The sequence below is a fragment of the Triturus cristatus genome, chromosome 2_2, assembly GCF_964204655.1.
Source record: "Triturus cristatus chromosome 2_2, aTriCri1.1, whole genome shotgun sequence".
Lineage (NCBI taxonomy): Eukaryota > Metazoa > Chordata > Amphibia > Caudata > Salamandridae > Triturus > Triturus cristatus.
In genome coordinates, this window is record NC_140582.1 from 1,243,873,805 (window position 1) to 1,243,945,893 (window position 72,089).

General features: G+C 52.2%; 1 protein-coding gene across 1 annotated transcript; it reads right to left on the minus strand.

Annotated features, from left to right (window-relative positions):
- Positions 1-2,943: 2,943 nt before the first annotated feature.
- On the minus strand, positions 2,944-60,183 carry LOC146863496 (uncharacterized). The gene is made up of 5 exons (XM_085643180.1): positions 60,133-60,183; positions 27,920-27,990; positions 9,879-9,988; positions 5,904-6,652; positions 2,944-3,157 (listed from the first exon to the last, which is right to left on the minus strand). The coding sequence occupies exons 1-4, from the start codon at positions 60,181-60,183 to the stop codon at positions 5,931-5,933; spliced, it is 954 nt and encodes a 317-aa protein (XP_085499306.1). The 3' UTR covers positions 2,944-3,157; positions 5,904-5,930.
- Between the last annotated feature and the right edge of the window lie 11,906 nt (positions 60,184-72,089).

The following is a 72,089-nucleotide window of genomic DNA, read 5'->3' on the forward strand; positions in this document are numbered from 1 at the left end:
CGACTTTATATGGTACACTTTTCACATTTTACAGATTCAGGCGAGTAGGCCCGAATTCTGTCATCAAGCCTTTTCCTGCCTTCTGCTTCTGAAAGCTCCAGTCTGAGCCTGCATCTGTGACCATGAACTTTGTCCTACTCCCTGCGCGGCTAACGGTGCCTGATCCAGCCAGTTGCCTGCCAAAAAAAAACTGTATTTCACCTTCAAAATTATCTCCTTCGCTCCTCATCCGATGCATTCCTGTCTAGTAGTTTAGGTAAACATTCTTCCAGCTACCGTGCAAAGGGCCAGGCCTCGCTGCCCTCATGCAAATAATTCATAGCCCCGTTACCATGGAATATTCCTACTCCCTCGCATCTAGTGTAGACACTTAGACGCTTGTACACGCACTAACAGTCAGTATAGTCAGTATAGAATAAGATTCTATCCTAAGAGACCTCTCTTTTTGGATAACACAGTTCTTTAAACATAGGATATTAGATATGATTTGGGATTAGGTTGACATAACCCCAGACTTCTGTCTTCACATGTAGAGCTAAATGTCAAAGTCCCCTTCACCCTCTAGTTGCACGTCAATCACACGTCATGCGGCTGCGCGTGCATCCCTGCCAAATATTTCTGCTGACATTGTAGGATTCTCTTATGGATCCACCCACTTGTGACATCATGTTTAATGACGTATTTTAGTTACACCCATGTTTACGCCTCTATTAGCTACGTATGCACCTTTTATCAGCTGTCACGCCTCTTGCATCTGTTTCACTGTAATGTATTTTCTATAAAACTGCTTATCTGTCAATAATATATGCTCCTTCCTTCCTGAACTTTCGTGGTGATGGAATAGAAGGCCCACAATTCGAATTGTCTTCCTTTGTATAGGAATAAAGCCTTTTAAAACCTCTAATACCACGGATTCTGCCTCTTATATTTACTGAGTTATTCTTGATAGACTTTACCGCATAAAAAATAGTACCGGTAACGAAATATTTACCACAGTGGGGTGAGCTACTCTCTGTACGATTACGCGTTGATTCGGATCGCGCCGCTGGCCACCAATGTTAGACGGACCGGGAGGGTCGGCCGAGGACAAGGGGAGAGGTCTCCGGGGAGAGCCGTCTCCAGCGATCGTACAGATGAGCAACTTCCCCCGCACAGATATACACCACACAAGGATAGGATTTAACGTTCTTTATAAGCGATTTCTTAAGGTACGATGGATGGTACAAGGAGGTCTGGACTCAGGGGTCCCCTCGATTCTAGTCTCTTGGTTTGGGAAAAGGGGGTAGCGGGACAGTCTGGTTACCAATCTGGTAGCTGAGATGGTCTGATGGATAGCTCACAATCCTCGAGCTCGATGTTCTAGCTTGGACGGGCCGTGGCAGCGCCAGCAGGTCCCGGTGAAGGTGGTCGTTACACGGTCCGCGGCAGCGCCAGCAGGTCCCGATGAAGGTGGTCGTTACGCGGTCCGCAGCAGCGCCAGCAGGTCCCGATGAAGGTGGTCGTTACACGGTCCGTGGCAGCGCCAGCAGGTCCCGATGAAGGTGGTCGTTACACGGTCCGCGGCAGCGCCAGCAGGTCCCGATGAAGGTGGTCGTTACAACGGTCCGCGGCAGCGCCAGCAGGTCCCGAAGAGGATGGAGGATGCAGAAGGCCGCGGCAGCGCCAGCAGGCAGGACGATGGTTCACAAGGCAGGGCTACGGCAGCGCCGGTAGTCCGTCAAGGCTGAGTTCTTCTCGGTGTCTCTCGACTCCAGGATACCACTGCCTTCCTGCTCTGGAGCTGCCCTAGTTATAGGTCTGGCGCCCTTTGATGTCCGGACCCTCGCACTTGGAGGTCGGGGGGTCCGGGATGAGGGAGTCCAGACACCCAGCAGGGGGTGGAGCCAGCGCCCGGGGGAGCTGGAGGGCGATCGGCACCTGGCGGGGGAGAGCCATCGACACTTCTTTCTCCCATTGACCTGCCAAGTGGTCCGTTCACCTCCTGGGTGGATGGTGGTGCCGGGATGTCGGGGCCGGGCCAGGCCCAGGGTTAGGGTCGAGCTGAGGCCACGCGGCCTCGTGGTGCAGTGTCCAAGATGGCGGCTGATCCGGCCGGGGGAGCCGGTAGTGGTTCGGCCCCATGATACATGGATGTCCGGGGGCAGGAGTTCCGCCGGGAGACGGGGTGCGGGTTGCTCTTGTGGGTAACACCTGGGAGTCCGGGGCTTAGGCCCTGTCATGCGGGGAGGGAGCGAGCCCTTCATGTGGCCTGTCCAACAGTAATATACATACACTATGGTGCAATCGACTATTTGTTCCTCAGTGCACTCAAATAGCCGGTCGTCTGAGCCATCTCAGTGATTAAAGAGTAGGGCTGTCTCGCAGGCTTCTCTCAGGTGTTGTAACCCCACAGACCTCGCCATTAGGAGCTAATAAAGAAACGGTCGGTTAAGCAAAAACAGCGTGTGAGGAGGTGAAGCAAAGGTGACGATTAATGTTTCTGTATCATGCTCTTACGCCATATCTTTACTTCAGAGGAAACAATAATGACACGCAACCCAAATAACCGGAGGAAGGTCTGTTACCGAGAAGGATTTCAAAGAAATGTATTTCCGTTTTTATGGGTCACTCGCCGGTGTTTCCGGCCATTTCACACAAAATGTAGCGCGCCTTGCAGTGATGACGCACAGCCTTTCAAAGCGCCCTCTATTGTCTATCAGAGAGGGAACGGGCTGGCGCTTCGAGGATAGGGAGAGGACAAGCAGCGCGAAAATCTGTTTTACCTGCGAATATTTCACCAATATTAGACGCTGGATACAGGGCCCACTGTAATTCAAAGCCATCTTAAAGTTATGGGCTCGCGCATCGCACAGGATGTCTGTTACCAGGACAAATGTTGACACTTCAAGCACCCTTTATTTGAAACTGTGAGAAAACCATAAACGGATTATGGATAGGTTGTACAGCTGCAGAGTATTCGTGCATATACAGCGAGCAGCAGAACAGGAGCTTTCTCCCAGAGGGTCTCAGTCGGTTTGTAAAATCAGTCCTCCAATCAGGAACTGGGTGTCTTAGAGGGTCTGTAACATTTCCGGATAGAGTGGTGTCCAGCGTTGAACTTCCTGAGGCGTGGCTTTCATCCAGACCCTTTAAACATCTGTCCTATTGTTGTGGCATTCTAGTAAAATGAATAAAAGAAACATGTGTCAGCTGTAAACAAACTTTACGCCCCCAGTCAGGCAGCAGATACAACAAACCACAACACAAACACACGTTTATATATTTCATTGACCTTCAGCTGCTCCCCCTGAGCAGAGCTCTCTGATCGGAAAGTGACCATATACACAGACAGTCAGTATGGTTTTGGGGTTGTGCATGACTTTGGCCAACTCTGGATGCAAAGGGATATCTTGACTTCTTCAGGAACCCCTATTAAAAATGGACATTTTGTAAAAGAGTTACTTGAAGCAATTCAATTACCGAAAGAAGTGGTGTGGTCAAGTGTGCTGCTCACCAATCTGGAAACGACAAAGTGACAGCCGGTAATCATTATGCCGACCAAGTTGCCCAACATTGTGCCATTGTGTTAATGCTGCGGGTAAAGTGTCCATTGTGGTTAGAGATGAACTAAGGGATTTTTATTGAGTTTAGAAGCTGCTTGGCACGGTTCATCCAGAGGAGGCTTTTGGCCTCAACTAGGATGGAAGGTGAGGGGCTGGACAGGCACCTATGGGTGTTCACTGCCGAGGTAATTAAAAAGACCCACGTGGGTTCCCCTACCGAGGAGGCTTTCTTTTACCTTAAACGAGCAAGGGAAAGGGGTCGCCTGGATTTTAAGCTGCAATAATGGATTGCAGTGACGCAGCCTCGTTCGGCTTCCTATCAATGGCGTCGCTAGGCCAAACCCGTTCCAATGGTAAGAGTGGGCTTGGCATTTATTGCGTGGAAATGCTACTTATGCAAATTAGACATTTCTATGCATCAAACTCTTTGTGTGCCACGGTAGTTGGCGCTGATTAGCACTGGAGTCCGGGGAAACACATCTGGACATTCCCCAGTGACAGTCATAAAGCATTGGGCATGCAATTGAGATAGCCGACCTCTGCCATTTGTGGGTCTGACGGAATATATGGGAGGGCAGACATTGTAACACCCGGCCTCTGGGTCCAGAGGACAGCCCCATAAAGACAGAGATCTGCATTCTGTAACCTCATGGCAGACAGGACGGGAATTTAGGGGACACATCTGTGGTCCAAAGGAATACCCTTTGATCCTTCTCCCAGCTTCAAAGGCCTAATGGGGTAGAGCTGCTACTCAGTGCCACCTCACCAAGAGGAGAGATCCACTTGTGGGGACACAGGACCGGAGAATCTGGTCTGCGTGGTGCACATTGCCAAAGGACTCTGTTGTGCACATGGAGGAAAACTGCTTGTGGAAAGGACCACGTGCCTTCCTGAATATTGGCTGGTCTGGGCCGACAACCTGTTGATGTGTGGCAACCTGAAGTGGGCTCCCAAGGACCAGTTGGCTTGTCCTGTTCTCTTAGAGGATTTCAGGGATATCAGATCTCATACGAGGGGCCCACACCATCTACCGGTGACATCTGGAGAGCGGTGCCCTCCAAGTGCCCGCATCACCTGCTGAAAGCGGGCACGTTGTGAGCTTGGAACTACAGAATCATGCCTGGAGTCTGAAGTGCCGAGCACGGAGCTCAAGAAGTTGCCTGAATTTTCTATGAAGTGGTTCCTGTAGTGCAGGGACCTCTGCACGCATAAGTGTCCTGTTGGTGGGGAGCGGAATCATGGATGTGGGATCCTAAGTGGTCCGCTTCATTAACTGTGCTGAATTTCTCATGTGCCACACCGACTACATGGTCATTGCGTGCGGTGTCCAATTCTCAAGCTGCGACCCTAGGATGTAGCGGATGTACCCATTGCAGAATCTCATTATACCATAGGCTTTGCGGAACTTGCGCCTGTGTATGTGACCAGAATCACCAGGTGTGTCAGACGTAGTGCATGATTTCCAGGGAGGAACGGAATTGCAACTCTACTTTGTGTGCCCTAAGGTGTCTGTGCAACTCATCTCGTTGTGTGCCAGACCCTGTGCCCGGATTGCCAGGGCATAGCCCGAATCAAAGTGTAACTGATGGGATGCCTCCTCAAGCTGATAGGCTCCCCTGTGTGTTGCTTCCCATTCACTGCGTGGGCCCTCACTGGCCCCATCATGGTGGACCAACTGCCCTCTCCCCATCTGGCCTTTCCAAAGACTTTGTGGCACAGGGTAGGAGAGAAAGGAATTGAATAGGCCAGATAGACACTTCTGAGAAGATTCGGGAGCAGGTCAAGAGAGTGCATGACCTCCCTGTGCTTCGCAGAACTGGGCTTGTGCCAGAAGGCCCTGGTGGACCCCTATGTCACTTAGGGAGGGGCGCCCACCCTTGATTGGTCCTTAAATGTCTGTAATGCAAGACCTAGTGGTCACAAACAGGATACCCACAACTCTTCCAGGACATCTATGTCTAGTGTTTCAAAAGTAAACCCCGCTTTGGTGTTTTATTTCTGAAAATCAAAAGATAAAGACTGCGGCAAGTGCTGTTTTAATTACATACTGCTCCTGCCTTGTAAGAGAAACTGTCACCCAAGGCCTGGCACCCCTGTCAACATCTCAACCTATTCCCCAATCAGCTGGCATTAATGTGCCAAGGGGTGCTTGTAAAAAGCGAGACTTGTTACTCATTAGGAGGAAACGGTGATGTTTGAGAACAGAGGATGGATGGAGTGTGTTGGCTACACTGACATTAGCATCTGTGCATTTTGAAAACTCCCTGTAGGAAAGAAGAGTGAATAAATCAAATGCAAAGCTGAACTAAGAGCTTCTGTGGAAAGTGTTAGAGATGGGCGAGGACATGACATCATACTTACATAGACAAGGGTGGTGGGGTGTTCTCATCACTGAGCTGTGAAGTCCATGAATTTAAACAAGTTACTCTGACCCCGATTTTGGGCTCTTCCAATCCAGTTGTCGCCCCAGGTTGGCGGAGAGGCCGTGTAGATCCACCCGCCTGAAATGGAGACACCCCAAAGGTTGCCGTCAGGAGTAAAGGACATAAATCGGCTTAAATTGATCCATCCACCTGCTCCGATGGCCTGGCTTCTTGCAATCCAGTTGTCTCTTCCACCCTTTGGAGGACTTCCTTTTACAAATCTATCCTCAGCAGTCACTGCGTGCAGGATCCCTTGGGGGTCGAAGAAGAGGGCGACAAATCTATCCCATCCGCCATAACCAACTTTTTTACCTAGTGTGTCCTTCCAAACCTGGTCTTCATTGATCGGCGGGGGGCCTGCGTAGAGCTCACCTCCATGAGTGACGGCATAAAGATCTCTTGTAATCGGGTCGAAGAAAAGGCGCTTGAATAGATCCCAGCCTGCTTTCCCTACGCGCCTTCCAGGACCTTGGAACCAGTCCCTGGATGGATCTGACGGCATGGGACCGCCATACAGCTCAGAACCTCTCACGACATACAGAAATTTATATCGGCCGAAGAGCACATGGTTTACACCGCTCAGCGTCCCCACAACACGAGCGTTGGAAGTGTAATCATAGCCATTATAGGGTGGGGGCGGTCCCTCCCTGCAGACGCCCTGATTGTCCACAGTGAAAAAGGTCACACCTGAAAAGCAACAGAGAGAGTTAGTTGCACCTGATATCTGTTCTCAGCAAACATGAACACATTCATAAGGACACCCCATAATACTGAACACATTTGTTATTAAATTGTCAATTACATTAGGAAAACTACAATAAGTGCCAAGCAGCCATGTTTGCATTAGGGTCCACAGCTTTGTCAGGGGTGATTGAACAAGGTGATGATACATGGTCCAAAACAAGTGCTTTTGGTGGGTGAGAGCTCAAGACGGGAGATCCAGACTCCATGTCATTCGTAGTCTACAATACAGCTGTGAATCCGGGAGGCCTTTCACCCATGGAGCAGGTCCGCACAGGATTGATGGAGAGCATAGTGATAGATGAGAAAGCACTGGAAGCGCTAATCGAGGGGCACAGTGAGAAAGTATGTAGGAAAGAAGTCACAAGGTGCTATAAGGACCAGGTCAACTGGAAATGTGATAAGGAAGAGAGGGTGGGGTATAAAAGAGGAAGAGACAAAACAGAGGTAGGCAATGGAGAGGGTGAGAAAATGGACAAAGGAAATACAAGAGATATCTTAAAAGAAGAGCAGAGAGAAATACTGCACAGGAGATAGGAAAAGCATAATGAGAAGATATCGATGGGATGGGAGAGGAAAAGTAGGAGATAAGTGACAGAGAACAGAAAGAAAACTGCTGGGAGAAGAATGGATAAGATGCTCAGATATAATGGAAAGGAAGAGAGAGGAAGCAAGAGGTAGGAAGGGGGTGAGAAAGAGAAGGAGCAGTGGATGCACTTTTGGCAAAACTGAAGGAAGGGCAGCCCAATGTAGCATACCCTGACAGGAGTCTGAATCAGGAAACCGACTTAAAATAGGACAAACTCCCCCGGAGTACTGATGGCAGGGACCCTGTAGTGGGTAGACCACCGCCTATGATAGACTGCAGGCAGACTAGGCCCAACTATTACCTCCACTATCCAGGGTTTCTTATAACGATTGTATTGGTAATAGTGGCGTAACAATAGCCCCTGCAGCCCGTGTGGTATGGAGGATCCCTGGCCTTACAGCTCCTGACAGGCTCAGAGCATGTGGGCTCCCTCCATGTACTTTGCAGGGGGGACCCTCAAGTTTCTTTACTCCACTGCCCTTGACCTGACGCCAGCCTTCACCTCGGTTAGAACATGGTCCTTGTGCACCCAGCCTTGGAGTCGATTTAATATAATTTTGCTGAGAATTTTGCCTGCTCCATCTGAAAGGGAAATATGCCTTAGTTGAACGATAACTACGGTCTCCTTTCTTATAAATGGGTACCAGGACCACAGATCACCAGGAATGCAGAATAGCATGGCCTCTATGGCACCCACTCCCTGGGGCCTCTATGGCACCCACTCCCTGGGACCTCTATGGCGCCCCCTCCCCGGGACCTCCATGGCACCCCCTCCCTGGGACCTCCATGGCACCCCCTCCCTGGGACCTCCATGGCACCCCCTCCCTGGGGCCTCTATGGCACCCCCTCCCTGGGACCTCCATGGCAACCCCTCCCTGGGACCTCTATGGCACCCACTCCCATCATCAGCCCACACAGGATGACAATCATCAGCCCATACAGGATGACAATCATCAGCCCACATAGGATGACAATCATCAGCCCATAAAGGATGACAATCATCAGCCCATACAGGATGACAATCATCAGCCCATACTGGAGGACAATCATCAGCCCACACAGGATGACAATCATCAGCCCATAAAGGATGACAATCATCAGCCCATACAGGATGACAATCATCAGCCCATACAGGAGGACAATCATCAGCCCATACAGGATGACAATCATCAGCCCATACAGGATGACATTCATCAGCCCACACAGGATGACAATCATCAGCCCATAAAGGATGACAATCATCACCCCATACAGGATGACAATCATCAGCCCATACAGGAGGACAATCATCAGCCCACACAGGATGACAATCATCAGCCCATAAAGGAGGACAATCATCAGCCCATACAGGATGACAATCATCAGCCCATACAGGAGGACAATCATCAGCCCATACAGGATGACAGTCATCAGCCCACACAGGATGACAATCATCAGCCCATACAGGATGACATTCATCAGCCCACACAGGATGACAATCATCAGCCCACACAGGATGTCAATTATCAGCCCACACAGGATGACAATCATCAGCCCACACCGGATGACAATCATCAGCCCACACAGGATGACAATCATCAGCCCACACAGGATGACAATCATCAGCCCATACAGGGTGACAATCATCAGCCCATACAGGATGACAATCATCAGCCCATACAGGATGACAATCATCAGCCCACACAGGATGACAATCATCAGCCCATAAAGGAGGACAATCATCAGCCCATATAGGATGACAATCATCAGCCCATACAGGAGGACAATCATCAGCCCATACAGGATGACAGTCATCAGCCCACACAGGATGACAATCATCAGCCCATACAGGATGACAATCATCAGCCCATACAGGATGACAATCATCAGCCCACACAGAATGACAGTCATCAGCCCACACAGGATGACAATGGGCGGGTGCGGCTGCTCTTGTCCTCCGAGGAGGAGTGCGAGGCGCCCCCATCAGGAAGCCGAGGCTTCTCGCAGGGGATCAGCGCCGCTCCCTGCAATGCCCAAATTACTGACAAAAGACACCCGTAAAAGGGGTCATCACGGACAATGGACATGAGGTCCAAATCACAGACGGCTCGTGAAATTTACGGACGGTTGGTCACCCTACATCCTGTGCTGTTCTCTTCTTTGTTCTTAGCAGATGTCTATACTCTCTCCTATAGGTTTGCAGGAGCCATTCACTGCCACTCCCTGGTGGCGCTGGATAAAAGCCTGTAAAACTTTGTGCATCATGTTACGGCATTCCTTATCTTACCAGCGGGGGCAACTGTGCCCGCTTGGACCCCCTTCACTGTTAATACTGGCTGCGACCACAGGATGTTCAATCCATGAACTGGTAAATCCTACATAAGCAATAATTTCAGGTCAGGGTCCTCTGGGGCATGAAGGGTGCTGCTTTCATATCTTGTCATGATTGCATTTAATAGAGGCATTTCACTGAGATATGTCTCTATACTCCATCCAGTGCTTCTCCTGTTATGAAGGGTCTCCTACTGCTCGTCACAGTGACACTACATTAGAAACGTGCTGATCAGTGCCCCCCACCATCGGCCTCTGTATCAGGTCACTTACTGAAGCCGCAACTGGCATTTACCAAGATGGCAAACATGAACCCAAGGGTGAGAAGGAGTGCTCTGAACCCCATGATGGTCTCGGGGTGCTCCGCTATCAGCGTCTTCTTCCTGTGGGGAAAAGAGAAAAATGTCTGTCACTCACTGACTGCACTCCGCCGCTTACCGAACTCCAGTGTTTATTTGTCACTTAGCGGAGTTCTGCGTAGCGAAACCCCGCGAACTACGCCCAGGCCTAGTGTGAAGACACTACATAAGAACATTAGCATAAGAGGAAACGGGTCCATGTTTGTTGATTTTTAAAAACTGTGACATGGACATGTGAAGTGAGACAAGGCGCAGAAATTACAGATCAAACTTTCTAATCCTGCGATTCAAGCTTCTCAGAGTCCGTGATTTTATTGCATCAGATAAGTAGTGACACCCTCGCATATAATATTCACCCGCTGCGATAAGTAGCGCCTATCACTAGTTTTGGGGGAATAATATGCAGATTTTGGTGTTTAATGCACCTGCGGGGCACTGCATCTCTACAATGTAATATCTGTCTCTGAGCCCTCAATGCACAGCATCTCTACAATGTAACATCGGTCTCTGCACCCTCAGGGCACTGCATCTCTGCCCTCTGCCTCCGCACCCTCAGGGAACTGCATCTCTACACTGTAACATCTCTGCCTCCACACCCTCAGGGCACTGCATATCTACACTGTAACATCTCTTCCTCCGCACCCTAAGGGCACTGCAACTCTACACCATAACATCTCTGCCTCAACACCCTCAGGGCACTGCATCTCTACACTGTAACGTCTCTGCCTCCGCACCCTAAGGGCACTGCAACTCTACACTAACACCTGTCTCTGCACCCCCAATGCACTGTATCTCTACACTAACAATAGTCTCTGCTTCCTCAGGGCACTGCATCTCTACACTGTAACATCTGTCTCTACACCCTCAGAGCACTGCATCTCTACACTGTAACATCTCTGCCTCCACACCCTCAGGGCACTGCATCTCTACACTGTAACATCTGTCTCTTCCCCCCTAAGGGCACTGCATCTCTACACTGTAACATCTGTTTCTGCACCCTCAATGCAACTCTGCCCACTGCCTCCGCACCCTCAGGGCACTGCATCTCTACACTTTAACTTCTCTACCGCCACACCCTCAGGGCACTCCATCTCTACACCGTAACATCTCTGCCTCCACACCCTCAGAGCACTGCATCTGTACACTGTAACATCACTGCCTCTGCACCCGCAGGGCACTGCAACTCTACACCATAACATCTATGCCTCAACACCCTCAGGGCACTGCATCTCTACACTGTAACGTCTCTGCCTCCACACCCTCAGAGCACTGCATCTGTACACTGTAACATCACTGCCTCCGCACCCGCAGGGCACTGCAACTCTACACCATAACATCTCTGCCTCAACACCCTCAGGGCACTGCATCTCTACACTGTAACGTCTCTGCCTCCGCACCCTAAGGGCACTGTAACTCTACACTGTAACATCTCTGCCTCAACACCCTCAGGGCACTGCATCTCTACACTAACATCTGTCTCGGCACTGCATCTCTACACTAACATCTGTCTCTGCACCTGCAGGGCACTGCATCTCTACAATGTAATATCTGTCTCTGAGCCCTCAATGCACAGCATCTCTACAATGTAACATCGGTCTCTGCACCCTCAGGGCACTGCATCTCTGCCCTCTGCCTCCGCACCCTCAGGGAACTGCATCTCTACACTGTAACGTCTCTGCCTCCGAACCCTCAGGGCACTGCAACTCTACACTGTAACATCTCTGCCTCCACACCCTCAGGGCACTGCATCTCTACACTGTCACGTCTCTGCCTCCGCACCCTAAGGGCACTGCAACTCTACACCATAACATCTCTGCCTCAACACCCTCAGGGCACTGCATCTCTACACTGTAACGTCTCTGCCTCCGCACCCTAAGGGCACTGTAACTCTACACTAACACCTGTCTCTGCACCCCCAATGCACTGTATCTCTACACTAACAATAGTCTCTGCACCCGCAGGGCACTGCATCTCTACGCTGTAATATCTCTGCCTCCACACCCTCAGGGCACTGTATCTCTACACTGTAACATCTGTCTCTGCACCCTCAGGTCACTGCATCTCTACACTAACATCTGTCTCTGCACCCTCAGGGCACTGCATCTCTACACTAACATCTGTCTCTGCACCCGCAGGGCACTGCATCTCTACAATGTAACATCTGTCTCTGAGCCCTCAATGCACAGCATCTCTACAATGTAACATCGGCCTCTGCACCCTCAGGGCACTGCATCTCTGCCCTCTGCCTCCGCACCCTCAGGGAGCTGCATCTCTACACTTTAACATGTCTGCCTCCGAACCCTCAGGGCACTGTAACTCTACACTGTAACATCTGTCTCTGCACCCTCAGGTCACTGCATCTCTACACTAACATCTGTCTCTGCACCCTCAGGGCACTGCATCTCTACACTAACATCTGTCTCTGCACCCGCAGGGCACTGCATCTCTACAATGTAATATCTGTCTCTGAGCCCTCAATGCACAGCATCTCTACAATGTAACATCGGCCTCTGCACCCTCAGGTCACTGCATCTCTACACTAACATCTGTCTCTGCACCCTCAGGGCACTGCATCTCTACACTAACATCTGTCTCTGCACCCGCAGGGCACTGCATCTCTACAATGTAATATCTGTCTCTGAGCCCTCAATGCACAGCATCTCTACACTGTACCATCTGTCTCTATACCCTCAGGGCACTGCATCTCTGCCCTCTGCCTCCGCACCCTCAGGGTACTGCATCTCTACACTGTAACATGTCTGCCTCCGAACCCTCAGGGCACTGTAACTCTACACTGTAACATCTCTGCCTCCACACCCTCAGGGCACTGCATCTCTACACTGTAACATCTCTGCCTCCGCACCCTAAGGGCACTGCAACTCTACACCATAACATCTGTCTCCGCACTCTCAGGGCACTGCATCTCTACACTGTAACATCTCTGCCTCCACACCCTCAGGGCACTGCATCTGTACACTGTAACATCACTGCCTCTGCACCCGCAGGGCACTGCATCTCTACAATGTAACCTTTGTCTATGCGCCCTCAATGCACAGCATCTCTACAATGTAACATCTGTCTCTGCACACTTAGGGCACTGCATCTCTGCCCTCTGCATCCGCACCCTCAGGGCACTGCATCTCTACACTGTAACATCTGTCTCTGCACCCTCCGGTCACTGCATCTCTACACTAACATCTGTCTCTGCACCCTCAGGGCACTGCATCTCTACACTAACATCTGTCTCTGCACCTGCAGGGCACTGCATCTCTACACTGTAACACTGTGCCCTCGGCCTGGTCGCTCACACACCTCCCGCCTGCTCCTTACCTGCTGGACCTCCTGCTGCCGCCTTCCGCCTGAGCCACCACAGGGCCGCCGAGCGCCGCCCCAGCCGCCACAGGGCCGCCAAGCGCCGCCACCGAGCCCCCTGGTTTCCCGCCGCTGCCCACGAGACCCCGCCCCCCCGCCCGCCGATTGGTTCCCGCGCTCCCCGCCTCCCCGCAGACCCTCCCTCCCGGCTCCCCTCTTATGACGCCCCCAGAGCGACCGCGCAGCGGACGCGCGCAGCGGGAGCACCGAATGAGCGCCGAAGGTGCGCCAAAGGTAAGCCCGTCTGCGCCTGGACTGCGCCCAGTGCCAGGACCCCTGGCCCTCGCAGACCCCAGCCCACCCGCCTGACTTACGATGCCGCCACCCTCAACGCACTCAACACCGGCCGAACCCCCGGGTGCTACCGAGCCACTCCGAGACGCACCCACGGACCCTTCAGCTGCCGCACCTGCAAGTTCACCTGCATCCGGACCTGCCCCGCACCAGCACCCGCCAAGCCGAACACCAGCAGCAACCACCTCAAGTGCATCCTGCTCAACACCCGCTCCGTCCACAGACACGCCGTTCAACTCTGGAACCTCCTCGACACCACAGCTCCTGACGTTGCCTTCCTCACGGAAACCTGGATGAACGACTCCTCAGCGCCCGACATCGCCATCGCCGTCCCAGAGGGCTACAAGATCATCCGGAGAGACCGCGACAACCAGACTGGAGGAGGCATCGCCATCATCCACAGAGACACCATCCGTATCTCGACCAACGCCGACAACACCCTGACATCCGCCGAACACCTGCACTTCCAGATCCACACCGACCCCAAGACCACCCTCAGAGGCACCCTGATCTACCGACCCCCGGGACCACGCACTCAATTCAGCGAAGACATCGCCGACTTCATCAGCCCGCACGCCCTCCCCTCGGCCGACTACATCCTCCTCGGGGACATCAACTTCCACCTGGAGAACAACAACGACCGCAACACCACCACCCTGCTTGACAACCTCGCCACCCTCGGACTCAAGCAGCTGGTGACCACCCCCACCCACCTCGCCGCACACACACTCGACGCCATCTTCTCGTCCAGCAAAGACATCTCCTTCAGCCACGCCACTGGACTCCACTGGACGGACCACAGCTGCATCCACTTCACCTTCAAAAGAACCACGGTCCACCACCACCAGCAACAGGCCGCACGAAGAAGCTGGAACAAGATCACAGCCGAACAACTCACCACATCCCTGAGCCAGCACCCTCCCGCCAGCTCACCGAACCCCAGCCAAGCCGCCGACAACCTCACGAAATGGATCTCCACCTGCGCGGACGAGCTCGCCCCTCTGAGGACCCCACCCAGCAGACCCGGAAGCAAGAAGGCCCCTTGGTTCACCGACGAACTCAAGAGCTCCAAGAAGAACTGCCGAGCCCTCGAGAAAGCATGGAGAAGAGACCCAACGCCGGACAACATGACTACCCTCAAGCTCGCCACCCGAAGGCACCATCAACTGATCCACGCCACCAAGAAAACAGCATTCAAGGACCGGTTGGACAACAACGCACACAACAGCAAGGAACTCTTCAACATCGTCAGAGAGCTCTCCAACCCCAACGCCGGAACCAACGACATCACCCCATCGCAAGACCTCTGCAACTCCCTCGCCTCCTACTTCCACAACAAGATCGCTGACATACACAACAGCTTCAGAACACAACCAACGCTCCCGACGACCAAACCAACGCCCCCCACCACCACCCTCAACGCCTGGACACCGATCAACCTCGAAGACACCATCAGCACGATGAACTCCATCCACTCCGGTTCCCCAACCGACCCCTGCCCTCACCACATCTTCAACAAGGCCGACGATGTCATCGCACCCCACCTGCGGGACATCATCAACACCTCCCTCAACACCGCCACCTTCCCTGAGAGCTGGAAGCACGCCGAACTCAGCGCTCTACTAAAGAAACCAACGGCGGACCCCACCGAACTCAAGAACTACCGCCCCATCTCGCTCCTCCCGTTTCCAGCCAAAGTCATCGAGAAGACCATCAACAAGCAACTGGCAGCCTTCCTCGAGACGACTGGTTCCCTCGACCCTTCCCAGTCAGGCTTCCGGGCCAACCACAGCACCGAGACCGCCCTCATCGCTGCCACAGACGACATCCGAACCCTGTTGGACAACGGAGAAACAGCGGCCCTCATCCTCCTGGACCTCTCCGCGGCATTCGACACTGTCTGCCACCGCACCCTAGTGCAGCGCCTCAGCAACGTCGGGATCAAGGAGAAGGCACTGGAATGGATCATCTCCTTCCTCACCGGAAGGACACAGAGAGTCCGCCTGCCCCCGTTCAGATCAGAAGCCACGGAAGTCACCTGCGGCGTCCCTCAGGGCTCCTCGCTCAGCCCCACCCTCTTCAATGTCTACATGAGCCCCCTTGCGGCCATCGCACGCCAACACAACCTGAACATCATCTCCTACGCCGATGACACCCAGCTGATCCTCTCCCTGACCAACGACCCCGCCACCGCCAGAGCCAACCTACACGAAGGGATGAAAAACGTGGCCGAGTGGATGACGACCAGCCGCCTGAAACTGAACACAGACAAGACGGAAGTCCTCATCCTGGGCTCCTCACCCTCCGCCTGGGACGACTCCTGGTGGCCCCCTGCCCTGGGCAACGCACCCAAACCGACAGACCACGCACGCAACCTGGGCTTCATCCTGGACTCCTCCCTCTCCATGACCAGACAAGTCAACGCCGTCTCCTCGTCCTGTTTCAACATCCTGCGCATGCTACGTAAGATCTTCCGGTGGATCCCCACCGAGACCAGGAAAACAGTCACCCAGGCCCTCGTCACCAGTCGACTGGACTACGGCAACGCCCTCTACGCCGGTACCACCGCCAAGCTCCAGAAGAGACTCCAGCGGATCCAGAACGCCTCGGCGAGACTCATCCTCGACGTCCCCAGACGAACTCACATCTCCAGACACCTGAGAGACCTGCACTGGCTCCCGATCAACAAAAGAATCACCTTCCGGCTCCTCACCCACGCACACAAAGCCCTACACAACCAAGGCCCGACCTACCTCAACAGCCGCCTCAACTTCTACGCTCCCAAACGCCACCTCCGCTCGACCAGTCTCGCCCTCGCAGCCGTCCCCCGCATCCACAGAGCGACTACAGGAGGTAGATCCTTCTCCCACCTGGCCGCCAAGACTTGGAACGCCCTCCCCACCGAACTACGCCTGACCCAAGACCACCTCTCCTTCAGGAAGAAGCTCAAGACCTGGCTGTTCGAGCAGTAGCGGACCCCCCCCCCCCCCCAGCGCCTTGAGACCCTCCGGGTGAGTAGTGCGCTTTATAAATGCCTTTGATTGATTGATTGATTGATAACATCTGTCTCTGCACCCGCAGGGCACTGCATCTCTACACTGTAACATCTGTCTCTGCACCCTCAATGCACTGCATCTCTACACTGTTTCATCTGCCTCCGCACCCTCAATGCACTGCATCTCTGCACTCTGATATCTGCGTCCCCGCGGTACACTGCATCTATACCCTCTGGTCATTCAATCAATCAGCGCGCGATAAGCGCGGCTGCTCACCTGTGAGCGTCTCAAGGCACTGGTAAATCCCCCTCTGTGCCCTCAGTGTACTGCATCTCTACCCCCTGGTACCTCTGTACCCTCTGGTTCCTGTGCCAGTCTATCCTCTGTACCCTCATTGAATAACTCTGCACAGTGCAGTGGCATCACCTATGTGGTTTTAGGACATATGACATTCATTACTACAACTCACAAGTGAGCCACTTTACAAACCGGGGCCAGAAGGCTGCTTGCCCTAAACACGCTGTGTGTGTAGGACAGAGACATTGGAAGGATTTTTGTGGCCCTGGGTGAAATGTATTTAGGGGGTCCCCAATGTTTGCAAATAATCTGTGACCCCCCAACCCCCCCCCCCCCCCACACTTCTCACAAGCGAGGTCCTATTTTGATCTGAAAGAAACTTTAATGGATGTTCCATGAAACAAACACAGAATTTCTCAGCAAAATGTCTGTATTAAACTCTCACATCACCCACATTAAAAATAAATTCAACGAAAATGCTAATCTCTCAGTTATGTTATATGGTATTTATAGAGCGCCGCTGTGGCTCCGAGGAGCATCATGGCGCTATAGATGACGGAGTTGCAGGTATAGTGCAACAGCTACTGAGAAGAGGATTGAAAGAGTTCGATCAAGGCTCTGCGTCGGGCATCCGAAGAGGTGAAAACCCAGGTTTTAAGGGACTTTCTAAAGAGGGTTTCTGGCTGGATGAGGCGGAGGTTACAGAGCTGCCTTTAGGTGTTTAATCAGTGTGCCGACAGTTCGCAATTTCCGCCAGCGGAACGGGAATTGTCGCCCACGTTTCGCAGACACAACAGGGGCTCCAAAGGCCAGCCCTTTGGTCAGTCAAGCTCTGTGCACCCTCTCCCCCACCCCTCAGGGCCCTCCGGCGGGGGCCATCTTGGCGTAAAGGATGTGGTGAAAACTCTCAGAGGTGTCCGGGGACTCTGGACATGCACGCGCCGCTCTGGCTTTCTACAGCCCGCGGGAGGGGAGAAAAAGAAACGGGGCCTCGTTTCGTCAGGGGTGGCATTTTATAGGAAAGGGGGTGGAGAGGATAAAATCAGGTGCCCCCTAAAAAACACCTGGTGGTTGGAGACAGGTAACATTTTCGGGGGGTATAATGAACAGTTGTGTTGGCATCTTGTATGAGGATGTTCAGACAGGAAAACACGGTTCCATAACTGCAAACACAACCAGAGACACTGCTCACACCGCATTTAAAAGGCAGCAATGTAAGAAGTGCAGGAAGCGGAGCCAATGAAATACAGGAGCAACGAACTGCGGGCAAGGAAAGAAAAACACCCTGCGGTTTAAAACGGATTTACGCAAACTTAAGACTACACAACGAGGACAGAGATATCTATAGATATATGTATCTTTTTTTTACAACACAAGAAAAGGCCCCGACAACCTATAAACTACCATAAGGACGCTATAGAAACACTCCCACCGGACTGGGAAGAGACCGCCCAGGGATGGATACTGGGAAGAGACCCCCGGGACGGATACTGGGAAGAGACCCCCGGGATGGATACTGGGAAGAGTCCCCCGGGACGGATACTGGGAAGAGACAGCCCCGGGATGGATACTGGGAAGAGACAGCCCCGGGATGGATACTGGGAAGAGACAGCCCCTGGATGGATACTGGGAAGAGACCCCCTGGATGGATACTGGGAAGAGACCCCCGAGATGGATACTGGGAAGAGTCCCCCGGGACGGATACTGGGAAGAGACCGCCCCGGGATGGATACTGGGAAGAGACCGCCCCGGGATGGATACTGGGAAGAGACCGCCCCGGGATGGATACTGGGAAGAGACCCCCGAGATGGAGACTGGGAAGAGACCCCCTGGATGGATACTGGGAAGAGACCGCCCCGGGATGGATACTGGGAAGAGACCGCCCCGGGATGGATACTGGGAAGAGACCGCCCCGGGATGGATACTGGGAAGAGACCCCCGAGATGGATACTGGGAAGAGACCCCCGAGATGGATACTGGGAAGAGACCGCCCCGGGATGGATACTGGGAAGAGACCCCCGAGATGGATACTGGGAAGAGACCCCCGGGACGGATACTGGGAAGAGACCCCCGGGACGGATACTGGGAAGAGACCCCCGGGACGGATACTAGGAAGAGACCCCCGTGATGGATACTGGGAAGAGACCCCCGAGATGGATACTGGGAAGCTGCGGCCGTGAAGGATGGGAGGAATGAATACTAGTGTCAAGCGCCGCTGCCGCTTTGGTACAGGGGCCCGGGGCCCATATTGCAGCACCGTTGGCCCCCAGTAACAAAACCGACCCCTGCCCTTCCGGCCCACCAGGAATGAGCCCGGAGCCCGGTGCAGGAGTGTGCTGTGATGCACATAAAACATTCCTCCGCAGCAAATGCAAAGCGTCCCGGCTCCACTCTTACAAATAAAGCAAAGCCATGAAGAGTTACGAAGCTGCCGCAGCCGCGAGAGTCAGGTCAGTCGCGCTGCTTCCACCCAGACTGGCGAGGGAGCCGCAGACTGAAAAGTAAACTAGCAAGACCCCTCGCCATGCTTAAGGGTCCCCCCACCCCCCCAAGTAGATACCAAAACCAGGCCAGAACTTGAACCCTCATACTTGCACCCACTCGACCAATCACCCCCAAAGAGCCCGGGGTGACCGCCTTGTGCAAACAATAGACGCCCTGATCAGATCACAGCAGCGGCCACAAAACAAGGCAGACAAAGGAAAGAAACCCGCCTCGGACGGCCACAAATTAAGCCTCCTACCAGAAACGCCAGCACTTGAAAAACAAACGCGCGCGCCTCGCGATAAAAGGGGGGGGGGGGGGGGGGCAGAGCACACAAAGCACAATGTGAAACCAGACAACCTGGGATTAATCCTGGCTTCTCCACTTTAACCAAAAATGTTTGCAAGCAGCCGTGGGATCCACTATGCTGGTTAGCTGAAAATCTAAACCCTTCTGGTGTAAATTTGAGAGTTGCATAAACTACACAGAAGACCCTCAAAACTGCATAGTACCCCCAGGGGCACCCCGCTTTCCCCCCTCCCCCAAATTAGGTTACCCAATGAAACACAAGAAACAGTTGTAAGTGGGTAACAGATGCTGCAGGTTTATTACATAATTCCAGTATATGTAATGGGTGGGTTATTTTACGGGCGATCCAAGGGCAGGCGACCATCTACTTCACCTGCCCGCCTGATGAGCCGGGCAGTGCGGGAACGACCCGCAAGTGCTGCCCCCCAAGTGATTCTTTCTACGATCACGTACCGTTGGTAATTCTACTCACGCCCCCCCTCTCGGGGCGGAGCGTCGCATAGCAAGCCCCCGGTTGTTCAGGCCCACAACCGCCCGCAGGACTAGCGGGGCGCCGACCGGCTTCCGGGACCTCTCTGGAGGCTCCTCGTTTTGGCTCAGGCACCACGTGGTGCCGCGCAGAGGTACTCTTTGTACCGGCCTGCTTCTAGATCGCCCTGTAACTCCGCCTGCAACGAAAAAGAAAAACTACAACGCTCAGAAACCCCCCCCCCCAACCACGCCTACGCCGGGTAAGCGGTAGGGAGGGAAAAGGCGAGGTGGGCGACAAAAGAGGTCGCCAGTGAGGGTGGGGGAAGGCTAAATAGCCTCCCCCTCACACCTGGGCCCGGAAGTGACGCGCATTGCGCGTCACTTCCGGCCCTGACACGGAGGGGGGCACCAGTCTGTGTCCCTGCCCCCCCCCCGAAGGGAGGGAGTGGGGAGGGGTGACCGGGGACCCGGGGCCACTAAGGCGCCGACCGCCGAGTGGCCCCCTGCGGGGGCCGCGGTCAGCGGCATAGTACCCCCAGGGGCACCCCGCTTTCCCCCCTCCCCCAAATTAGGTTACCCAATGAAACACAAGAAACAGTTGTAAGTGGGTAACAAATGCTGCAGGTTTATTACATAATTCCAGTATATGTAATGGGTGGGTTATCTTACGGGCGATCCAAGGGCAGGCGACCATCTACTTCACCTGCCCGCCTGATGAGCCGGGCAGCGCGGGAACGACCCGCAAGTGCTGCCCCCCAAGTGATTCTTTCTACGATCACGTGCCGTTGGTAATTCTACTCACGCCCCCCCTCTCGGGGCGGAGCGTCGCATAGCAAGCCCCCGGTTGTTCAGGCCCACAACCGCCCGCAGGACTAGCGGGGCGCCGACCGGCTTCCGGGACCTCTCTGGAGGCTCCTCGTTTTGGCTCAGGCACCACGTGGTGCCGCGCAGAGGTACTCTTTGTACCGGCCTGCTTCCAGATCGCCCTGTAACTCCGCCACAGCCCTGGAGGCGGCTAATCGTCGCAGCCAGGGCCTCCCACCAACCCGCTATAGTCTTACCTGCACCTCTCCTATCTAGGGCTTCCTGCAACTAGCTGGAAGGGAACCATCCCTGCAAACAGAAGAGTTTGACATTCTGCCACCTCATGACAGTTTGACAGTGCTCGCGGGACTCAAACCCTGTGAGATCCCTTATAACCACAGGCCCAAGACATACCAGTGAGCTATAGCTCCTGGAGTTGTAGATGGCCCCATCTATGTCCCCAATCCCTAGACGCTATCCTAATCGGATAGGGTCAGTTGAAATAAAGGGGCCTGTGAAGATGTGCAATAACTATTCGCCCCCCAGCGGGAAGGTTACACCTATTCACAATCCTGGGCCTGCCCGCTTTGACTATTATGACGAGAAGGGTTTTACTTAACATTTGTACAGTCCCCTCAGATAGTTAACCTGGGGCACGGGAGTGCACCTAACTGCCAGCGCGTGGCCATGGGCAAGGGGCGACTCTTGCCCCTGCCCACCATCCCTTATACCTTATAGGAATTATGCCCCTACGGATCCCTCAGTGATGATCCCTTAGGCATACCAGCTTCGGGAATCTGTTTGGCTTAAGCATTGCGCGCTGTCGTAATGTCCCCTCGTGTTTGCCCCGCTGACACCCCAGTTATTGGGACAGCAGCACCCATAGCGCGGTAAAAGTGTCCGTAAACCAGGATCCCCGTCTCCTGCAGCTGCCGTACGCGACCAGTGATTCCGGTGGGGAGTGCCACCAACCGCAATGGTCCTCCAAGCGTTATGGAAAGCCCATTTTTACCTGGGCCTAACTCCAATTGATGGTGATTACACCCAGCTGAAGGCCAGAGGCCCGCCTAAGGAGCCTATTCACTTGTTTTGCTACCCGGCTCCCATCTGGGAGGGCCTCAGAGTTAGGGCAACGCGTGTGCTCCCAGGGCACGGTGCTGCTGGAAAGCAGATATCTGATACTCACACGCTGGTACCTTATCTGTTGCTAAATGCCCTATTGCAGGAAGTTTCCCAAGAACCGTAGACTTCGCGGTCCCACCTAACTTGATCCCATCACCTGGGGGGAACCCAGTGGTGGCAGGACCTGCATGGTAACTCCATCCCGGCGTAGCTATCGCTTATTTGTGCCGCTGAAGCAGGCAATGCCCCCTTAGTCTCAAGTTCTACCCCTAGAGGATAACTTTGGGGGCAGACAAGTCTGTGGAAACCAACCGGAAACTTTGGTGCAATACCGGCCCTATTCTGAACGTAGCGAATGCTGCTCGGTCAATAATGCCCTGATGCCCTGGGGCTCTACGTGGTCTTTACCAAACTTTGAACGACCGCACACTTGCTATATAACAACCATACCACCCACAAGCCGGGTGGAAGGTCTTAAATCTGTCTTTGGTTGCAGGGGGATACCCCCCCAAAGTACATCTGGACCTATTCATATATTGTTCCTTCAGCTACTCCTCCTGCAGGCCTAACTCTTGGTTATGGTGCCCAGCTCAGTATTCTGCAGGCCAATCGGCTTAACCATGAACTATCGGTCGATTTGAGACAGAGGTAAACCACGGGTTGCAATCCGCTCGCGAGCGGCGCACCCGCAACCACTTGGACAATCACGCCGGTAACCTTGTGCCGTGATTTAGGCCCTAGTGATGCGCTATGTGGTGACCACTTATTCTTTTGCCGCTATGTCAGTGCGTCCCCGTATTCAATGCGATAGCGGCACTGAGCTGCACCCATATCTAACCCCTCTAGTGGCTCAATCCAGACTTCCTTTAGCATTAGATAATAACTACCATTCTATCTCGGTTGCGTTGCCCTGCCCGACTAGGCACCCTCCCGGGTGTCCAGGTTACAGTTAGATATGTGTGAGTTCCCCATATCAGTGACCGTTGAAGGCGGCCCACGTAAGCATGTTGGCGGGGCCGAGTTGCGGGCTTAAGCATACCTCTTTTAGACTGTCGGCAGCGACCCGTGTTTAACTGTTACTAACATGGCAATGACAGTTCTACGTTAGGACTATATCCACACTGGTCCGCCCTGCCCAAGGACTGATGCACCTGGGAGGGCAAGGCCGTAAGCAAAAGGTTGGAGACGAGCGACACGTGGTCACGTGTGGTCAGGATCGGACTGCGCGACCCTTGCTGTAATTAGCACCTTTATGTCGCGCGAACTCAACCCGAAGATATGGCAACGCTGTGCATGAGTAACATATTTATACACATATTCGGGCACGGGAGTGAGATCATGAGCCGCCAGGTCCGCGACCCTCGGGAACCCGGGCATACCAGGTCCAGCAGCTCGCATACATATTCGGGCATGGCGATATTCATTGATTTACCCAGCGTCACAAACCCAGCGCGAACTCGATCCGAAGGTATAGGCGCGCAGTTCATGAGCACCGTATTTACATACATAATCGGGCACGGAGAGATTAAGTGATCTGCCCGCAGTCACAGCGCGACTCGGCCGACGGTATATGGAGCGCAGTCCATGCGCCCCGTATCTACATACATATTCGGGCACGGAAGTGTGATCATGAGTCGCGACCCTCGGGGGGCCAGGTAGACCAGGCCCGGCAGCACCCGTGCATATTCGCGACCCTCGGTGGTCCAGGTGGACCAGGCCCAGCAGCACGTATGCATATCTGGGCATGGGGTGATCAGTGATTTGCCCGGAGTCACAACCACAGTGCGAACTCGATCCGAAGGTAATGGTGCGCCGTTCATGAGCACCGATATACATACATCATCAGGCACGTGGATAATAATTATCTGTCCAGAGTCACAGCGTGACCCGCCCGAAGGTGTTGGGAGTGCAGTACATGAGCCCCGTATTACATACCTATTAGGGCACGGTCGATTAGTGATTAGCTCAAGCCGTAATGCGCGCAAAATTATTAGAGCGCTGGACACAAGCACCGACCAAATACCATTCATGTGCAGGAGTCGTCGCAATGCCCGGAATCACCTAATGCGCGCGAATGTGGGCACAAGCAAATTCTTGTGAGTAATACATGCACTTGAATCATGTGTCTGCATTATAGGAAGCCAGCCACTACATGTTGCATATTTAGCTAGCGTGAACTCGACCGGAAGGTATTGGAGCAAAATCTTGTGAACAATGCCTGCACTTGTATCAAGTATCTGCCTTATAGGAAGCCAGCACATACATGTTGCATATTTGTATAGCGCGAACTCGACGCCAAAGGTATTGGAGCGCTTTATATGAGCACCGTATCTACATTACACAAACCGGCACGGGGAGCCTAGGAGATTAGTACCCATAACCCGATCCCCGTGGCAGGTCACGCGAGCACCGCACCAGATTAACCCTTGAGGTGCGGGGGGGATTCGTACTACCCGTAATCGCGTGATGTGGACAGTGCATGTACTGGTATCATGTATCTGCCTTATAGGAAGCCTGTAATTACATGATGAATATCTATATAGCGCGAACTCGACCGGAAGGCATTGGAGCACTTTACATGAGCACCGTATTTACATTACATCTACACGCAGGGGGTGCTTAAGACATTCATACCATATTACCAGCTCCCCGAACCCGATCATGCGAGTACCGCACCAGATTATCCATTGACGTGCGGGGGGTTTATTAATGCCCATAATCGCGTATGTGAACAATGCATGCACTTGTATCATTTATCTGCCTTATAGGAAGCCAGCAATACATGTTGCATAATTATATGGCGCGAACGCGACCTGAAGGTGTTGGAGCGCTTTACCGGAGAACCTTATTACATTACACATTCAAGCACGGGGAGCTTACAAGATTCGTACCATGCTAAACGATCCCCGCGCCAGGTCCATTGCGCCTGCCGCAGCCCACTGCATGCCCCCCCCACCCCCAACTGCAGCGGGAGGGGGGGGAGATAACCTTAACCAGGGAGCGCCACAGGTGTTGCACCGCCCGCGATCAGCGGGGACCCAGGCAGCTCCCAGCCTTGCAGTGCTGGTGTATTAGGGCCGTGAACCGACGCTAATCTCGTAACGGCTCCCACGGCGCAGGGTGTGCGGCTTCTTTGCTGTCGAACCCCCATTCATTTACTTTGCACGCGCATGAGCATCGTATTGACCCTACCCAGGGCACTGGTAACTCAGTACCTCAATCGCGTTCGAACGCGAAATCGACACGAGGTATTGTGGCGCCTTACTTAAGTCTTGCAGTACAATATTAACCTGCTTGAATGCCCCAGATCACGCGAGCTCCACACGAACGCATTGAAGCGCTTGCAAGAGCCCAGAATCACAGGCTGTTTTGCCGATGCCTCGAACCTCGTTTCCTATTACCAATGTCGGCAGCGCCCCATCAGGAGCTCTACCAATCGGGGCTATGTCCCTCGGTACACCGATAAATTCGGCCGGCGGACCGCGTCACTGCCCTTTAAAGTCGCCACCCTTGCCCTAATCTTGCGCCCCCTCCGCCCGTGGCCCACCGCGCCACAGGGCCCTGTCGATCTGGTACTGCCCAGGGACAGGGCCAGGGCGGAGTGGGTGCAGCAAGACTCACCGCAATCTGGAGACCCGACGACGACCGATCGAAAAGATGGGAGCTGCACCTCTTTGAAAGGTTGTGAAGATTGTTGCCTATTTATAGCGCAAACTCGAACCAAATGTATTGGAGCGCTTTACACGAGCACCGTATTTACATTACGCATTCAGGCATGAAAATCGGCAGGAAATCAAAATATTTATTTAATGCAGGTTTGTACTGCGCGAAGGTATGACGGTGCTTTACAGGAGCATCGGTTACCTTATTCATTCAATGCAGGTTTGTGCAGCGCGACGGAATGACGGCGCTTTAAATGAACATCCGTTACATTCCGGCGCGGGGAGATTAAGTGAATCACCCAGAAGCACAGGATGTGGAGTCGACCACTAGGCTCGAACCTTGGTTTCCTGCCCCAAAGTCGAAAAACCAACCGTCAGACCACAATCACTCTCCTACAAGGCACGATGTGGACTCGGGCCCGAGACTCGAAGACATTGTAGCGCGCAGCACCGTCATTAAATCAATATTAGGCACGGGATTCGCCCCTAATCACAGAATGCAGACGCGGGCCCAGGATTCAAACGCACCAAGCCGATTGAGATCGCGAACCTGGGCATGCCTGTATCCGTTATGCAGCGGGAAAAAAGGCCGCAGTTATTGGAGATTGAGGTTAAGGTATTGATGCCCTTCACCTGAGTGCCGCATTTTCTCTCCCGAGTAGGCACTGGGCGCTTCGCTCCCAAGGCAATCTTGTGAGCTCGAGTTTCTTGGAGCAACAACCCGCGAGCAATGCCTGCACTGGCAACGTGACACGCATATATGGGCAGCCACGATTACCTGTTGCCATATGTATGTAGCGCGCCATCGGCCCACAGGTATTGGAGCGCTTTACCTGAGTGCCCTGTTTTCCTACCCCATGCAGGCACTAGGCGCGTCATTCGGAATACAATAGAATGAGAGCACATACATTTTTGTTAGGCCCGGGCAAATTAAGTGATTTGCACAGAATCAAAGGCTGTTCCAACGTCATTGCCGAGACTCGAACCCAGTTCCCCAGGTTCGAGGTCGAACGCCCTAGCGGTTAGGCCAACTCTCCTCCCGCGCAATCCGGACGCGATCCCGCAGGCCGGAACGGATTACCCTAGATCCGCCCCCAACTATCAGGTAGCCACGGCTACCCCTTGGCCCCGCCCACCTCAGCCCCCACACAACAACGTACGGGGGGCACCCACTACACGAGCCCCCCTCCCGACCTCGTAGCCGTTGGGAAGGGGGCAATAACCTTCCCCAGGGAGCGCCGCTCATTCTACATTTTTATAGCACAAACGATCGTTTCTACGACACTGCATCACATTATCACGGGGCCCCTTTCGCATGAAGCTGGGAAGGCTTCATGTTTGCTGGTGTCTGCGGCCCTGAGCCCTCTTGGCCCAACTTGCGCCCTCCCCGCCCGTGGCCATCCGGGCCACAGGGCCCCGTCGACCTGGTACTGCCCAGGGACGGGGCCGGGGCGGGAAGGGTAGAGCAAGACTCACCGTTGTTCGAGATGGCGGTAGGGCCGGGATCGCAGCGGCGAGGACGACGAACGAAGGAGCCAGAGACTGCGACCGAAAAAGGCGAGGTGGGCGACAAAAGAGGTCGCCAGTGAGGGTGGGGGAAGGCTAAATAGCCTCCCCCTCACACCTGGGCCCGGAAGTGACGCGCATTGCGCGTCACTTCCGGCCCTGACACGGAGGGGGCACCAGTCTGTGTCCCTGCCCCCCCCCCGAAGGGAGGGAGTGGGGAGGGGTGACCGGGGCCACTAAGGCGCCGACCGCCGAGTGGCCCCCTGCGGGGGCCGCGGTCAGCGGCAAATACTGAAGACTGATCTCCACCAACAAGTGTAGAACACTCCAGGGGCCTTCAAGAAGGAAAACCCCATACGATCCCCCCTGAAGATACTCCCCTGGGGACAGGAGCCGGGCCAGCAGCGAGCACCAGAGGGAAACGCAGCAGCTGAGGCCGGGAGAGCAGGAACGGATTGTATTCAGTGAATCCTTTCGTCGTGGCCCCCCCTCTGCAGGGACCCAGGAGGGGTGAGAGCCCCTCGGAGAGATGCCATGCAGGGCACCGGGGTGAAGCGCTGCCGCCGCCCCTGCGTGACCCAAGCACACTCATTTGTTTCAAGCATGGGTAGATTGGGGGGGGGGGGCAGGGCACATACCTGAGTTGATGCAGAAGGTCCCTCTCTGGCGACAGTGCCCTTCTGTGCTTCACCCTCGTGATCCTTCTCAGCTGGGAAAAAGATGGAGAAAACCAGTCCAAAGGGGCCCTTTTAAAGGGCTTCTGTCCCTTACCGCCCCGCAGCTACCTGGGGTGACGTCAGACGTCCGAGCAGCTACCTGGGGTGACGTCAGACGTCCGAGCAGCTACCTGGGGGCGGCGTCAGACGTCCGAGCAGATACCTGGGGTGACGTCAGACGTCCGAGCAGCTACCTGGGGTGACGTCAGACGTTGCTCGGCTGTGCCTCCTCACCCCCAGTGTGAACCTGGTGTGAAATTGCCATCATGTGAGCACGTGTCCGTGGCACAGTATAACAAGCATTGGCATAGCCAATAGATCTCCACTTTGGGATCTTATAAGTGTTTAGTTATCCATCAGAATATCCTTAGTGCCATAACATCAACTGTTGCATGGTAAACACTTATAAGGTCCCAAAGGCGAGACCTATTGGCTATGCCAATGCTTGTTCTTTCTTAAGTAGTCATGTACAGCAAATATGTATCTTTCTTTCCTTCTTTCCTCCATTGCCTGCCCCTCTTTCGTTTCATTTTTCAATCTGTCTGTGTTGTTCTGTTCATTCTCCTGCTTTTCGCGGGCTCATCTGTGGCTCATCCGACTCTTGAAATAAAGCGCGTCAGCAGGAATCCCATGTACTGCAGCAAAATACATCCACGCGGGGGAGACTTCCGGTCGCTCACCGGGGCCCTTCGGTGTGATGAAAGCCTTTAAACGGGGATCTGCCGCTGACCGCGGCCCCCGCAGGGGGCCACTCGGCGGTCGGCGCCTTAGTGGCCCCGGGGCCCCGGTCACCCCTCCCCACTCCCTCCTTCGGGGGGGGCGGGGGCAGGGATCCTGATTGTTGCCCCCCTTCGTGTCGGGGGCCGGAAGTGACGCGCAATGCGCGTCACTTCCGGGCCCAGGTGTGAGGGGAAGGCTATTTAGCCTTCCCCCACCCTCACTGGCGACCTCTTTGTCGCCCACCTCGCCTTGAACTCACCGCATCGGTCCGTCGTCCGCGCCGTCTTCGTGCGCCTCCGGCCCCCGCGGCACTGTTGTTTGTCGTCGCTCCCACGCTTCTTTCTGGTGAGTCTTGCAGCACCCACTCCGCCCGGGCCCTGTCCCTGGGCAGTACCAGGTCGACGGGGCCCTGTGGCAAGGATCGCCACGGGCGGAGGGGGCGCAAGATGGGTGCATGGGGGTTTGGAGAGGCGGGGTTGGGCTAATGAGCATGCGCAGTTGGGAATTCGCTCGGACCGTTGCGGAATTTGGGGAGTGCGGGCCACGCATGGCTGATGCCATTGAGCTGCGGCCCCGTCCCCTTGTGTCGATGGTCGTGCCCTGCAGCCTGCCTGCTCCCGGGCGTTGAAGAGCCTGGGGCGGGCCTCGGCCCGCGTCCTTTCGTTGAATCGGGGGAAACGGGGCGAGTAGTGCAGGGCTGCCCTCGCGAGGGCGGCGCCGCCCACCGGTGGGGGTTGGCGTCCAATGAGCTGCTGAGGCTCGCGATACTGACAACTGTATTGCCGGAAACGCAGGGGAAAGGGTTGTGGTCCGTCGGCTGCGCGGCCGCCTCTGGTGCAGTAATACAGAGGGGGCGAGACGCGAGGTCGCGTCCACATTCCGTGTCACTTAATCACTAATTCACTCAATTTCCCGTGCCTAATTATATGTACGTAAACATGAATTTAATTATGGTTCTATGTAGAGCGTTCGCTACGATGAGTTGGCCTAACGGCCAGGGCGCTCGACCTCGGACCTCGGGAACTAGGTTCGAGTCTCGGTAATGCCGCTGAACTTCCTGTGATTCGGGGCAAACACTTTATCTCCCCGTGCCTTACAAAACGTGAATGTGGGTCCTCATGTAACGTAACGGGGGCTATATAAGGCGCTGTAATACTTAATTGGTTTCGGGTCAAGTTCGCGCTATATAAAACTCGGCAAATATTTTCAATGCCTTCGGGTCGAGCTTGCGCTATCTACAATATGCGTAAAGGCGTAACCTATACATGAACCGAGGCTCATGTCCTCAAGGCCCGCTAGGAGCGGTGCCAGTTCACTGAGGCTCGGAGAATGGACGGGAGCGGTGGGAGCATCCCAGTCCCATGGTGTGTCCTCCTGTGCGGGACCCTAATCTCTAAAACGGTGTCTTTTTCACCAATATCAGCGTGAGAAAAGAGGTTGTGGCGTAACGGCCAGAGCTGCCGACATTGTAAATAGGAACCAGGTTCGAGCCTCGGCGTCGGCAAAACATCCCGTAATTCGGGGCAATTCACTTAATCTCCGCGTGCCCAACAAGAAACAAGCAACCTCGGAGCGGGGGACCAGGGTGCGAGAGTCGGTATTGTCTTTAATATTGAATGCGGAGACGATTCATAAAATATGCATAAAAGCATAATCTAGACATGAACCACGCCTCATGGCTTCATGGTCCGAATCTGGTTTGTGTTTTCGCGGCTCGGGGCCGCTTTCGCATCGCGAGATAGGCCAGCCACTGATTCTACTAGGGCCTGTGTAATGTGACGCGCCTGGTTTGATCCCTGGTTCGGCAGACACCTTCATCCCCAGCGAACGGATATGGCCCAAGGGGGAGTGGGGAGCGGTGCCGGTTTCTGAGGCCGGGCGTATGGACGGGAGCGGTGGGAGCATCCCTGTTCCATGGTGTGTCCTCCTGTGCGGGACCTTGTCCGCCTGTCGTGGCATCTCCTCACCCCCGCCGCACTGACTCAGGGGGTGCGAGGTCTTAGAGCTTCGGAGCCGCGTCCGCATCGCGAGTCGATAGGCCACCCTGATTCCACTCGTAGGGAGCAAATGCGTCTGTCGGCTTTTACATCGGTGCTCGGGTACAGCGCTTTCAGACCTTCGCGATGTACAACTATAGTTGGGTTGTGATTTGAATAGCGAATGGCCCATGGCCCTGACAACGATACAGGGTACTTAACCAGGGGCGAGCCGCGAGGTCGCGTCCACATTCTGTGATTCGGGGCAAATCACTTAATCACTCCGTGCCTCCATGTGTATGTAAATACGGTGCTACGGGATATATGCATAAAGAGCGAAACGTATACAAGGACCGAGGCTCAGGTTCTCAATCTCAATCTGGTTGGTGTTTCGAGTCTCGGGGCCGCATTCTGTGATTCGGGGCACATCACTTAATCTTAATCCCCACATTAAATAGGGTAAGTGGCTACTGAGCTCCCCGTGCCGGGCGTAATACTAATACGGGCTCATGTAAACGCGCCCGAGGTCGGTTGCTTAATCTTTCTGTGCCCTGAAAGGGGTTTTAGAACTAACTTTCAGCCGTGCAAACACTTTCCTGCGACATAAAACAACATGTCACAGGATGCAAGGTGTTAGCGGCTTAAAAAGAATGACGCGCATAGTGCATAGCGACGGCAACCGGCCACTCGGCGGGGTGAAACATGTGACCGGGTGAATCGGTGTAGTTGGCCTACGGGCTCAGGCGGTCTTTATAGAATGGGGGGACCCGGTTGCAAGCCTCGGCAATGGCGCTGTACAACCCAGTGATCATGGGCAAATCACTTAATCTCCCTGTGCCGGATATAAAAGGAATGGTGTCCGCAACTGTGCTCCGCCTCGCTATGATACCCGATGTTCCTCCAAGCGCCTGAGCCCACCCCCACTCACTGCCTTATAAGATCTCATCTCACGTGGCGATAAAAGATGTAGTTAATAAATAGTGATTATTTGGCATATATCCTTTGTAAAGACCTAACTAAAACGTCAAACCTGGTAGCTAGAGGGCGTAGTGTTCAAACACTAGTACCATCAAACATATAAGGCGCTGAAAGGGCTGTGCAAAGGGGGTGACCAAGGATTGCCTGCATAGAAGGTGACATCGCTGTAATCTTTCTTGTCAACTCGGAACCCAATACACTTTAAATCTGCATCTGCACATGCATAATATTCAACTTTTTATGATGTGATGGTTGGACGCTAAGATGTACATTTTTGGGTCGTGGGTGAAATCAACAGTCTCTACTTTGTGATTTAATGCAGACTGTTGACGAGTCAGCCTGCAAAGGGACTAGTAGAAGTAGTAGTTATAGTTTATTCGATCATTTTTTGACCATTCCATAAAAGCAAATGAATCAGGGTGGTCCGCATGGGGGCCATGCCCATCCTTTTATGCCCATCTGCATTCGTGGTGCGCCCCATCCTTGGTGATTTCGGCCAGTATGACACCCCCTGCTCCGGAATGGGCGGTGCTAGTGCCCGGCGCTTTAGGGTTTTCGCGCACAGTACAGGTTTGAAGGAATTTCGGTATTCCACGCGGCTGGGGCGAGCGGGGGCAAGGGGTAGGCGTTGTAACCTGTGAGTTGGCTGTTGGTTTAGGGTAACCAGTCCGGCCCGCGGGGTTGCGTCCGCATTCGGCCATTACTATACCCCCCGCACCTCACTGGATAATCGGGTGCGGTGCTCGTGTTATCTGTTACACTTGATCACGTAATATTGTATTTTGAATTAAGCGCCCAGTGCCTGGATGTGTAACGTAAATAGGGCACTCATGTAAAGCGCTCCAATACCTTCAGGTCGATCTCGCGCTATATAAATATGCAACATGTAATTGCGGGCTGCCTATATAGGCAGATCCATGATACCAGTACATGCATGGCTCGCAAGATTTTGCTCCATATACTCGAGCACGTAGGAGACTAGCGTGGGTTCACGGCCCCAAAACACCAGCACTGCACGGCTGGGAGCTGCCTGGGTCCCCGCTGATCGCGGGAGGTGCAACACATGTGGCGCTCCCTGGTTAAGGTTATCGCCCCCCCTCCCGTCGGCTACGCTGCCGTTGAGGGTGGGGGGGCATGCAGTGGGCTGCGTGCGGCAGGCGCAATGGACCTGGCACGGGGATCGTTTAGTATGATAAGAATCTTGTAAGCTCCCCGTGCTTGAATGTGTAATGTAAATAGGGTGCTCAGGTAAGGCGCTCCAACACCTTCAGCTTGCGCTATATAATGATGCAACATGTATTGCTGGCTTCCTATAAGGCAGATAAATAATACAAGTGCATGCAATTTTCACATACGCGATTACTGGCATTAATAAACCCCCCCCGCACCTCAATGGAGAATCTGGTGCGGGACTCGCGCGGTTCGGTCGGGGAGCGGGTAATATGGTATGAATGTCGTAAACACCCCCTGCCTGAAGAGGTAATATAAATACGGTGCTCATGTTAAAGTGCTCCAATGCCTTCCGGTCAAGTTCGCGCGATATAACTATTCATCATGTAATTGCAGGCTTCCTATAAGGCGGACACATGATACCAAGACATGCACTGTCCACATCACGCGATTACGGGTATTACTAATCCCCCCCGCTCCTCAAGGGTTAATCTGGTGCGGTGCTCGTGTGGCCGGGCACGGCGATCGTGTTATATGGTACGAATCCCCTATTCTCCCCGTGTCGGCTTGTGTAAGTACGGTGCTCATATACAGCGCTTCAATGCCTTTGGCGTCGAGTTTGCGCGACACAAATATGCAACATGTATGTGCTGGCTTCCTATAAGGCAGATACTTGATACAAGTGCAGGCATTGTTCACAAAATTTGCACCAATACCTTTCGGTCGAGCGCGCGCTAGATAAATAGGCAACATGTGGTGGCTGGCTTCCTATGATGCAGACACATGATACAGGTACATGTATTACTCACAAGAAGTTGCTCGTGCCCACATTTGCGCGCATTAGGCGATCCCGGGCATTACGACTCCTCCTGCACCGGAACGGGTTATTTGGTCGGTGCTTGTGTCCGGCGCTCTAATTATTTGGTGCGCAGTACGGTTTGAGCTAATCACTAATCGACCGTGCCCGAATAAGGTATGTAAATACGGGGCTCATGTTCTGCACTCCCAACACCTTCGGGCGGGTCACGCGGTGACTCTGGCCAGATAATTATTATCCACGTGCCTGATGATGTATGTATATACGCTGCTCATGAACGGCGCGCCATTACCTTCGGGTCGAGTTCGCGCGACATATAAGGGCTAATTACAGTAAGGGTCGCGCAGTCCGATCCTGACCACACGTGACCACGTGTCGCTCGTCTCCAACCTTTTGCTAAAATGGGGGCTTGGGTCGCTTGTCATTGTTGTTGTCTCGTTACCCACCCCCATTGCTTACGGCCTCGCCCTCCCAGGTGCATCAGTCCTTGGGCAGGGCGGACCAGTGTGGGGATAGTCCTAACGTAGAACTGTCATTGCCATGTTAGTAACAGTTAAACACGGGTCGCTGCCGACAGTCTAAAAGAGGTATGCTTAAGCCCGCAACTTGGCCCCGCCAACATGCTTATGTGGGCCGCCTTCAACGGTCACTGACATGGGGAACTCACACATATCTAACTGTAACCTAGACACCCGGGTGGGTGCCTAGTCGGGCAAGGCAACGCAACCGAGATAGAAGGGTAGTTATTATCTAATGCTAAAGGAAGTCTGGATTGAGCCACTAGATGGGTTAGATATGGGTGCAGCTCAGCGCCCCAATCGCATTGAATTCGGGGACGCACTGACATAGCGGCAAAAGAATAAGTGGTCACCACATAGCGTATCACTAGGGCCTAAATCACGGCACAAGGTTACCGGCGTGATTTGTCCAAGTGGTTGCGGGTGCGCCGCTCGCGAGCGGATTGCAACCCGTGGTTTACCTCTGTCTCAAATCGACCGATAGTTCATGGTTAAGCCGATTGGCCTGCAGAACACTGAGCTGGGCACCATAACCAAGAGTTAGGCCTGCAGGAGGAGTAGCTGAAGGAACCATATAGGAATAGGTCCAGATGTACTTTGGGGGGCATTCCCCTGCAACCAAAGACAGATTTCGGGTTGCTTCGATGAAGACCTTCCACCCGGCTGGTGGGTGGTATGGTTGTTATATAGCAAGTGTGCGGTCGTTCAAAGTTTGGTAAAGACCACGTAGAGCCCCAGGGCATCAGGGCATTATTGACCGTGCAGCACTCGCTACGCTCAGAATAGGGCCGGTATTTGCACCAAAGTTTCCGGTTGGTTCCCACAGACTTGTCTGCTCCCAAGGTTATCCTCTAGGGGTAGAACTTGAGACTAAGGGGGCATGGCCTGCTTCGGCGGCACAAATAAGCGATAGCTACGCCGGGATGGAGTTACCATGCAGGTCCTGCCACCACTGGGTTCCCCCCAGGTGATGGGATCAAGTTAGGTGGGACCGCGAAGTCTACGGTTCTTGGGAAACTCCCTGCAGCAGGGCATTTAGCAACAGATAAGGTATCAGCGTGTGAGTATCAGATATCTGCTTTCCAGCAGCACCGTGCCCTGGGAGCACACGCGTTGCCCTAACTCTGTGGCCCTCCCACAAGGGAGCCGGGTAGCAAAACAAGTGAATAGGCTCCTTAGGCGGGCCTCTGGCCTTCAGCTGGGTGTAATCACCATCAATTGGAGAGAGGCCCAGGTAATAATGGGCTTTCCGTAATGCTTGGAGGACCATTGCGGTTGGTGGCACTCCCCACCGGAATCACTGGTCGCATACGGCAGCTGCAGGAGACTGGTGCTGCTGTCCCAATATCTGGGGTGTCAGCGGGGCAAACACAAGGGGACATTATGACCGCGCGCAACGCTTAAGCCAAACAGATTCCCGTAGCTGGTATGCCTAAGGGATCATCACTGAGGGATCCGTAGTGGCATAATTCCTATAAGGTATAAGGGATGGTGGGCAGGGGCAAGAGTCGCCCCTTGCCCATGGTCACGCGCTGGCAGTGAGGTGCACTCCCGTGCCCCAGGTTAACTATCTGAGGGGACTGTACAAATGTTAAGTAACCCTTCTCGTCATAATAGTCAAAGCGGGCAGGCCCAGGATTGTGAATAGGTGTAACCTTCCCGCTGGGGGGCGAATAGTTATCGCACATCTTCACAGGCCCCTCTATTTCAACAGACCCTATCCGATTGGGATAGCGTCTAGGGATTGGGGACATAGATGGGGCCATCTACAATCCAGGAGCTATAGCTCACTGGTATGTCTTGGGCCTGTGGTTATAAGGGATCTCACAGGGTTTGAGTCCCGCGAGCACTGTCAAACTGTCTTGAGGTGGCAGAATGTCAAACCCTTCTGTCTGCAGGGATGGTTCCCTTCCAGCTAGTTGCAGGAAGCCCTAGATAGGAGAGGTGCTGGTAAGACTATAGCGGGTTGGTGGGGGGCCCTGGTTGCGACGGTTAGCCGCCTCCAGGGCTGTGGCGGAGTTACAGGGCGATCTGGAAGCAGGCCGGTACAAAGGGTACCTCTGCGCGGCACCACGTGGTGCCTGAGCCAAAACGAGGAGCCTCCAGAGAGGTCCCGGAAGCCGGTCGGCGCCCCGCTAGGCCTGCGGGCGGTTGTGGGCCTGAACAACCGGGGGCTTGCTATGCGACGCTCCGCCCCGAGAGGGGGGGTGTGAGTAGAATCTCAACGGCACGTGATCGAAAAAAGAATCACTTGGGGGGCAGCACTTGCGGGTCGTTCCCGTGCTGCCCGGCTCATCAGGCGGGGCAGGTGAAGTAGATGGCCGCCTGCCCTTGGATCGCCCGTAAGATAACCCACCTATTACATATCCTGGAATTATGTAATAAAACCTGCAGCATTTGTTACCCACTTACAACTGTTTCTTGTGTCTTCTTTGGGTAACCTAATTTGGGGGAGGGGGGAAAGCGGGGTGCCCCTGGGGGTACTATGCCGCTGACCGCGGCCCCCGCAGGGGGCCACTCGGCGGTCGGCGCCTTAGTGGCCCCGGGGCCCCGGTCACCCCTCCCCACTCCCTCCTTCGGGGGGGGCGGGGGCAGGGATCCTGATTGTTGCCCCCCTTCGTGTCGGGGGCCGGAAGTGACGCGCAATGCGCGTCACTTCCGGGCCCAGGTGTGAGGGGAAGGCTATTTAGCCTTCCCCCACCCTCACTGGCGACCTCTTTGTCGCCCACCTTGCCTTTTTACCCTCCCTACCGCTTACCCGGCGTGGTGTGGTGGGGTGGGGTTTTTTGCTGAACGTTTTAATGTTTTCCTTTTCGTTGCAGGCGGAGTTACAGGGCGATCTGGAAGCAGGCCGGTACAAAGGGTACCTCTGCGCGGCACCACGTGGTGCCTGAGCCAAAACGAGGAGCCTCCAGAGAGGTCCCGGAAGCCGGTCGGCGCCCCGCTAGGCCTGCGGGCGGTTGTGGGCCTGAACAACCGGGGGCTTGCTATGCGACGCTCCGCCCCGAGAGGGGGGGTGTGAGTAGAATCTCAACGGCACGTGATCGAAAAAAGAATCACTTGGGAGGCAGCACTTGCGGGTCGTTCCCGTGCTGCCCGGCTCATCAGGCGGGGCAGGTGAAGTAGATGGCCGCCTGCCCTTGGATCGCCCGTAAGATAACCCACCTATTACATATCCTGGAATTATGTAATAAAACCTGCAGCATTTGTTACCCACTTACAACTGTTTCTTGTGTCTTCTTTGGGTAACCTAATTTGGGGGAGGGGGGAAAGCGGGGTGCCCCTGGGGGTACTATGCCAAATATACAGCAGGCATCGCTGGCACTCTCACACATTCTGGGTTGAACAACTCAAAGCCCAAGTTTGAACCATTTCCGGGGGTGGCACTGAAAATAGCAGACATCTCACCGAAAGGTAAACACTGTCTCACTAAAAGGACATTTGTTTCATCTTTGGGCAATGTATACGTGTGAGCTCCCTCGAGGGGCAGCCTGCCGCTGGGCTCAGGTGTGGCTGTCAACGGGGGGACTGTAATAGGGCGAAACGTGGTGTGCAGACTGCCTCTCATCTGCGCTAGATCCTACTTCTAACACCGCCTTAAGCCAGGTCTGGGACACCAAGTGGATCGATACTTTCTGTACATTCGTCATCGACGAACCCCGAACTTTAGTTGTGTCTTTTCGCGATGCGTCTCAGCCACCGTCTCCCCTTTCAGGTGACATGCATGCAAACACGGGTGTGAGAAGAGAGAGGGCGCGCGCAGGGCTTCACATATGCATACAACATGCATGCCTTGTTTTTAATGTCCAACTAAAAGCTACAAATGAAAAATGACACGTTGCGGAGGGACAGGTTCATTCGTGACACCAAAACCTTGGAATTAATTTCTCCTAAACTTCAGAACCGTTGTCGACCGTTGTACATTCCTAAATTATTAAGAACCATAGGATCCCAAAAATAAATACAAGAAAACGAGTTAGAAAAGGATGTCCACATTTGATGTTAGCGCCAAGAAGGCCCTGCAAGGTTAAATATTTCACTTAATGAAACACGTAACATGCTACAAGTACAAATGCGCCCATACTGTATGTATGTCCAAATGCGTGTTTTGGGTAAAATACACAATTATTCACAAATTGGAACATAAGCTAGCCTTATCTTCCTTCATTTGCTGAGTGAATAAATAGATGCGCGCACAAATGTATGAACAATAGCACGATTCTTGTCTTATTCTAAATGTTATCAATAAAGTGTATACACAGACGAATATGTACTTTTTCATTATTAGAGCTATGTGCAGGTGTTATATATATATATATTCACAAGTACATCAATGTACACATAAACATAAATCTTCATTGGACATTGTATAATCATACGTGGACACGCGCAGGGAAGTATTATATATATGTGTGTGTTTATATCAATATCTGTGGGTTTTATACACATTCGCATGTAAAAGTGTCTGCGTGTACGTGCGAATGACTATGCTGGCATGCTTTCAGATACCAGCACATGTATACATGCATATATGTGTACATGTTCATGTTACGTGCGGTACATACATAGACATGTCTATGACCATGAACTGATGTCTATGACTTCATTGTCTTTGTCTGAGTCCTTCTCCCCAGAATCAGGACTCCCTTCGTTGATGTCGTCACGCGCACACATAACAAGAGAGCAGTCGCTTGGGCCCCAGGGTGCTGTGAACTGGACTTCCCAGTGGAAACTGTGTCGGATTCATATATGAACAGAGACGCGACGTGAATGTCTTTTTAACGTGGTTTGTTTGCAGTCAAATGATGAGTGAACATTAAGAAGAACGTCTGTCTCAAAAGCACTTTGGAACGTGATATATTGGGTGCTTGCTTTTGTGTCTTTGTGTGTGATTGTGTCTGTGTTGTTTCGCGTATTGGTTTTCGCGAGAGGGTTAATGTGCCTATGCGTGTGTATTTCTGTGTGTGTTTCGTGAATATGGCTGTCAGTGTCTGTTAGTTGTTTATCATGGATGCGCAAGTGTGAGTGTAAGTGCCTGTTTGCAAAATCTGTTGCAAAGTTTGTGTGTTTTTATTCTTGCATGTATGCTTGTGTGTGATCTATGTGTTTGTATGTGTAAACGTGTGCCTGTGTGACTGCCAGAGTGTGTATGTGCCTGTTGGTGGGTGTATGTGCCTGTGTAAGCCTGTGTTTATGTGAGACCGGCCTCGTGGCGTGGGCCCTCCCAACCAGCAAGCCACCCTGCAACCGCACTGATCCACGATGTCACAGACTTCCGGCCACCCCGGCCCAACATCCCGCTGGCCGGCCAAACCCCAACACGCATGCCCGGCCGAGGGAGAGAGGAACCCCCCAGGCCAGACCGAGAGGCGCCGACCCTGTCACACCTCGGATCTCTCCCCCAAGGACGGTTTCGATCGACCACCAGGCCCCCGTTGAGCGGCCGCCTTGCCTGCTGGGTGTCTGGAGTCCATCCCAGACCCACCTGAACAGATCAAGGGGCCGAGCGACAGGAAGCCCCGACACACCGCCCCCAGGCACCAAGACCCCTCTCGGCGAGGACTCCGGACTTCAAAGAGGAGGGGAAGTATAACAAGGGGTGCGGAAGGGACGGGAGGCAGAGAAGACCTGGACTGACGAGAGCCTGCTGACCTGGGCGCGGCTCGATCGCTCCCCGAACCGAAGAACGCTACCCGAACTCTGAACCATCTGAGCCCTGCTGACGCTGTCGCGGCTCCCCAAACTCTGAACCATCTGAGCCCTGCTGACGCTGTCGCGGCTCCCCGAACTCTGAACCATCTGAGCCCTGCTGACGCTGTCGCGGCTCCCCGAACTCTGAACCATCTGAGCCCTGCTGACGCTGTCGCGGCTCCCCGAACTCTGAACCATCTGAGCCCTGCTGACGCCGTCGCGGCTCCCCGAACTACGAACCTCCTGTGCCTGCTGAGTGACTCGCGGCACCCTCCTCCAAGAGAATCGGCAGAGATTGCAGAGAGAAGCAACATCCCCTCAGCTCGAGGATTGAGAGCTGTGCGCAGGATACTCCGCAGAGACACTGACTCAAAGACTGTCCCGCTACCCCCATACCCCCATCACGAGATCGCCGCCGCTTGTGGCACTAATTCTATATCTGCCTCCCGGATCATAAAGATCCCTTACAACTAACGATAAAGTATATTGTCTTACGAAGAACTACTGTGTGGTGTCCCTCTATCAGAAGAGAGTAAGCGCAGCGTGTGCGATCCTAGGTACGAGACCCTTCCAGGAAGGGCCGCCCCGCTCTTGCTCGGCCTAACTCTGGGAGAAGTGGGTCCCCGGGTGGTCAGGAACGCATTCCGCAGCCTCCCCGGTGAACGCCTTCCAACAGTTTATATATGCATCGTAGTTGTGTTTGTGTGAGCGTTTGTCGGTGTGTGTGATAAGTGTACGCCGGTGTGTGTGTGTGCCTGTGTTTGTGTATGCATCGTGCATGTGCTTATCCGCGCTTAAGTTAGTGGGGGCATGAGTCTTAATGCGTGTCTCTGCGTTCGCGAGTTTGTGTATGTATATCTCTCTGGTCGTGTCTGTCTGTGGCTGTGTTTGTTCCTGTATGTGCATCCCTCGTCCTCGGGGTGGGCTACAAAGGACTATTCCTACAGTGAGGACGCGCCTGCCCCCGCCCAGCCCCGCAGACAGCCGCCTGTGTGCCTCGCTGTGCACGCCTTCTGTGCCTTTATTGAAACCCAGTCCGGGTACAGGAGCGACTGAAAGGGCGGGAAACCCCGCAGCTGCGGCAGGGTGGAGGCCGTTTCTGCGCTGCCCCTGCAGGGTTTGGGTTACAACAGGGGGGATAGGGGCCGGCTCACCTCTCTTGATGACATGCATGTCGGCGGCAGGTTGCTCGGCCTGGGGAGGCGAAGTAGCGGCAGTAAGCTCGTGCTGGGTGTAGGCACGGGTCTCCCTCTGGTAGCAGTGGAGTGACTCAGCCTGCTCAGGCGGTGGCGGTGCTATGGCGCCTGTCACACAGGCTGTCCTTCGGGAATAGACTTGCCGGCTCCCGCTCAGCTGTCAACACACGCCTGACAACAACCTGACTGGAGCCAACTCCTGCCAAAGCTCGCACCAAATTGAAACAAGCGCGCGCGCTAAAAGTAAAAAAAAAAACAAGGCAGAGCAAAAGGCAAGCGCGGGCCGATCTCTTGCCTTTATGGGGCCATATGTTTGAAACACATGGCCCCATAAAGATAAGAAAAGGCTTTACTACAAACGTAAAGCAACCGAGCCAGTCCAACTGGGACGGCTCTAAAAGAGAAAAGTGTACGTCACTAGACACTCTTTTCCAATGGTTGGCCACCGTTTAGCATAAACGGTGATGCCAGCCAATGGAAAAGAGGAGCGGGGCTTAAAGCCCACTAGAGAAATCTCCTCATATCATTAAATCTCGCCAGCGAGACTGTGCATGTCTGCGCAGTCTTACGCCAGGCGAGACCTAAAAATGTGACGCATGCTCACAAGAGCGGGTACGTGGACCTGATGAAAGGAGTATTGGTATGCTCATTGGTAATGGAAATATGGCTGCCCACGGCCCCCACAGGGGGCCACCTCAGAGGGCGCCCCCCCCTTAGATCCATTTTGGCACTTCCCCACCCCCACTCACTACTGCAGGACTCAGGGCGTGCCAGACACGTCATGTCCGGCACACTGTGGGTTGGGGAGGGGACTTAGGCTTCCCCCCTCCATTTTGGGTCCTCTTTGCAGCCATGGGTGCCCCCCCTCGCTGTGCCTTGCCGCGCCGTTTGTCAGGGAGCTGTGGCGGTGATTTTACGGTGCCCAGTGTCCTTAGGTGGGCATTGGGGGTGCACAGCGAGGTGGAGGTTTGAGCCATGGGTGCCTTGCCCCTACGGTGCCAGTGTCCTTAGGTAGGCATAGGGGCTGCACAGCGAGGTGGAGGTTTGAGCCATGGCTGCCTTGCCCCTACGGTGCCCAGTGTCCTTAGGTGGCTCATTGGTTTATATCGGTGTAGGAGAGTAGGGTCTGCTATCCTATGGTCACCCCAAATTTTTGCTTTTTGCTTCACTGGTTTTTGACATATTGAGGCTGTGGGCCTGCCAATCAGACCCCCAGCCTGCTGTTCTCTCTACTAAATTAAAACTATGCACCCTAGGTGCATAACCAATTGGAAGTGGATCACCCTGTCAGCCCCTGTACCAGTGTACACTAGGTACCCAGGGCATTGGTGTACCCAAGGCCTGCCAGGGGCTGCAGCATGTATTATGCCACCCCAGGCTTGGCCTAACAATCTGACACAACTGGCTGATCACTCAGCTGGGGTAAGTTGGTGTAATCACCTCTTACTTAGGTGTAGTATACCTATACCTAACCTTAAATGGGACACCTGGTAACCTATGAGTCACTCCTATGGCAGGCCTTAACAATCCTGAAGGCAGAGTGCTTGGTTCCATGTGAGATGGTGCTCTGGCATGAGCTGAGCCTGTCTGCAGTGGTCGGAACAACTTCCTTCTACTGTTTCCAGATATCGTCATACCATATACTCTTAAGTGCATTATGAACCTCGCGGTTAAATGCTATCTTTGGTTTGGCTTTATCAAAACATGTCGAGTAAGGTGTCATACGAATTGGAATACTAACCCCTCGCCAATTCTGGCGACGGGGTTAGCATTCCACCCTTCTAGAGGGACACGACATGTACAGTGCCTGAAACCCGGGTAAAATCAGACATAGCCTCAGCTCCACAAAATGGATGCTGCCACCACAGACACAAGTCTGCCCTCCTGCTGCTGGGAGTCCTTCCAGCTTGGGAGGTGTGGACAAAGGGTTTCCTGCCAGGGGAGGTGCGTGCACCACCCCAGACAGGATTTTGTGTATTGGTCAGGTAGGGCTTGAAAGAAACCAGACATGCCTGTGGCTCACAAGGAGCCTCGGTGCATATGCCAGTTCAAACCGGTCCTGGGGCACACCAGTCCCGGGCCTGGGGCGAGCTGGACAAAGGATTGGGGGTGTAACCACCCCCCTTCCTGGTCCCACCCATAGGGAGGGACCTAGCAGGTAGTCCGGCCCCTAGAATCCGAATAAAGGTAGGAGCTGTGTCCTAAGACTTCAGACATCCTGGAATCAACTTGAAACTAAGAAGAAGACGGGAACTTCGACATTCTGCTGCACAGAAGACTGAAGAAAATCTCCCCTGTGGTCAGGGAGTGACCACCTTGCTAACGCAAGCACCATCCAGCGAATCACCGTCTGCTTTGCCGCCGCCTCCCGCCGGAGCCCGAGCCCAGAGACTGACAAGACCTGGACCTCCAGACCTCTCACCGCCCGATCCACAGTCCCTGCAAAGAGGAGACCCGTGGAGGCACCGAGACACGTGGAGCCAGCCATCTTGGAACGACTACGACAAGCTGACCAGTGCAACAACCGAGGCTCCCCCCAAGTTGTGCTTTGGGTCCTGAGAAGCCCAACCCTCGAGCAGCATCTGCACCAAAGGTGAGCCCTCCAGCATCTCCACGATCTGCGTGGGGCCCTTCTGCATTTTGCCACTCGACGCGCCTAACCGGTTGCTGGGCCGCTGGCTAGTGGCCATCTTGGCGACGAAATCTACGACAAACACTGCTGGTCTGGTTGCTCCAGACTGGCCCTTGCTCCCCTCCAAAGGAGCAATCCCTCTGACCTTGCTGGTCAGAACCAACAGCTGATTTCCGAATCCTCCTGCAATTGCTTTTGCCAAGGCTTGTTTGCTTCGATCAAGTCGCCGACACCGCCGACAGCGAGAGCCTGCGTGGGACAGCTCGTGAGCCGACTCCTGGACGTCGTCGACCTTCAGGGACCACGTGGCTGCGGAGACAAGCTACCCCTCATCACCTGTTTGCACCCGACATCGCCTGGTACCCACCTGGTGCCACGCTGGTCACTGGCTAGTGACTGTGAACACTGTCCCCTCTGCTTACAGGTCTTCAACATCTCCGATCCACTCTTGGATCCACTGCATCTCTTCCCGACCGACCGCCTGCAGCATCTTTGTCCCAGGCTCAACGGAACAGATAGAAGAAACCCGACGCACTTTGAGGCCTATGCACCCGCTTCCTGTGGGTGAGGTAAAGCTGGTACTCCGGTGCCCATGTGTAGTAATACATCTCTAGTGCCTGTGTTCCAAATCTTAAGTTCCTAGGTCATCCGGAAGATTCCTTTTGCAGTAACTTTGTACTTTTTACGCACCCATTGAAACCTATGGGAGCCCGCGTGTGACTATTTGCTCTGCACACGCCACCCGTGGACCTCCTGGTCACTAACTGACGTTAGCTCCTTGTAGGCCCAGCGATTCTAGAGGCCCTAGGCCTTTTCCCTTTTCTGTTCGTGGTACTTATACCACTATTTTAGTATATGGTTCGAGTGGCCACCAGGGCCTATCCATATAAAGTGCAACTTCTGTGTATTCTGTGATAATCTTGTTTGACGATTTGTGCTCCTGTGCTCATAAAGAGACTAGGGGTTACTTTGAGAAATAAATACATATATATTTTGAATATATATCTGTGTGGTGTCCTTTCATTGGTATAAAAGGGGGTTACTATTGGTAAAACAGCTTGCTTAACACGCATCACGAGTTTAGCCTCAAAGACTGCTTAGCCTACGCTACCACTAGGGCAGCTAGTCCAAAAAGGTTGACTTACAACCACACCATAAGGGTTGCTTGGCATGGTACAAGGTGGTCACTAGAACTAGTGAACAGCATATACCAGGCCAACTTCTCACATTGGTGAGCAGCGGTTGGATTTGAGCTTGCTGTGTTTTACCATTGTAATCTCTTGGTTACCAATTGAAAGATCACATAGGTACCTGTAGGTACATATAAAACAAGATTAGATATACATAAGTTCTACTGAACTTAGTTGTTGTAGAGCAAAGGGAGTAGCACACCCTGACTACAACTACTAGATAGGTTTAGTAGGTAAACCCAAGTGTAGGTAGATTGCAACACATCCACCCACACTTAAGAGCAATGGCCGGGGCAGAGGGGTCCACTGTACCCATCTCTGTTGAGAGTGACCCCCAGAGGGCACCATCCAGCTTTGCTACCCTTAATCAGAATGAGCTCAGGCATTTGGCAACTCTTAGAGGCCTTAAACAGCCCAAGAACCCAAACTCTGCTGAGCTCAGAGAGCTCTTACAGAATGATGAGAATCAGAGAGCACTCAAGAAAGCTTCCCAGTTAGCCCCCTTAGGGACAGGAACAGGAGGCCCCCCTTCTAAAGATGCCACTGAAGTACCCCTTCCCAATAGTCACCCCTTAGATGGGATGCCTACCACAGAGGATGAGAGTGAAAAGGATACTGACAGTAGTGAGGATGAAGGGAGAACTAGCCCAGTGCCAAGTATTATACTTGGCCCAGCTAAACCAAGGCTATTGGGGACTGACAGTGGGTTCAACCCACTGGATCTCCCCAGTGGACTTAACACAGGGCTTGGAAGGCAAAGGAATCGCTCAGGTGACTCCAATGCTTCCCATGGCTCTAGAGGCTCTCAAGGTCACTCCAGGAGAAGGATGACCACCCCTCAGAGGAGGGAACATGAGGCCAAGATGCAAGAGGCCCAGCTGAGGATCAGGAAGCAGGAGCTAGAAGTAGCCCTGATGGAAGAGAAACTTAGCAAGGCTAGACAGCATAAAGAGAGTGGGTCTATACCCACTGGTGGCAGCATTGTCCCTAAGGACAAAGATAGGGTTTTCGACAATAGAAACCTGTCTAAGGTTGTGCCCCCCTACAAAAGTGGGGATGACATCCACAAGTGGATAACTGCTCTTGAGAGAGCCTGCAAAGTACAGCAGGTTCCTGAAGATCAGTGGGCAGCAATCCTCTGGCTCTCCTTTGAAGGAAGAGGCAGAGACAGACTCCTCACTGTTAGAGAAGAGGATGTCAGAAACTACAGAGTCCTGAAGAGTGTTCTAGTTGATGGGTTAGGCTTAACCACTGAGCAGTACAGGTTAATGTTCAGAGACACCCAAAAGACACAGACTCAGGACTGGTCTGAATACATTGAATGTGCCACTAAGGCTTTGGAGGGTTGGTTGCTGGGAAGTAAGGTATCTGATTTTACAGGATTGTATAATTTGATGATGAGAGAACAGATTTTAAATAACTGTCAAAACCAGCAACTGCATCAACACTTGGTTGACTCTGATCTGACCTCTCCCCAAGAATTGGGAAAGAAGGCAGACAAATGGGTCAGAACCAGGGTTAAGCAAAAGAACCAGAACCAGGGCCAAGGGGGTGATCAGAAGAAAACAGACCAAAAGGGTGGAGATCAGAAACCTAAAGACCAGAAGTCTTCAACAGGGCCCCAAACTACTGCTAAGGAGGGTGGGTCCCAACAGTCCAAGAAGAAGAAAGAAGGTCAGAAGAAACCCTGGTGCAATCATTGTAAAAATACAACTCACTGGACTAGTGATTGCAAAAAGGGTGGAGCCCCCAACACTGTTGCCCCTAAGGCACCTGCTCCCAGTACTACTGTTAGCAGTGTTGGTCCCCAGACAAAGGGTGTAGTGGGAATCACTATGGGAACTGAAGGAGATTCTGACTTAGACAGAACCCTGACACAGGCAGTCTTGATCTGTGATGGGGACATTGATTTGTCCCTGACTGTGAGCCCCAGTAACCTGGGCAAGTACAGACAGACTCCTTTAATTAATGACAAAGTGGCTCAAGCCTACAGGGACACATGTGCCAGTGTCACTATGGTGACACCAGGCTTTGTGGATCCTGGACAGTACATACCAGGTGAGAACTACCTGGTGACCAATGCCAGCAATGCCACTACTTCACATAGTGTGGCAGTTGTTAACTTCTCATGGGGAGGGGTAACTGGCCTCAAAAGGGTTGTGGTTAGTGCAGACCTCCCAGTAGAATGTTTGTTGGGCAATGACCTAGAGAGTTCTCTATGGTCAGAAGTGGAGTACAGGACTCATGCAGAGATGTTAGGTATATCATCACATGTCCTTGCTGTGACCAGGTCACAGGCCAAAAAGTGCCTCACTGAACCACAGGTCTTGGATCCTGGAACAATGGACCAAGCACCTACCAAGAAGAAGAACAGGAGGGTCAAGGCTGTGCCTTCCCCCCTGCCTCAGAGTGATGATCAGCCTTCCCAGGAAGCTGATCTAGAGGACCCTGAAGGAACTGTCCCTGAAGAGCTTGAACCTGATCAGGTTGAGTTTCTGGGGACAGGGGGACCTTCAAGGGCTGACTTGAGGCAGGCTCAGTTATCCTGTCCCTCTCTTGAACCCCTCAGACAGCTGGCTGCTGCTGAGGCTGCTGGGAATGCTCAAGGTACCCATAAAGTGTATTGGGATGAAGGGCTCCTTTATTCAGAGGCTAGAGACCCCAAGCCTGGTGCAACCAGGAGGTTGGTCATACCTCTGCAATTTAGGGGCTTCCTTCTTACCTTGGCCCATGACATTCCTTTAGCAGGACACCTAGGCCAGAACAAGACCTGGGACAGACTTGTCCCTCACTTTCACTGGCCTCATATGAATGAAGATACAAAGGAGTTTTGTCGCTCCTGTGTTACCTGCCAAGCCAGTGGCAAATCAGGTGGCACAACAAAGGCCCCCCTGATACCACTACCTGTGGTGGGGGTTCCCTTTGAAAGAGTGGGAATAGACATAGTGGGTCCCATGGATCCTCCCACTGCATCTGGGCACAGATTTATACTGGTGGTAGTGGATCATGCCACCAGGTATCCAGAGGCAATTCCCCTTAGGACCACTACAGCTCCTGTTGTGGCCAGGGCCCTGCTGGGAGTATTCTCCAGAGTGGGGTTTCCTAAGGAGGTAGTATCTGACAGAGGTACCAACTTTATGTCAGGATACTTGACAGCTATGTGGAAGGAATGTGGTGTCAACTACAAGTTCACCACCCCTTATCACCCACAATGCAATGGGCTTGTTGAGAGATTCAACAAGACCCTAAAGGGTATGATCAAAGGATTACCTGAAAAGCTCAGGCGAAGATGGGATATCCTTCTACCCTGCCTTCTGTTTGCTTACAGAGAGGTCCCACAAAAAGGAGTTGGCTACAGCCCCTTTGAATTGTTGTTTGGGCACCCTGTGAGAGGCCCACTGTGTTTGGTGAAGGAAGGATGGGAGTTACCTCTCAAAAAGCCTAAGCTAGACATAGTGGACTATGTACTTGGTCTCCGCTCCAGGATGGCTGAGTATATGGAGAAGGCATCTAAAAACCTTGAGGCAAGCCAGGCCTTACAGAAAGCTTGGCATGACCAAAAGGCTGTCTTGGTTGAGTATCAGCCAGGACAGAAGGTATGGGTGTTGGAGCCGGTGGCCCCAGCAGCACTCCAAGACAAATGGTCTGGACCCCATACAATCCTGGAAAAGAAGGGAGAGGTCACCTACTTGGTCGACCTAGGAACTCCCAGGAGTCCCCACAGGGTACTCCATGTTAACAGGCTTAAAGCATATGTTGACAGGGCAGACATGGGCTTGCTCATGGCTACAGATGAGGGACAGGAGGAAGAGAGTGACCCTCTCCCAGACCTGTTGTCTCAGAACCCTGAAGATGGCTCAGTTGAAGGAGTGACCCTTGGAGGCAACCTCACTGCCCATCAGCAGACTGAATGTAGACAGGTTCTACAATCATTTTCACATATGTTTTCCTTGATACCTAGTCAAACTGACTGGTGTACCCATGTTGTGGACACTGGTGACAGTCTGCCTGTAAAGAACAAACTTTACAGACAACCTGACCACGTCAGGGACTGTATAAAGGCTGAGGTACATAAAATGCTGGAATTAGGTGTCATTGAACCCTCAGAGAGCCCCTGGGCTAGCCCAGTGGTTCTGGTCCCCAAACCTCACACCAAAGATGGCAAGAGAGAGATGAGGTTCTGTGTGGACTACAGAGGACTCAATGCTGTCACCAGGACAGATGCACACCCTATTCCAAGGGCAGATGAGCTCATAGACAAACTAGCTTCTGCAAAGTTTTTGAGCACATTTGACTTGACAGCTGGCTATTGGCAAATCAGGTTAGCTGAGGAGTCTAAGGCCAAAACAGCATTCTCAACCCCAGGTGGGCATTATCAGTTTGTGGTGATGCCCTTTGGTCTGAAGAATGCACCTGCCACCTTCCAAAGGCTGGTGAACCAAGTCCTTACTGGGTTGGATGACTTTTGCGCAGCATATCTTGATGACATTGCTGTCTTTAGTTCCACCTGGGAGGATCACCTGATCCACCTGAAGAAGGCTCTTGAGGCTCTGCAAAGGGCAGGCCTCACTATCAAGGCTACTAAGTGCCAGATAGGGCAGAGTAAGGTTGTGTATTTGGGCCACCTTGTAGGTGGGGGCCAAGTTCAACCACTGGAGAGTAAGATACAGTCCATCAAGGATTGGTCCCCTCCAACCACCCAGACTCAAGTTCGAGCTTTCTTGGGCTTGACTGGGTATTACAGGAAGTTTGTTAAGAACTATGGGTCCATTGTGACTCCTCTTAATGATCTGACATCCAAGAAGATGCCCAAAAAGGTTCAGTGGACAGTAAGCTGTCAAAAGGCATTTGATGACCTGAAGGAGGCCATGTGCTCTGCACCTATCCTGAAAAGTCCTGACTACTCCAAAGAGTTTATTGTCCAAACAGATGCTTCTGAGTTGGGTGTGGGAGCTGTGCTGTCACAACTTAATGTAGATGGTCAAGACCAACCCATTGCTTTTATTAGCAGAAGGTTGACCCCCAGAGAGAAGAATTGGTCAGCTATTGAGAGGGAGGCCTTTGCTGTGGTGTGGGCCCTGAAGAAGCTGAGGCCATACTTGTTTGGCACTCACTTCAAGATTCAGACCGACCATAAGCCCCTCTTGTGGCTAAATCAGATGAAGGGTGAAAACCCCAAACTGCTTAGGTGGTCCATTTCCCTACAGGGGATGGACTTTACAGTGGAGCACCGGCCAGGTACTGACCATGGGAATGCAGATGGTCTCTCCAGGTACTTCCACTTAGGACATGAAGACGAGACTGGTCAAGGCTAGTTTAATGTCCCAGCGTTTGGGGGGGGGTTGTGTAGGAGAGTAGGGTCTGCTATCCTATGGTCACCCCAAATTTTTGCTTTTTGCTTCACTGGTTTTTGACATATTGAGGCTGTGGGCCTGCCAATCAGACCCCCAGCCTGCTGTTCTCTCTACTAAATTAAAACTATGCACCCTAGGTGCATAACCAATTGGAAGTGGATCACCCTGTCAGCCCCTGTACCAGTGTACACTAGGTACCCAGGGCATTGGTGTACCCAAGGCCTGCCAGGGGCTGCAGCATGTATTATGCCACCCCAGGCTTGGCCTAACAATCTGACACAACTGGCTGATCACTCAGCTGGGGTAAGTTGGTGTAATCACCTCTTACTTAGGTGTAGTATACCTATACCTAACCTTAAATGGGACACCTGGTAACCTATGAGTCACTCCTATGGCAGGCCTTAACAATCCTGAAGGCAGAGTGCTTGGTTCCATGTGAGATGGTGCTCTGGCATGAGCTGAGCCTGTCTGCAGTGGTCGGAACAACTTCCTTCTACTGTTTCCAGATATCGTCATACCATATACTCTTAAGTGCATTATGAACCTCGCGGTTAAATGCTATCTTTGGTTTGGCTTTATCAAAACATGTCGAGTAAGGTGTCATACGAATTGGAATACTAACCCCTCGCCAATTCTGGCGACGGGGTTAGCATTCCACCCTTCTAGAGGGACACGACATGTACAGTGCCTGAAACCCGGGTAAAATCAGACATAGCCTCAGCTCCACAAAATGGATGCTGCCACCACAGACACAAGTCTGCCCTCCTGCTGCTGGGAGTCCTTCCAGCTTGGGAGGTGTGGACAAAGGGTTTCCTGCCAGGGGAGGTGCGTGCACCACCCCAGACAGGATTTTGTGTATTGGTCAGGTAGGGCTTGAAAGAAACCAGACATGCCTGTGGCTCACAAGGAGCCTCGGTGCATATGCCAGTTCAAACCGGTCCTGGGGCACACCAGTCCCGGGCCTGGGGCGAGCTGGACAAAGGATTGGGGGTGTAACCACCCCCCTTCCTGGTCCCACCCATAGGGAGGGACCTAGCAGGTAGTCCGGCCCCTAGAATCCGAATAAAGGTAGGAGCTGTGTCCTAAGACTTCAGACATCCTGGAATCAACTTGAAACTAAGAAGAAGACGGGAACTTCGACATTCTGCTGCACAGAAGACTGAAGAAAATCTCCCCTGTGGTCAGGGAGTGACCACCTTGCTAACGCAAGCACCATCCAGCGAATCACCGTCTGCTTTGCCGCCGCCTCCCGCCGGAGCCCGAGCCCAGAGACTGACAAGACCTGGACCTCCAGACCTCTCACCGCCCGATCCACAGTCCCTGCAAAGAGGAGACCCGTGGAGGCACCGAGACACGTGGAGCCAGCCATCTTGGAACGACTACGACAAGCTGACCAGTGCAACAACCGAGGCTCCCCCCAAGTTGTGCTTTGGGTCCTGAGAAGCCCAACCCTCGAGCAGCATCTGCACCAAAGGTGAGCCCTCCAGCATCTCCACGATCTGCGTGGGGCCCTTCTGCATTTTGCCACTCGACGCGCCTAACCGGTTGCTGGGCCGCTGGCTAGTGGCCATCTTGGCGACGAAATCTACGACAAACACTGCTGGTCTGGTTGCTCCAGACTGGCCCTTGCTCCCCTCCAAAGGAGCAATCCCTCTGACCTTGCTGGTCAGAACCAACAGCTGATTTCCGAATCCTCCTGCAATTGCTTTTGCCAAGGCTTGTTTGCTTCGATCAAGTCGCCGACACCGCCGACAGCGAGAGCCTGCGTGGGACAGCTCGTGAGCCGACTCCTGGACGTCGTCGACCTTCAGGGACCACGTGGCTGCGGAGACAAGCTACCCCTCATCACCTGTTTGCACCCGACATCGCCTGGTACCCACCTGGTGCCACGCTGGTCACTGGCTAGTGACTGTGAACACTGTCCCCTCTGCTTACAGGTCTTCAACATCTCCGATCCACTCTTGGATCCACTGCATCTCTTCCCGACCGACCGCCTGCAGCATCTTTGTCCCAGGCTCAACGGAACAGATAGAAGAAACCCGACGCACTTTGAGGCCTATGCACCCGCTTCCTGTGGGTGAGGTAAAGCTGGTACTCCGGTGCCCATGTGTAGTAATACATCTCTAGTGCCTGTGTTCCAAATCTTAAGTTCCTAGGTCATCCGGAAGATTCCTTTTGCAGTAACTTTGTACTTTTTACGCACCCATTGAAACCTATGGGAGCCCGCGTGTGACTATTTGCTCTGCACACGCCACCCGTGGACCTCCTGGTCACTAACTGACGTTAGCTCCTTGTAGGCCCAGCGATTCTAGAGGCCCTAGGCCTTTTCCCTTTTCTGTTCGTGGTACTTATACCACTATTTTAGTATATGGTTCGAGTGGCCACCAGGGCCTATCCATATAAAGTGCAACTTCTGTGTATTCTGTGATAATCTTGTTTGACGATTTGTGCTCCTGTGCTCATAAAGAGACTAGGGGTTACTTTGAGAAATAAATACATATATATTTTGAATATATATCTGTGTGGTGTCCTTTCATTGGTATAAAAGGGGGTTACTATTGGTAAAACAGCTTGCTTAACACGCATCACGAGTTTAGCCTCAAAGACTGCTTAGCCTACGCTACCACTAGGGCAGCTAGTCCAAAAAGGTTGACTTACAACCACACCATAAGGGTTGCTTGGCATGGTACAAGGTGGTCACTAGAACTAGTGAACAGCATATACCAGGCCAACTTCTCACAATCGGGCATTGGGGGTGCACAGCGAGGTGGAGGTTTGAGCCATGGCTGCCTTGCTCCTACGGTGCCCAGTGTGCTTAGGTGGGCATTGGGGGTGCACAGTGAGGTGGAGGTTTGAGCCATGGCTGCCTTGCCCCTACGGTGCCCAATGTCCTTAGGTGGGCATAGGGGGTGCACAGCAAGGTGGAGGTTTGAGCCATGGCTGCCTTGCCCCTACGGTGCCCAGTGTCCTTAGGTGGCTCATTGGTTTATATCGGGCACTGGGGGTGCACAGCGAGTTGGAGGTTTGAGCCATGGGTGCCTTGCCCCCGCTGGACACACTGCGTGTCCTTGGCCTGGCGTCGGTGCTTCGATGAGTGCGGGGGCATAGTAACCTGTGTTAGGGAGGCCTGCCCGGAGCAAAGAGCTGCGCTGCCTCTCTCGTGCCCTGCAGAAGTGAAGACGTCGTGGAAGGGAAGACATTGGTGAATGTACGGCCCCCCTTCACCGCTTACGTTATATACTGAAGGCAAACGGATTTACATGATGGGCGCATTGGCCTTTATGAGCTGCAGTCCAAGACGTAAAGGAGCACTGTCCGGTGGAGGTCCAGGCAGTGTGGTTAAGGGGGTTCGTTTTCAGGCGGAAGCGAGAGTGCGGTCCCGCATGGGGGGGGGGGCAATTAGCATGTGGGGCCTTGAGTTGCTGCCTTTAAGGCTGACGAGCCGGTCGTGGTACTTCGCGTGGTCCCCTATGCCTGGCCACGTACACAATGGGGGAGGCGCCATATGACTTTATCGTGCCACCTACCCTTGAAAGGGCAAGGGTAGGGGTAAATAGGAACAGTTTGGGTCTGTCTCCATACCCCAAAACGTCGCCATAAAACACCCAATTGCCAAGTCACGGGCAGAACGCTGGTTGGTTACACTTTCCAGTAGCTGGGTCGTCAGGCGTTGAGTTGCGCCGGACAGTGCCCCAGTGGACACACTGCCCAGTCCCGCCGGTATCGTTATCGGGTTCAACTTCAGTTTTCAGTGCGGGCCGGAAACGCCATTGCCGGGTTCAAACATCCTGCCTCCTATTTTCACCCTTTTGGGGCCTCTGTGGCTCCGACCTCCTGGTGTTGCTCTTCCTTTTTTCTTATCACACTTCCCTCCTTCCATCTCATCTTCCAAGCATCCATTACTCCTTTCTCTTTCCCCGCCTCTTCTTATTTTTTACTTTTAATGACTGGGAGAAGAGGGGCTTGAACCCGCCCCTCTTCTCTCCTCTACTCCATTGGCTGGCCTCTTAAATGCTGGCCAGCCATTGGAGAAGAGGCTTGTCTCGCAAAACAAGCCCCGTCCTTTTCGGATTCGGGGGCGTGTTTTTTCGTTACTTTTAGCTGGGCGTGTTTCTCTCTCCTCCAGCCAATGGCAAGAGGAGAGAAAGGAAAACACGCCCCCGAATCCGGAACTGCTGCTGCGTTTCTCCGAGGCATTTCTGCTTCACCTCGGAGAAAGGCAGTGGTGTGCTTGTTTCATTATTGGGATGTTATAAAGAAAATAAAAGGAAAGCCCTAGGTATTTGCCGTGTTCCCTCCCGAATTGGAATCGCTTTGAAAAAGTCCAGTTGTAAACTGGCCTCTGATAAAACGTGCAGGAACACAGAAGACAGACTACACCACGCTGTTGCTGTCATTGGGCTGACGTCTATCGTTTGGTAAACTAAAACTCAAATAGCAAAGAATTAACTGATTAACCTGAATGGTTTTGTTTAACATTTAAAGGCTCGGTGGACAGTGAGCAGTTTTTAAACTGTAATTCACATTTAATTTTGGAAACCGCACATATATCTACTGTTAGGGGGATTATTCAGAAACATACCATTTCAACGACGGCCTTCGGACTTACCTGTATAGATAAGATGCACATTAACAACTTTCTACGTTATACTCTCGTGATATGATGGCCATTCTTTAATGTACCGGAAGAACCAATACTCCACGGAGAGCATAACAGTCCCTTTTCCATTTCATGAGTAAACTGTGCGATCTAAGATGGCCGTGAGTGTGACGTCAAACATTTGGCACGTCCTTTTTCCATTTGAATGTACTCCCGCCTGGTGTACTTGCAATCGGTGCGGCTGAGGCGCGCGCGCTAGTCTTTTAAATCCGCATGTTCATTCCCGTGTTTCGCTGTAACTCAAGTCTGTTGCGTAGGTCCAATTGCTACGGCAGCCATGTGGCTGTTCAGGACAATGGGGGTCTTGCGCTGCTCAGAACTGGTTTAAGCGAAGCACTGCGCGTAGCTTGAGCCCGAGCGCTGATCTCCGAGGCATGCGAGGTTGAGCCAGCAACGTGAAAGTCAACAACTTTTAGCAGGGAAAAAGTTCAGAAAAGAAGCAGGTTAGATGTTTTAACTGTTCCACGATGCGTGTTCTACCAACAGTGAACGCACCATGGTTTAAGTTCGACTGGGATTGATGTCTAATGTTTCATAATATTTAATGGTCCCCGGTGTTTATGCGATGAGCTTCCATACCGCGGAGGGGACCGAATGTATGTGCATGAAAATTAAGTGTGTGGTGGAGTATTGTGTTAATTCCAAAGCAGATTTTCGTGCCACCTTAAGAAAACTGTATCTTGTGCGCAGCATACAGCTGGAGGTAGCATTGAGCTCCCAGACAGGAAAGAGATGCTGTTGTGTTGCTCCCGAGCTTATCTCTACAATGGCATTGTAGGTATGGTTCTCTCGAGGAAGGGTTGTTGTGCTCTCAACCGGAAGGTGAATTTATTAGGTTCTTACTTTTGTGAGGATGGCTGTATTCCTAATTGTCAAGTATGTTCTAATGTAATTCACTTTGGGAATGAGGTGATGGCTTCCCCATTCTACCTATGGGACAAAAAAGGCGGGCTGGTGTCGCAACATTGTTGTAGGGTCCCAGCCAGCTCCTGGCAGCTAGGGTGCTACTAATGAAGACCACTCTGCAGTAGCAGGGGCCTGTGGCAGCCATCTTGGGTGAAGGGAGCACCTGCACCTTAACACTGATTGGCAATGAAAAGGCGCCCGGAGACCTAAGTCCAACATAAAAATGAGGGTGGAAAAAATGAGGCACGATCAAAAATAGATGGGGAGACCACCCTAGGGCTGACAGGTCCAACAGGGATGGAGCGGTGAGAGGTACAGGAGGTGCAGTGATCACGTTTAATGTGGGCGTCAAACATGAGCACCGTGTGGGATGGAGCGGTGAGAGGTAGAGGAGGTGCAGTGATCACGTTTACTATGGGCGTCAAACATGAGCACCGTGTGGGATGGAGCAGTGAGAGGTATTTTGGTTTGTTTTCGTTTTTATTGTATTCCCTGCTCTTAATAATCACCCTTGCCTACCAGCTTAGCTCATTAGCATGCAGCTCAGCGCATTCGCGTGCAGCGCTCGACCAGTGTACAGCTACTGCTGTTTTTAAACCCCCGTTTTGCATATTTGGTTCGTTTTCGTTTTTAAAGTATTCCCTGTTTTTAATAATTGCCCTTGCTTACCTGCACTGCTGTCACCTCAACTTGCACTCTAATTGGACTATCTCACCGCATTTTTTGCGGGTCCCTCGCCCTTGTCACGGTGGCGGCCATCTTGCGTGAGGAGCGATCCATTTCGCGCTCTAGTCTTCATCTAGGAGGCTCGACCTCCATAAATGGCAGGTAATTTCAGGGCTCGTCCTTACTCCAGCTTAGCGCATTAGCGTGCAGCGCTTGACCAGTGTACAGCCACTGCTACTTTTAAACCCCCGTTTTGTGTATTTTGGTTTGTTTTCGTTTTTATTGTATTCCCTGCTCTTAATAATCACCCTTGCCTACCAGCTTAGCTCATTAGCGTGCAGCTCAGCGCATTCGCGTGCAGCGCTCGACCAGTGTACAGCTACTGCTGTTTTTAAACCCCCGTTTTGCATATTTGGTTCGTTTTCGTTTTTAAAGTATTCCCTGTTTTTAATAATTGCCCTTGCTTACCTGCACTGCTGTCACCTCAACTTGCACTCTAATTGGACTATCTCACCGCATTTTTTGCGGGTCCCTCGCCCTTGTCACGGTGGCGGCCATCTTGCGTGAGGAGCGATCCATTTCGCGCTCTAGTCTTCATCTAGGAGGCTCGACCTCCATATATTGCAGTCATGCAGACGCGCAGCGACATCGCGCAGCGGGGTCGCCGGTCTTCCGCCGGAGTTACGCCAGAGTTCAGCCCGTTTGCGCCCGTCCGCGCTGAGGACGGGCTGCAGGTCGGGCTGGACCCGGTTTTCGTACCTTCGCTCCCTGGTAAGACAGTTATGCGTTATTCTTCATCTGCGCTTTTGGCTCTCAGACCTCCCACGTGCCCCTCTCTACATTGTTTTACTCCGCTGGGGTTATTACATTCTCGCCGCTGTACGGCCTGCTCTTCCTCTTTCCATCCCCTTGTCACCCGTTCTCCTAGCTTCTGTTCTTCTTCCTCTAGGTCCACAGCTTTTCATAACACTGGGTTTCTATTAAATGCGCGCTCGCTAATCAAACATAATCTTGCCTTCCACGATTTTGTGGACGAAAGGCAGCCAGACTGGGTTTTTATCACAGAGACCTGGGCCACTGACTCCTCGGGTCATGACCTTCTTCTAGCCATTCCTGAGGGCTACTCCTTACATAGGCATGATAGACCTAAACGTAGAGGAGGAGGCATTGCCATTCTTTTTAAATCCTCCCTGCTATGTACGGTTAATCCACTTTCCTCGCCCCAAGATCGCTTTGAAGCTCTATACTTCTGTATTACATGTGCCCCTTCAGTCTCTTTTACGGGTATACTGACCTACAGGCCGCCTGGTCACAGAGCTAATTTTGCCTCGGACATATTGAGAATCCTTGAACCTTACTTCGGAAAGCCCTCCTTTACCATCTTAGGTGACCTCAATTTCCATCTCGATGAGGTTCACTCTAAGGATACTATATCATTGGTTGAATCACTCGGAGCTTGTGATCTCATTCAGCTTGTTACCAATGCTACTCACATAGCAGGTCACATCCTTGATGGGGTTTTCTCTAATGATCTAAGACTCTCCAGCGGCACACCTTTACCGTTGGTGTGGACAGATCATCTTGCGGTTCCTCTGCAGTTAGCCTTTTCTACTTCTCATTCGACTAAGAAAGGGACTACCCCTTTCGTTTCTAGAAGAAATTTTAGAAACCTGAATGAGGCTTTTGCTCCTTTTGTTCCTACACCAGAGGCTCTCTCCCTAAAAGACGCGGATGAGGCAGCACAAGATCTGCAGGATTCCATCACTAATGCAGTAGAAAAACTTGCCCCTGCATCCCTGCGATATGTAGCCCGGCGGAAACCATCAGCGCCATGGTTCTCGGACCATCTTAGAGTATTAAGACAGGGTTGCAGAAGCAGTGAGAGGAGATGGAGGAAATCCTGGGATCCCATGGATAGGGAGGCCCACAAGTCTGCTCTACGGGAGTATAAGCAGAAAGTGATAATGGAGAAGCAGGAATACTTCTCCAACCTTACCAGTTCACTCACCTCCTCTAGGGAGCTTTTTAAAATTGCTGACTCGCTGTGCTCCCTCCAACTTCCAGATCCCGTAGTCAGCTCTCAACGTCTTTGTGACGACATTGCAGACTTTTTTCATACAAAAATCCTTGATATTCATACTTCCTTGGAAGTACAACGTCTCTCCTTGGCTGAAAATCTCCCTCCAGGCATAAGTTCTTTTGAGACACTGGATATAGTCCCTTCCAGCTTCCTTTCTGTTTTTCCTTCTATGTCTCAGGAGGGATTGAATCTTCTTCTAGACAAGACGAAATCCTCCTCTCCACTAGATCCATTGCCTCTCAAAAAGCTAAAAGAGTGTAGGAACAGCCTCTTTCCTCCCCTACTTGAGGTGATGAACAAGGCAATTGTTCAAGGTACTTTTCCATCAATATGGAAGAAGGCCATTGTGAAGCCGCTCCTTAAGAAGCCTTCACTCGATCCCGGCCTCTTGAAAAATTTTAGACCCATCTCTCTGCTCCCTGCACCTGCTAAAATTCTAGAAGCACACCTGAATCGCCATTTATCCTCTTTTCTTGAAGCTTCGGAGTATCTTGACATTACCCAGCATGGATTTCGAAAACATCATAGCACAGAATCTGCCCTCACCTCTGTAGTCGACAACATCCGACGCAAGGTTGATGCTGGACAAACTACTGTTCTTGTGCTATTGGACCTCACAGCCGCATTCGACACTCTGTCTCCTGCCATTCTAACATCTCGGCTTAGGGAGGCAGGTGTCACTGGCTCGGCCCTGAGTCTCCTCAACTCCTTTCTCCTTGATAGGGAACAGAGAGTGATGCTCGGCAACCACCTCTCCCCAGCAAAGTCTTTGCAATGTGGGGTGCCACAGGGGTCGGCATTAAGTCCGACCCTGTTTAACATCTACGTGGCCCCCCTTGCTAGGCTAGTAAGATCGCAGGGGATGGAGGTGGTATCATACGCCGACGATACCCAGATCATGGTCTCACTCACTCAGTCCTCTGTCATAACATCTGCCTTTAGCTTCAGGTCCTGTATGCAACACGTTGCAGATTGGATGGTTACCAACTCCCTGAAGCTAAATGGCGACAAGACTGAGGTCTTGATCTTTGGGAAGGACCAAGATATCTGGTCGAGTGAGTGGTGGCCCTCCTCTCTTGGCTCCTGCCCCTCTCCCTCTCAATCTGCCAGAAATCTGGGTGTAGTGTTCGATACTTCACTTTCGATGTCCTTACAGGTGAATCGGACTGTTTCGACCTGCTGGGGCGTGATCAGGACGCTCAACAGAATTCGCAGCTATCTGTCTCTTCAAGCACGCAAGCAGATTGCAGTCGCCCTTGTTGGTTCCAGGTTGGACTATTGCAACTCTCTCTACATGGAATCCAACAAGGGCCTCATACATCGACTGCAAATCGTGCAGAACGCTGCTGCACGTTTTGTCCTGGATCTTTCCAGGGCCTCTTCTGCTACTGCTGCGAGGAGAGACCTCCATTGGCTGCCTATTCAGCACAGAATTTATTTCAAAATTCTGTGTCTGACCTATAGAGCACTCGAGGATGGATCTAAAGGCGCTATCAGCTCCCTGCTTACCCGTTACCACCCCACAAGGTGTTTGCGCTCTTCGGGACTATTCCAACTTGTTGTCCCTCGTTTTAAGCTCACCAGATGGGGAGCCAGGGCTTTTTCAGTCGTTGCTCCACAACTCTGGAACATCTTGCCGATGGAGATGAAGACCTTACCCTCTCTAGCGCTGTTTAAAAAGGCCCTAAAAACGTGGTGCTTTTCTAGAGCTTACACAGGTTGAGCTGCAGGGGCTTTGTTATGAGCTGGATTTGGAATTAGGCGCCTTGACGCCCATTGGGCTATGTTTGCGCATGATAAGATCCCTTTTATTATTATTATTATTATTGTAGAGGAGGTGCAATGATCACGTTTACTATGGGCGTCAAACATGAGCACCGTGTGGGATGGAGCGGTGAGAGGTAGAGGAGGTGCAGTGATCACGTTTACTATGGGCGTCAAACATGAGCACCGTGTGGGATGGAGCAGTGAGAGGTAGAGGAGGTGCAGTGATCACGTTTACTATGGGCGTCAAACATGAGCACCATGTGGGATGGAGCGGTGAGAGGTAGAGGAGGTGCAGTGATCACGTTTACTATGGGCGTCAAACATGAGCACCGTGTGGAATGGAGCGGTGAGAGGTAGAGGAGGTGCAGTGATCACGTTTACTATGGGTGTCAAACATGAGCACCGTGTGGGATGGAGCGGTGAGAGGTAGAGGAGGTGCACTGATCACGTTTACTATGGGCGTCAAACATGAGCACCGTGTGGGATGGAGCGGTGAGAGGCAGAGGAGGTGCAGCGATCACGTTTACTATGGGTGTTAAACATGAGCACCGTGTGGGATGGAGCGGCGAGAGGTAGAGGAGGTGCAGTGATCACGTTTACTATGGGCGTCAAACATGAGCACCGTGTGGGATGGAGCAGTGAGAGGTAGAGGAGGTGCAGTGATCACGTTTACTATGGGCGTCAAACATGAGCACCGTGTGGGATGGAGCGGTGAGAGGTAGAGGAGGTGCAGTGATCACGTTTACTATGGGCGTCAAACATGAGCACCGTGTGGGATGGAGCGGCAAGAGGTAGAGGAGGTGCAGTGATCACGTTTACTATGGGTGTCAAACACGAGCACCGTGTGGGATGGAGCGGTGAGAGGTAGAGGAGGTGCAGTGATCACGTTTACAATGGGCGTCAAACATGAGCACCGTGTGGGATGGAGCGGCGAGAGGTAGAGGAGGTGCACTGATCACGTTTACTATGGGCGTCAAACATGAGCACCGTGTGGGATGGAGCGGTGAGAGGTAAAGGAGGTGCAGTGATCACGTTTACTATAGGTGTCAAACATGAGCACCGTGTGGGATGGAGCGGTGAGAGGTAGGGCAGGTGCAGTGATCAAGTTTACTTTGGGCGTCAAACATGAGCACCGTGTGGGATGGAGCGGTGAGAGGTAGAGTAGGTGCAGTGATCACGTTTACTACGGGTGTCAAACACGAGCACCGTTTGGGATGGAGCAGTGAGAGGTAGAGGAGGTGCAGTGATCACGTTTACTATGGGTGTCAAACACGAGCACCGCGTGGGATGAAGCGGTGAGAGGTAGAGGAGGTGCAGTGATCACGTTTACTATGGGCGTCAAACACGAGCACCGTGTGGGATGGAGCGGTGAGAGGTAGAGGAGGTGCAGTGATCACGTTTACTATGGGTGTAAAACATGAGCACCGTGTGGGATGGAGCGGTGAGAGGTAGAGGAGGTGCAGTGATCACATTTACTATGGGCATCAAACATGAGCACCGTGTGGGATGGAACGGCGAGAGGTAGAGGAGGTGCAGTGATCACGTTTACTATGGGCGTCAAACATGAGCACCGTGTGGGATGGAGCGGCGAGAGGTAGAGGAGGTGCAGTGATCACGTTTACTATGGGTGTCAAACATGAGCACCGTGTGGGATGGAGCGGCAAGAGGTAGAGGAGGTGCAGTGATCACGTTTACTATGGGTGTCAAACATGAGCACCGTGTGGGATGGAGCGGTGAGAGGTAGAGGAGGTGCAGTGATCACGTTTACTATGGGCGACAAACACGAGCACCGTGTGGGATGGAGCGGCGAGAGGTAGAGGAGGTGCAGTGATCACATTTACTATGGGCGTCAAACACGAGCACCGTGTGGGATGGAGCTGTGGAAATAAAATTGACAATTGTGCCCCATCATTTCCCTGTTTCTGCCTGACAGCCATTTTTCTCATTCAGACAAGCACCCATTTTGGGTGTGACATCCATTTTGTCTTCAGACCCACAAGCAAGACACCCTGCCTCTGGCGCCCCCGTTCATTGACCACACATTTCTGTGGTTCTGCCAATTCTGGGAACCAGCAGCAGATAGTTCCTGTTTTAAGAAATAGTTCCTGTTCTTGACTGCAAGCCAGAGAGCAGATGGTCTCTGTTTTACACAAGATGGTTCCTGTTCTTGACTCTGAGCCAGAGATAAACCCCCGAATGAGGAAGGGCCTTCAACTGAAGGAGAACACATTTCCACACATCGCATGCCCTCTCACGAGACACAAGACACGCCCCTACCTTGACACATCTGTTGGAAATTACTGCTTGTCACTTCCCTTTTCTTGTCACTTCTCTTTTCTTCTTTTGCCTATTGACTCAAAACCGTATAAATACTCTGATGTGTGAATAAACCTAGAGACCACTCCTGTACCCGCTTGGTGCTGGAGCTCTCTCCTTAACTCAAGTTACTGGACCCTTTTTTTTCTACTCAAGCACCACGGACTCCCCTCTTTGCTTTGACTGAAATTATGATTATTAGGTATAGAAATTCTGAGATAAGGTAATATTTAATTAATTTACCACAGAGCGGTGAGGTAGAGGAGGTGCAGTGATCACGTTTACTATGGGCGTCAAACATGAGCACCATGTGGGATGGAGCGGCGAGAGGTAGAGGAGGTGCAGTGATCACGTTTACTATGGGCGTCAAACATGAGCACCGTGTGGGATGGAGCGGTGAGAGGTAGAGGAGGTGCAGTGATCACGTTTACTATGGGTGTCAAACATAAGCACCGTGTGGGATGGAGCGGTGAGAGGTAGAGGAGGTGGAGCGATCACGTTTACTATGGGCGTCAAACATGAGCACCGTGTGGGATGGAGCGGTGAGAGGTAGAGGGGGTGCAGTGATCACGTTTGCTATCGGTGTCAAACACGAGCACCGTGTGGGATGGAGCGGCGAGAGGTAGAGGAGGTGCAGTGATCATGTTTACTGTGGGCGTCAAACATGAGCACCGTGTGGGATGGAGCGGTGAGAGGTAGAGGAGGTGCAGTGATCACGTTTACTATGGGCGTCAAACATGAGCACCGTGTGGGATGGAGCGGTGAGAGGTAGAGGAGGTGCAGTGATCACGTTTACTATGAGCGTCAAACATGAGCACCGCGTGGGATGGAGCGGTGAGAGGTAGAGGAGGTGCAGTGATCACGTTTACTGTGGGCGTCAAACATGAGCACCGTGTGGGATGGAGCGGTGAGAGGTAGAGGAGGTGCAGTGATCACGTTTACTATGGGCGTCAAACATGAGCACCGTGTGGGATGGAGCAGTGAGAGGTAGAGGTGGTGCAGTGATCACGTTTACTGTGGGTGTCAAACATGAGCACCGTGTGGGATGGAGCGGTGAGAGGTAGAGGGGGTGCAGTGATCACGTTTGCTATGGGTGTCAAACACGAGCACCGTGTGGGATGGAGCGGCGAGAGGTAGAGGAGGTGCAGTGATCATGTTTACTGTGGGTGTCAAACATGAGCACCGTGTGGGATGGAGCTGTGAGAGGTAGAGGAGGTGCAGCGATCCCCCTTACTATGGGTGTCAAACATGAGCACCGTGTGGGATGGAGCGGTGAGAGGTAGAGGAGGTGCAGCGATCACGTTTACTATGGGTGTCAAACATGAGCACCGTGTGGGATGGAGCGGTGAGAGGTAGAGGAGGCGCCAATAAAGAATAGGATGAAAATTGTAAGAGGATTCAATGCATAAAAGCAGTGCTTAATTTGTAAAAGAATAAGTACATGGGCCCAATGTTTTGCTCAAAAGCCTGCAACCGGTGCGATTGAATGTTGAGGTGCTGAATACCAAGGCTGCCTAGTTTTGATTCCACCTCATGCCTCTTTTATCCATCACTTACGCTTCTTACCCGTTATCTCGGTCTTACAGGTCCAGGCTTTTGGGTCAAAGGCTAATGAGTAACAAGCATTGGCATAGCCAATAGGTCTCGCATTTAGGACTTTATAAGTGTTTATCCATGCAACAGTTGGTGTTGTTGCACCAAGGATATTCTACTGCATAACTAAATACTTATAGGGTCCAAAAAGCGAGACCTATTGGCTATGCCAATGCTTGTCATATTTTCCTTTCACGGCAGAGCAGCTGTTAACTGTAATGTTGCATGAATCTCCTCTTAGGAATCACTCCTAGAGTTGCCAGTGAGAAGGGAAACTTCCTCTGGTCACAAGCGTCATTAATGGCCGAATGTCCTGTGAGTTCGGAATTGGGATTTTCCGCCCTATATTTATCCTTTTGAAATGTGCGCTTTACGACCTGGAAATGTTTTCTAAATGTGTGCACATCAGCAGTGGCGTAATGCCAAAGGATAGGGCCCCCCTGTGGAATGTGGTGAGGGGCCCCTGAGTGCCTCTGTCTTATTGATACATACAGGCCTTGTGTGCAATAGGGGGGAGGCTTGAGGTTTTGGGGCGTCTTCAAGTGTTGGGGCCCCCTAAAGAACGTGATGAGGGGCAAATGAGTCTAACCTATTTCACATACACTGGCCTTGATCTGAATGGGGGCCTGTGAAGGTTTGGGGTCCGTCAAGTGTTTGGGCCCTCCTCCAGAATGTGATGAGGGCCCCTGAGTCTCCCATATTTTACAGGATATACATTAGCTTTGGGCTGAATGGGACCCTTTACATTTTGGGGGGCCTTCATATGTTGGGGCCCCCTATACCTCAGGGGCCACAGGCGCCTCCGTTACAAGTCGCGTCCAGCATTAAAGGCGGGCGGGAGGGCGGGGGCGTTGTCTGGGGAGGAGGGGGGGTTAATATATTAATAAAGAAAAAACGTACCTGTCCGCCGGCCAGGTCCCGTGTTTTCTCTGCGTCAGTCCTGCTCGGTGCCTGCTTCTGTTCTCCTGCCTCTGGCAGGAACAGGAAGCAGGCAGTTCCCTCCCCTAAGTCAATCACAACCCTGCAATGGCAGAGTTGTGATTGGTGGGGACGCCGCCCAGCCAGGGCCTTATGGGGAGGCCATTTTCTCCATGTAGGCTGTATTGCAGCCTGCATGGAGAGAAGGCAGAGTGTGCATGACTGGTTTGGGCTGCCCCGAGGGCCAACCAAACACTCATTACAACCTTAGGAGTGGGCACACCACTCCTCCCCTGTGAAGAACCAGGCTTCTTAAGCCTGGCGGCGCAGGTATGCCTGAAATCTTCTGAGTTTGCCTTCCAAATTACAGAGACACGGAACACTCTGTCTGGCATAGGAACTTCAATTTATTAGCTGCAGCTAGGTACAGTTGTCCTAGAAGTACATCCGTGGTAGGTTCTCAGGAGACTGCCACCTCAATTTGTGGCTCACAGTCTTTTGTAGCGCTTGAATCCCCTAAAGCAACAACCCCCACAAGGTGCAATATAAATACAAATCATCCACAAGAAAACATTCTTTGTACAAGATACAGGATAATGGGTAATAGAAATTCCTTCCCTAAGGTCGTGCTCTCTCCCCGACCCTATAGGTCAGGTGGCATAGCCATTGCTAGGTTGGATTAATTTACGACAGGACGTGTTTGCGTGTTGAAGATGGTGATTCGTAAAACAACTGGAGAGGCCGAGAACGGTCACCAAGGGTCAATAGATGGTTATCTGGGGAATTAGTTGCTTCGAGCCGGGTCTCAGAATGGACTTAGCTCGGGGAAAAGGAAAGGTCGTGTAATATGTGCAACCGTATAGAACGTGAAAGAAACGCTATGAATGTTGAAGGGGCCTGAGTGAGGGCAACAGCGTAGTGGTGTTATAAGCAAAGCTGGGGCCGTATTTTAAATTTCCTCAGACCCTCCTTTTGCCATTACTCAGGCAAAGAAACCAGAGGCTGTTGTTAATCTGAATCGACTTCAATAGCCACGAACTCTACAAGCTGTTGTTGCAGCATTATCTAGTGCTTGCTGCTTTCTGTGATACCGGATTTGGAACACACAGAGTGAGATGGACTAAGCCACGCCCTATTTACAACACTAAGTTAGCATAACAGAGATCATAGTTAACAAGCAAGCTTGTTGTTTCTGCTGCGCTGCACACGACACTGTTGTTATGTGTGATTCATTTTGTAAAATGCTGACTCGTCTTTGCCCTACAGAATAACAAACGGTTGTTATACATTCTTAACCGTGAAATGTGCCCTTGGTCTGTACATCATGCAAAGAACGCGTCTGGGTCACTAGAAGGTACAGAGTGTTGTGTTTAGATTGATCGTAGACACTTGTTAGACATATCATGCATACAGCTGCCAATGTTTGAAGGACGAGCGTCTTTAATATTGCAGAACAGTTTGGTTTTACATTCATTCGAACAGAAGAGCTGATGCATTCTGCGAGAGCTGATCCTTTGATGTGATTCTACTAAGCTGTTCTATACGGTATGGGGTCCCCCCTGTTAGACTAAGAGACCTTCTAATAGTCTAATAATAATAATGTATTAGATTATAGTGAAAGGAGGGTGGCCATATACCACTGTCATTAATAGTATGATTGCTCCTTTCATTATATATTGTATTGTAATAATGCTCATGATTCTGATCTGTACTGTTAGTCTGCTAGTGTTAGCCAAAATACTGCATCTTAGGACGCGAGGTTTATAAAATAAACTCTTTAAACTTTACCGTGTCTGTATTATTCCGTTGTGGACTAATAAATAAGTACGAACAGGTATTTCAGATTCCCACCACTCCTGAGAAATATCTAAGTCGCTTGTTCTGGTTTGTCTATACATTGGGACCACCTAGCTAGATCTAGGTTAACGAATGAGATACTAAGCTAGTCGGATAAGGGGTTCTGGGTTCTGAGGAGGATTTTCTGGTACACCACAATTCTCTGAGGTCCTGGTCTCCTGCGCATAGTTCTGTGCAAAAGCAGAATCCCTGCAACATGGCGCACCTAACGTTTGGTCTTATAGTCTGAGACGCTTTAGTAGTGCTGATTTTAGTCCACAACAACCCTCGCTCTCGTTTCCGGAAAACTTGTGTGACGGTTTAACCTACCTAGGTTTAGACTAAAGGTTCTATCAAGCTTGAAAATTAAAAAGGTTATAATTTTTTGAGCCCAAGTGCTACTGAGTAAATCGTTGTTATTCTTTTAGGAGTCCTTATGGCGGTTAATATTCCCGCTCATAGTAGGGTTCCCCTGCGCGCTCATCTGAGGGCGTATGGGGTACCTGATGACGGGATGTCCGTAGTTTTTGTGGTCAGTGCTGATACCACCTACCCGTATGAGTTGTTTTACTCATGGGTGACCTTTGCGGAGGTGGATGCAGACGATAATTTATTCCACGAATATACAGCCTCGGCTGTGCCTGCGGCGTATGCCCCATATCGGACTCTGGAAATTCCTATTACTGCCTGGCAGCATACAATTTGGTTTAATGGCGCCCTCCCCCATGAGGTCGTACCGGCGAGAATGGGCCCGTTATCAATTGCGGGAGCTACATGGCCGGTACTGGCCGGATATACTCCACACCCACGCTACCCGACGGTGAGAGTGGGTGATTTACGAACACTACACACTGCCCTGATTACGGTCCATAGGGCTTTAGTGCAGTATGTGTCACGCACAGTTCAGGTGGGAACCCCTGCGGTTGCTGGACACGGGGCGGATCACCATCACGCGGTGGTGATAAGCCCTGTTATGGTTAACGCGGTTGTCGGCAAGCGCCCCCTCAGTAAGGATGAATTTCCTTACTGGCTTGCAGAAAAATTTGATCAATTAGAAGCCGTGTTTCCAAACACTACACCTGTGGATAAACACAGGATACTCACCATTACTTTGCCCAAAGACCTGGTCCCTGAGCTTGTTGATTGTGACAATTGGGGCAAGATCTTTGCGGCGACATATTCGAAGTGCTACGGCACTCCGTCTATGGCTGTACTACCCTCCGTAATCAAGAAAGTTCAAGAAAGTCATGGTGCGGAGGCAGCTATTGAGTTGGGAATGAGGCTTGTCGACAGTTTCGATGTGGTTTGTTCCATGGTAATGGGCAACCTCAAAGGAGATGCCATGCAGTTCCAAGTTGGCAATATGCTGGAGCTTCTGGCTGATGAAGACAAGCCTCGGCAATTCGCAAAAATTATTACGAAAGCCTACAGGATGGTTGGACGTAGTGCCTTAGGTGTAAAACCCACCATCAAAATTCCAGATGTAGTACAACAAACTAAGGTGAGTTCGTCTACAAAGGACGAAAAGCCCAACTTTCCTAAACAAAGTTGGCGAGCCAAAAAACAAGAGAAGCAGCAACAGAAACAGGTTTCTCGTCCTGCCTCACCAGTTCAGTCGTATAGGGAACACACTTATGATTTGCGCGATCGTACTCGTATTAAGTCACCTGATAGGTTTCAGGTTTCTGAACAACGCTCTCCTCGTTCTTCACAGGAAACATCGACTTTGCACTCTGGTGGTGGAGAGCGTGGAAGAGGACGGGGCACTCAGGGTCGTGACCAGCCCCGCCAGACTGACGGTAAAGGCAAGCAGGAAGACGCTGCCAGACCACGTCCACCGTTTCAGAAAAAGAAAGTTGCTGCTATCTCAGCGAGATATGCCTCAGATGGTCAGGACACAGCTTCGGAACCTGACATGGGCACTAACGCTGCTAGACAGCGCGGCGGAAGTTACAGTAGTGCGGGAAGCATTGCGTCTATTTCTGGAGGCGACAGCAACTGACATTTATGTGACAGTCGAAACTGCTGATACTCGCGTAGCCCCCCCAGAAAGATTATTTGAGATAGTCCTTAATATTGAGGGTGACATACAACGCAAAATTAAAGCGTTTTTTTGGGATAATCTTACCACCACATATGATATTCTTTTGGCGGAGAAAGATTGGCCTCCGGGTTTCATTTTAGACGCCCCTAGGGGAGAGAAAGTTATACTTCCTTCCTTTGGGCACGCAGTGCCCACGGAGGAGTCTACTAGGTTGGCCGGGGAGTGGGCGCAGGTGCTTGCGCCTGCGTTATATCGTAATCAGGTTGGCTGGGATAAATGTTCTCCCAATCACGAGATTCCATTGCGATCCGATCCCCAGCCTCAACCCCAATATCCCATGCGTCGCGAGGCTAGACCTCACGTCGCGTCAATCCTTGAACAATTGGAATATCAAGGAGTAATTGAGACATGTGTGTCACCCATGAATAATCCTTTATTCACTGTAACGAAGCCTGCCGGATCGTACCGCCTAGTTTTGGATTACCGGCATTTAAACTCACATTGCCGGACGTGTGCGGTACAGAATACTCATAGTTCGGCTCTCGTAGATAGTCTTGTGAGAAAACGTTTCAAAACTACGCTCGACTTATCCAATGGCTTTTATTGCCATAATCTGGCCCCTCTTAGTTATGAGTGGACAGCATTTACCTCGGGTGGCAAACAAAAATTGTTCAAGAGGCTCCAGATGGGCTATAAAAACAGCCCTGGAGTTTTTGCCGCTCGCGTGGTCTCTCTCTTAGAGATGATAGACCCGGAAGCATACTCGTATGTCGATGACATCTATCTAACAGACGACGAGTTGCTTCCACACCTTGCTCGTGTGGATAACATAGTGACTATGGGCCAGATGTATCAAAGGGTTTTACTCAGTCTGTGTCTATGGGAAAAGGTGTTCATACATATGGCCCTATGTTTGCAGACTTCGGTTACAAGTTTAACTTTAAGAAGTCGCACATTGCTGAATTTACAGTGTTGTTCTTGGGGTACGAACTCAATAATGAAGGTCGAGGCTTGGCACCGCAGTTCCTAGAGAAATGCGCAAACCTTCGTATCCCTACGTCACTGAAAAAACTTCAATCCTTGCTGGGTATTCTGAATTTCGATCGATCCTACATTCCTGATTATGCCCAGCGTATCAAGACACTTTATGCCTTGATACAACCAACTTATACCAGATCTTGCTGGCTGCCAGAGCACTCGTTGGCATTATATACTTTGCAAACTGATCTTCTTACAGCTAAATATCTAAAAACTCGTGACAACAACACCAACCTGGTCATTAGAATTGTTCCAGGCGCGGAAGGTTTCACGTACTTAACGTTTAATGAGGGTGACACAGTCCCCATTGCTTACAAATCACATCTGTACACATCGGCTGAGCTGCGATTTTCCACTGTTGAAAAAGTCTTGACAGCAGTTCAGATGGCGATCCTGAAAGAACGAGCGCTATCACAAGGAAAACGCATGCTGGTGGTAACACCGTTTCCTGCTCTTGAAGCAGTCACTAAGGCTAGTGTACCAAATTCTAAGGCTTTGCATCCAAGGTGGATACAATGGGCGACCTCCTTAGCTTCGCCTGACGTCGAATACATCTTTGACGCAGCGTTGCAGACTCAGGAGAGTTTGGAGTATGAATTCGTTCATCCAGCTCCACAGTCATTGCGCCCTATCGAGGAATACCATTGTGTCATATACACTGACGGGTCGGCGCAACCCGCAACTGGATCAAGGCACGCTTATTCAGCGGCTTGCCCAATTGTAGTCGGTACTTTCGTGAATGGAGAGTTCAAATCTGATGCAGTGCATACGCAGTCATTGGGTGATTGTACCGCGCAACTGGCGGAGCTACGTGCTCTGGTGCTTGCACTTGAGTTTGCTGATCACAGAGTCACTACTCTTATAGTAAGTGACTCTTACTACTGTGTTCAATATTACAACGACAATATACTTTTTTGGATTATGAATGGTTTTCGTGACTCCAAAGGTTGCTCAGTAAAGCATAAGACAATTTGGGCTCGAGTGTCAGAACTCAAAGGGAGTTTGCCATTTGTGGATATAATTCACACTCTTGGTCACCAACGAGTTGGTGTCCATGCTGTCGGTAACATTCTGGCTGACGAGGCAGCTAAAACAGCAGTGGCAACATATTTAGTAGCAGCAGTTACAAGATCAAAATCAAAGATAGATGCAGACATCTTAGCAGCTATTGCGGCATCAGAGACAGGGAAAAACTTCCCTAGAGGTTTCCCTTCTCGATACCATTATCACTTAAGTCCTGATAACGTCCCGTTAGTGAGGATTAACAACGTTGGTGATAGATTAATCCCCAACGCGGACTGCAGACCAAATCTGATAACAGCTGCTCACGAAGGTGTTGCGTCAGCGCACACTGGAGTGTCAGCGACTGTCTCTCTTTTGCAGCAACGTTACTGGTGGTACGGTTTGTATAAACAAGCGCGGGCTTATGTACTTAATTGTGACATTTGCCAGCAGATCAAACCTTCTTCTGTTACGCGTCCACCTCCAACGCAGCTGCATATATCTAATCAACCACTAGCGTGTGTTTATTTAGATCACTGCGGTCCTTTTACCTCTGATACTGCGTACAAGTACATCTTGGTTGCAGTGGATTCGTGCACACGTTTTCTGTGGGTGTGGCCACAAAGGAGTGCTGATGCCAGGACTGTCAGCAAAGCAGTGCGTGTCTTTATAGGGAGTTTTGCGTGTGGTACCCTTCACTCTGATCAGGGCCCGGCGTTCGCCTCTAAGGCTTACAAAGAGGCTATGAGAAGTTTGGGGGTCCAAGTCAAATTTTCGTCTCCATACCGGCCTGAGGGCAACAGTGTTGTGGAACGGATGAACCGTGACCTAAAGCAATCGTTGACGGCCAAGGTGTTAGGTACAGGCCGGAACTGGCTTGCCCACTTGTATGACGTCCAACGTGCACTTAATAATCTCCCTAGAAGGTCTCTGGGTGGGAGGACCCCTTACATGATGCTCTTTGGAGTGAGAATGTTTGTTCCGGACCTTGATGGTCTAGACATGGCGGCGGCTGCCGCCCCTT

Bases quoted from the DNA above. Each gene is read 5' to 3' on its own strand.
- LOC146863496 (XM_085643180.1), bottom strand. From the start codon at position 60,183: ATGTTCCAGAGTTGTGGAGCAACGACTGAAAAAGCCCTGGCTCCCCAT. The intron at 27,991-60,132 runs GTGAGCTTAAAA...TCTTTTTCCCAG, and splicing joins AAGCCCTGGCTCCCCATCTG to CTGAGAAGGATCACGAGGGT. The intron at 6,653-9,878 runs GTAAGTGACCTG...GTTGCTTTTCAG, and splicing joins AAATGCCAGTTGCGGCTTCA to GTGTGACCTTTTTCACTGTG.